Genomic DNA, 72,089 nt, shown 5'->3' on the forward strand with positions numbered 1-72,089 from the left:
AGTCGTCAACGTTGGGTTTCTGAAATTAACGCAGAAAATAGCTAGCTGGCTTGCTGGATTGACGTTTTAACAAAACTGTTACATCATGGAGGTAAACAACAAGAAACATATTAATACACGCACATAGATCACTAAAGCCTTGATGTAACCCTTACGCTGTTTGTCGCGTCATATATTACGTTTGGTGTCAGCTGGTTGTCACGAAATAAGCTTTGATCAGATTTGCACACCAAATACATTTATTCATCCAAAGATAACACACAATTTGAACTACGACTGTTTCATTTTTTTTGTTTTATCATTTCTGTCATATGTATTAGGAATCGCACCAAGGTACGGTTTTCCAGTACACAAATATTACAGATGAAATCCTCACCTTCTTGGTCAGCGGCAATATGTCGTCCACGGATGACAACGACGATGTTACCACTTTTGTTTGTGGAATAAGTTCTGTGTTCCTTTTGCGAAAACCATACTTTTGCAGTGTGTGTAGTCGTAGAAAACAGGCAGCTGTCCGTTGCAAGAGAGACAACGATGGGTTTTCCTTTTTGTTTGTAGGATCTGTCATGTTTTTCTTTTATTCCAGACACACCTTTACCGGTGAGTGTGTAGTCGTAATAGAACTACAGTTGTTCGTTGCAGAAAACCAAACAGCAACTAGAGTGCCGCGGTGTTGCCCACGCCAGTCAGTCTATCGATTCCCCCGATCGTCGATCGATTCTCATCATGGAACCCTCCGTCCAGGCTCCAGGAACACCGCAGCACTCTAGTTGGCCAAGATATATAAGGATTGGTAGAGCTCCTTATGTGCATTTACCTCCTGATGCCAGACCAAAGCGGTACGTACGAGTTTGACTATTCTTCCTCTACCTATCGCCTGATTGGATGGTTAACATATGTGCTGGCTTTATTAGACACGCCCCCGCCGTTATCTTACGTTAAATATGTAATGTTATGACATGTTGTGTAGTGTTGTGTTGCGTTGTGTTGTGTTTGTGTTGTGTTGTGTTGTGTTGTGTTGTGTTGTTGTTTTGTGTTGTGCTGTGTTGTGACAAGTAATACATTTTATGTTATGTTTGAAAGTGGAAAAGAAAACCATGGATGTTTTCCTTCTTATGCGCAATCTTTGTTTCCGTTGTGTGCACTGCTCCTGTCAAATATAAGAACAATGTATTATCGACTCAACGATTTAAATGATGAGGCAAAAACACATTTGATTTAAAGTCATCTTGAACGTCAACTTTCATTGTAATTCAATCAAGTTGGCGTTTTAATGAAACCGATCCTATGATTGGTCAGAATGCCCCAACTCATTACAAATTACCGGTCATTAATTGTCGATAACCACTCGCTAAAAATGCCATTAACCACCTGCTGGCGAGGCGCATTGATATCACCTCAACTAGACTCTCGGTTAGCTTTGAGGGTCATTTTACAAGTAGGAAATATGAAGGCCAACGAAATACCGAGACCATAAGGTATGCGAAGTGATGACGTCGAATACGTGACGTAAGTTGATGCATGAATTCTTCCGGACTACGTCAGTCAATTCCAAAGATCGTTTTTGTGAGGAAAAGAATTTGTTTTAGAGTTTGCTGTCCGGAAACCCGTCAAAAAATAAGGTAAATGGTATGCAAAAAAAAAAAAATAGGAGCAGAGTGACACAATAGGAATACAGAGACATATTTCTTGGGACTTGACCCTTGCAGGTAGGTGGACTGAAAGTAGTGTGTGAACAGAACAGAACCAATTCTGTCTGTTTACCATCGCATGAAAGCAGGAAAGAGATCGTCGTCAGATTGAATTACAGTAACATTAACATGCTTCCATTTGAAACTTCTCGGTCTTCATCGTGGATTGACGCCCTCCCAAAGTCTAATTGAAGCCCTCCGTTGCTTCGCTCCGTCGGGCTTCAATTAGCTTTGGTCGGGCGTCAATCCACGACGACGACCTCGAAGTTTCAAATGGAAGAATGTTAATGTGTAATTGGTGTATTATTTTGTGTTTAGATTCCCACTGATTTCTGTTATATGAACATGTTTCCTTAATTAGAAAATTAAACTAGACTTACGCTAGAAAATTGAAGTTTAATTGAAATTATTAGTCATCTATGACTACGTCACTACGTAGTCACGTAAGTATTGCGCGCGCATGAGCAAGAAGTCAATTGACGGTAAGAGCTTGAAGGTAATGGACGAGCTGTTCCACACCATGAATTAAATCGTGGTTCATCGACCTGGTTTTGGGCAGGATTAATTCTTTTTTTGACTGCGAAGTGTTTGTGAAACAACCTGGTTGTGTTTGGAATTCGTTTGTTAGGTAAGTTTTCCCTTTTTTCATAACTTGATGTGATTGATTTAAATCGTTGAGGGCTTGTGACCGGTTCCACCTGTGTTGTGTGTCGGAAATGAGTGATAATGAAAAAGCCGGGCCTGCTGAGTCAGGAGATAGACCTAATCCGAAGCCAAGCTCGGAACAAGCGAAAAAACAGCTTATCCAAGATTTGATGCAACAATTGGATGCCAAGTGGGAAAAGAGGTTCGCTGCCCTCACGAACCCCACGCTGCTGAGCCAGCAAAGTAGGTCACAGGCACAGACAGGCCCTAAGTTGGTCGAATCACAGTCTGCAAAGCCTCAGGGTTGCAAAAGAAAGGGGGCCAGTGCTCCTAATGCAAATTAAGAAGGGCAAGACGCTCATGAAAAAGCGCAAGGTCGAATCGAATCAGCCTGAGAGCAATGGGGATTCTGAATATGATAGTCATACTCATAATCGCTCAGACTCGTCTGATGGAGAAATCCTTGTTGAGGATGACGTACTCTCGATAGTCTGTTCGGACGAAGATTTAATGAAAGAAATTGATGGCGAACTAGACAGAGAAGAAATCACTGCTGACGCAGTAGCCTCCTCAATGGCAGATTTGATTGATAAACGGTTTGCCAAAGGACTGGACGAAGAAAAGTTCGCTGAGAGGATAGATCTATACCCAAGGCCCGTCAACTGTCAGAAGTTGCAAGTGCCAAAAGTAAACACTGAAGTGTGGAAACTGTTGCCCGTGAACGCAAAAAGCCTCTATGAACGCGCCGTGGTAAAAGCCGCGACTGCAGTGACGTCATCTACTCAGGCCCTTTTTAAATCTGATAGGTCGGCTTGACTGTCATTATTTTTGTGCGTTGGTTTACTTTGGGAAAAGATAGGTGCCCTGCCTGTGACCTTTTATTCCCAAAAGATGTCAATGATGCTTTGATTTGTTCCTATAATATGAACATGATAGCAATGCCAGTGTTTTCTACACCAATGTACAATCTGATATTTTGTCATCGTCGGCCTGTATCACGTTTAATTTCAGGTTGAAGTTGTGTGCTCTGCATGAAGATGGATGCAAGAAACAGCCACACAAAAGTATGCTGTTTTCTTCTTGTTTTGAGAATTTTGCACATTTGAAACATTACTCTCTGATACCTTTTTTTGTCAAATATTGCCCGGAATTGCTCCTCAAATACTCCCGCCGGAAAGTTTTTACTCCACACCAGAGTAATAACATTGTTACGATATTTTTGCTCTCGCACGACGTACTCAATAACCCCAGAATATAAATGTAAAAACATATTTTTTATTATTTGCTACAAACATACTTCCTCGTTTACTGTGCGTGTGTGTTGTTTCTATGGTTGTGTGTGGGTGCGTGCATCCATTCGTGTTTGAATGTGTTTTTTGCATGCGTTCGCACGCGCGCGTGTGTGTGTGTGTGTGTGTGTGTGTGCGTGTGTGTGTGTGTGTGTGTGTGTGTGTGTGTGTGTGTGTGTGTGTGTGTGTGTGTGTGTGTGATATTTCGTTCATTGAACAGTTGAGTGAAGGCCACGTTTATTATCTCCTTCTTCTGGCTTGTCTTCTTGTTCATCTTGGTCTAAAATAGAATACAGCTTGTTATTTTTCTTTTAATTTCAGAAGGCTAATGCATATGAAGAGCAACACAAGCAAGAGGCTAAAATCTTAGTGAACAAGTAAGTCTTAACCCAACAATATACGTGTGCTTGAATTACAAAAAAGCTGTTGCCAGAAAAGTAACAAAAACTGAAATAAGTTTTTGTTCTCAAAGCTGCGCAGAGATTTGTCATGTTTAGCAGCTCCAAATCCCAAGTTTTACACCGGCAAAAGTTGTAAGATTTCAGGCGAGTGTGCAACTGACAACCTGAAGATTTAAAAACAAATTGTTCGATTATTGTACTAATATATATGTGCCTGCCCGTGCAGGGCCTCTTTTTTAAATCGGGTTTTGAACTCTCTTTTTTGTATTCAGTTGTATTGTTTAAGGGATTCATGACATGTGGACAAGTTTGTTGTTTGTTGCGTGAAACGTCCCTTACTTTCGTTTTGTGTGTGTGTGGTTTTGTTTTGTCTCAGCTTTGCGAGTTCAGCCTTGATCAAGCAGTCTCGTGAAGTTGTTTGTTTGTTTAGTGTTTCATGGAGAACGTGTTTTTGCGTGCGCTTTGCAGTTTCTTATTTTTATATGGTATGTTTGTGAGTTCGAAGGTGTTGATGTTAGTCAGTTTTGGGTGTTGAGATTTGTCGTCCTATGTCCTTACACTGAGAGGGTTGTGTTGTGATGGAGTTGTGTGAACCTGGAATACGGTAAGGGAAAGTTATTTTTGTGTGTATAAGAAATCTTGTATTAACTGATGATGTTATGCATATGCTTACTTTTCCTTCTCTTTTTCTTCGTGTATGAAAAATATCGTATTAATTGATGTTGTGTATGCTCACGGTTTCTTCCATTTTTCTTTCATTCTCTCCATTCTGTTCGACCTGGATCAGCGTGAACGCGTACAGTCTCGGAGAGTGGTGCTGACCAGACCCGTTTTCTTTGCAGACAAACGCACGATGTGCTTCGAAAGGCCTAAGCCTAATAACAGATGAACCGAACAGACAATATTGATGTTGCAAAGAGTATTCATGTGGCAGAGGGTGTTGATTTAGAAGTTAATCAATTATTTCGTGCATAGCTATGTTGCTTTTGAGATTCATTATTATGACGTATTTTCAATTATTTCATACCACGTAAATTTAAGTTGGAGTTTTTGAAATGGTTCAAGTGTAAGAGTGAATTGGTTTGATTTCGTTTTCCTATTTTGTGTCTAAATCATAAAAATGATTTGTGGTGGAAGTGTGCCTGCCCGTGCAGGGCCTCTTTTTTAAATCAGGTTTTGAACTCTCTCTTTTGTATTCAGTAGTACTGTTTAAGTGATTTATGACAGGTGGACAAGTGTGTTGTTTGTTGCGTGAAACGTCCCTTACTTTCGTTTTGTGTGTGTGTGTTTTTTTTTTTTTTGTCTCAGCTTTGCGAGTTCAGCCTTGATCAAGCAGTCTCGTGAAGTTGTTTGTTTGTTTAGTGTTTCATGGAGAACGTGTTTTTGCGTGTGCTTTGCAGTTTCTTATTTTTATACGGTGAGCTATTATTCAGTTTTGTGAGTTCGGAGGTGTTGATGTTAGTCAGTTTTGGGTGTTGAGATTTGTCGTCCTATGTCCTTCCACTGAGAGGGTTGTGTTGTGATGGTGTTGTGTGAACCTGGAATACGGTAAGGAGAAAGTTATTTTTTTGTGTACAAGAAATCTTGTATTAACTGATGATGTGTATGCTTACTTTTCCTTCCCTTTTTCTCTTGTGTATGAGAAATATCGTATTAATTGATGTTGTGTATGCTCACGTTTTCTTCCATTTTCTTTCTCTCCATTCTGTTTGTCTGTCTGACTTTGTCTTCTTTTATTGGTTTGTCTGTCTCTCTCTGTCTCTCCGTCTGTCGGTCTGTCCGTTTCTCTCTCCCTCTCTCTCTCCTTCTCTCTCTCTCTCTCTCTCTCTCTATTTCTCTCTCTCTCTCTCTCTCTCTCTCTCTCTCTCTCTCTCTCGGCCGTCAACCAATCTCTTCAAAAAAGTATAGATGAGATGACAGAATGGTGCACCACTAATGCAATGGTTATTCACCCTGTTAAGACGAAAAGTATGGTGATTACAACTAGACAAAAACACCAATTAAAACCCTTACAACTTCAACTGTCAATTGATTCAACTCAAGTGCAACAAGTTAAAGAGCATAAATTGTTAGGGGTTACCGTTGATCAAGAATTGAAATTGCAAACTCACTTGAGTAAAATTTGCAAATTAGTATCTAAAAATGTGTACTTATTGTCTAAATTAAGACATTATGCCGATGTGGAAGCACTCAAGTTGTTTTATTACGCTCACATAATGCCCCATATCAACTTTGCTTCAACACTTTGGGATAACTGCAGTGATGTTCATCTCAAACGACTCAATTCTCTTCATCGCCGTGCTGCAAAACTAATTCTGCATGAGTCAAATAAGCCAACAGATGATAAATTAAAGCTCCTTAATTTCCTTCCCTTGAAAGATCAGTTGACGCTAAACAAGGCTGTCTTTATGTACAAAGTAATTAACAATAATGTTCCTGGATATTTAAAATCACATTTCAGACATGCCACAAAAAGATATGGGTCCCAGAACCTGATTCCCCCCATCCCTCGTCTAGACTTGTATAAGTCAAGTTTAGCCTTCTCAGGAGCATCTCTATGGAATTCCATACCCCTACCCCTCCGAAATGCCTCTTCTGTGAAAACGTTTAGGCGCCAGTTCCATTCCCGCTTAATGGGTAAATAGAACACTTTTCATGTCTGATTTGTTAGTGCTTTTTACATTTAGTCAAGTTATGTTTGTATTTTGATTTGTTCTTTATGTGTAAGTATTGATAATGATATACATGCGAATGATTGGGACAATTCCTCCCCACATTTGTTTTCTCCCTTTTGTTATTAGTTGTTTTGGATGTTTATATGCAATGCATTATTGCAACAATGCTGCAATTTCCACACTACATGTTTTTCCCATTTTTGAATGTGTATACAAAACCATAACCCTTTTCTTATTACTATTTACATTATATACGTCTGTAAGTAACAATAACCTTGTCAATTTTACTATCTATATTATGTGCGTCTGTATTAAGTGTTTGTATAAGGGACAGGTTGTAAGATTAGGCTTTGCCTAAAACCTCTATCCTTTGGTAATAAAGTTCAGTTTCAGTTTCAGTTTCAGTTTCTCTCTCTCTCTCTCTCTCTCTCTCTCTCTCTCTCTCTCTCTCTCTCTCTCTCTCTCTCTCTCTCTCTCTCTCTCTCTCTCTCTCTCTCTCTCTCTCTTCCTTTGTTTCCTTGTTTACTTCTCTCCGTCTCCGCTCTTTCTCATTCTCTGTGTCTCTTTTATGTTTCTTCTCTCTTTTCATTCGCTTTACCCTTTTTACATTTAGTCAAGTTTTGACTAAATGTTTTAACGTAGAGGGGGGAATCGAGACGAGGGTCGTGGTGTATGTGTGTGTGTGTGTGTCTGTCTGTCTGTCTGTCTGTGTGTGTGTGTAGAGCGATTCAGACCAAACTACTGGACCGATCTTTATGAAATTTGACATGAGAGTTCCTGGGAATGATATCCCCGGAAGTTTTTTTCATTTTTTCGATAAATACCTTTGATGACGTCATATCCGGCTTTTTGTAAAAGTTGAGGCGGCACTGTCACACCCTCATTTTTCAATCAAATTGATTGAAAGTTTGGCCCAGCAATCTTCGACGAAGGCCGGACTTCGGTATTGCATTTCAGCTTGGTGGCTTAAAAATTAATTTATGACTTTGGTCATTAAAAATCTGAAAATTGTAAAAAAATTTAAAAAAAAATTTAAAACGATACAAATTTACGTTCATCTTATTTTTTATCATTTTCTGATTCCAAAGTCATATAAATATGTTATATTCGGATTAAAAACAAGCTCTGAAAATTGAAAATATAAAAATTATTATTAAAACAAAATTTCCGAAATCGATTTAAAAACATGTTCATCTTATTCCTTGTTGGTTCCTGATTCCAAAACCATATAGATGTGAAATGTTTAGATTAAAAACACGCTCAGAAAGTTAAAAAGAATAGAGATAAAGAAAAGCGTGCTATCCTTCTCAGCGCAACTACTACCCCGCTCTTCTTGTCAATTTCACTGCCTGTGCATCGAGCGGTGGAGTGACGATGATACGAGTAAACGCTCTTGCTGTAAAAATGCAGTGAGTTCAGTTTGATTCTGTTAGTTCGACAGCTTGACTAAATGTTGTAATTTTGCCTTACGCGACCTGTTTCTCTTCAGTTTATGAGCAAGAAATATGTGTTAAATATGTGTTTAAGTTAATAGTTGAAATTCTGTAGAGATTATATGTGTGTTTTTTGTTTCGCCCACAGTTTTCACCTCTCTCTCTCTCTCTCTCTCTCTCTCTCTCTCTACCGTCACCAAATTAAAAGGAACTAGATCAATAATGAGTCTGTGTGTCGGTGAGAGTGTGAACGTTACCAGCATACACCAAACAATGAGGCTTCCATACAACAACATCACAAGCGGATCAGAAGCAGTCACAATAAACATACTATGCCCAGCCGTTTTAATATATTACCTTTACAGGGATTAAACCAAGCTAAAGGTCCTCAGATCGCTTCCTGTTATACACTAAGTTTCTGCGTTGTAAGTAATGGTACCGCGCAGAAGTACAGCCCTCACTTTGGAAAATCAAAAGTTTGAAAGCTAAGCTAACTTTCCTAATGCCTGTCTTACACTGTGCCGAATATCCTTGCGAATATGAAAATGTAGTCGGCACAAAAAAAGACGAATGGACAGGAAAAAAATATTGAAAATTCGAAGCCTTACCGATCATTGCGAATGCATACAAATCCATATGCGAATTTCTTGCGGATGTATTACGACCGTTGCGAGTAGCCTTGCGAATGTTGCGAGGGATTGCAAACATTTTACGAATAAAGCGATTATGCAATTCGCATTGTTCGTAATGCTGCTCTTACACTGCCGTATTTTCCTTGCGAATATATAATTAACCAATAATTCGTAATGATCGGGACATGGTCGCAAGACATTCGTAATTAACCATTCGCCACCATTCGTCTCCTGTTGCAAATAATAGCAACATGCTCCTAATTTTCGCAAGGAAGGCATATTCTTCAGTATTCGCAAGCCATTCGTAATCATCGTAAAGGTATTTGTAGCGCTCGCAAGGCATTCGCAATGATCGTTACACATTCGCAAACACTCGCAACCATTCGCAAGAAATGTGTATATGAACATGTTGTATTTGGCCAAAAAAAAGAGATTGATGGACAGGTAAAATAGTGACCATTTGAAGCCTTACGAATCCTTGCAAATGTCTTACAAATAGTTGCGAGTGCTTGCGAATGTCTACCGATCATTGCGAATACATACGAATGGATATTCGGCACAGTGTAAGGCAGGCATCTATATATAGATACGACTTGTGTCTGTTCGCGATGCGCGGCCAAAGTTCTCGGTCGATCTTTTTCAAATTTGGAGACCGTATTCAGCTACACTCTGGACACAACCTCATATTTCAACACGTGCTCTCAGCGCGCAGCGCTGAACCGATTTTGGTTTTTCTCTGGATCCATTCCCAGTAACTCTTCCTTATCTTCTCCGGCGTACACCCGGCATAGCCAGGTCCCCGGCGCAGCCGGGTATTCGGCTCGACTTCTTCCCGGCGCAGCCGTACCTGGCGAAGCGGGCATTCATCTAGTAAAGAATGTTTGTGAATGCCTTGCGAGCGTTACGAATACATTGCGATGATTACGAATGTCTTGCGAATACTTATAAGTACGTTGCAAAAAAGTTAAGAATATGACTTCTTTGCGAATATTAGGAACATGTTGCTGGATCGGTCTTCCGCTTCCGGCGCGAGCGGACAGCCTTCTTTGTGCTTCGCTGACTTTTGTGCACAAAACTCTTTTTGTGTGCGGTTACAAGTACAAATACAGCATGTCAATGTAAGGCTTGTGTCCCTTTACCGCCGTGCTACCAGGATGTAAGAAGAATCTGTGAAAAAAAAGGTATTTTTCTGCGATTTGCTGTGAACGCAATGGTGACAGTGAATGACAGTGCACTTTTGCATCATGGACCGGTCGCGCTCTTCCTCAGTCAAGCGACGAAACCCTGACACGAGCCTTGAACTCGACGCTGACAGTAAGTGTGCCTCTGACAAGCCTAAGCCTACCAAGAAAGCCAAAAAAGTGAAAGCAACTGGTAAAAAAATCACTTTTATCTCATTTCGGTAAACCCAGCGAATCTGTGACCGCCGGAAAAGAGAGTGGGAAAGATAGCGGTGTCACTGCCAGTGACACTGACCCGGTAACGGAGGGGATGAGTGACGAAGAGGAGGACTGTTGGTTTAAGCGTGTTTTATTCAATTTCTCATACACACGTTTCAAACAATAACAACATTAAGAACGTTAACAAGCAGATTGCTTATGGACACGTTCTTGAAATGATAATCAATACACATTCCGATAGCAAAACATGGCGAACAAGTGATAGCTTCAACACTTATCTTGATAATCTTTCATTATATTTTATACAAATAAGATGAAGAGAGAGACAGAGAGAGAGAGAGAGTGGGAGAGAGAGAATGCCTGGCTGCATCAATTGCACAGTTAATATAATATCAGCCGAAGCGATTAGTTAACATAACCGGTGGCGAACAATATACACGATCCATTATCGTGAAGATGGCAACTCACCGGAAAAAAGAGCAATTCATGCGATCGAGGAAAAATCTAAAGAATGCCGATGTCACCAAACTGTTCACGAACCTGGAATTGCCGGCCCTAAAGAGAGGAGACTCAGCGGGTCCCCAGCGACACCCCAACATATTCGTCAATGAGGATCTGACGAAGACAAGGGCTGGTATCGCCGGTAGGGCCAGGAAGCTGAAGCGAGAGGGCAGACTCGAAGACACACTCGCGATGGCATGATCTTTGTTAAGAAAAGATGCAGTGTCACCAAGCTCACCACCATGCGTGAACTGGAAGTATTTTGCAACTGACATATTTTCTGTCTCTCACACCTGTGTGTTTTTGATACCTGTGCAAACTGACTCCAACCTGAGACAACACCGAACGTCATAACCTAAAAGTACCCATCGTCGCCTGTGTGTCTGTGTGTGCGTGCGTGTGTGTGTGTGTATGTGTGTGTGTGTGTGTGCGTGTGTGTGTGTGTGTGCGCGTGTGTGTGTGTGTGTGTGTGTGTGTGTGTGTGTGTGTGTGTTTATGTGTAGTACAGAGTATGTTTGTGAATGAACCTGCTATTGCTGAGAAAACGCCAAAACTGATCAATTGCATTTTTGCCAGTGTCTCGTAGACACGGATTTCGTTTACTTCTTTAAGACAACTCAACTAAGGTGATTATTATGTAGTAATTGTCTTATGTGACTGTATGTTAATGCAAGGCGGAGCTATAGTAATGGTGATGAACTGAACACCTACTTATACTACTTGTATTACAGTGTCAGACTGTCGCAGTGATGATATATGAGACAGTGATAAGTTCATGTGCCTGTGTGCCAACGCAAGACGAAACAACAATGCTGTGAACGAACACTATAATAGAACATTGACTGTGTAAAGCCGAGCGATCGTAGCCTCACATCAACTCTAACTTCCTGTGTCTGTGACTTAGATGTTATATGTGTCTAAAATCATTTGTCAGGATGGCAATCACACGACAAGACAAACAGACACACAGAATATAAACTCAAGAAGAGGCAGATGAAGTTCAAAATTGTATTGAATCAAATCAAATCATGAAATCAACTCAATACAAGGCGTAGGTTCTTTTCAGAAAGTATATCTGTACATTGGTTCACTCTATTCCTGTAATTTTCCTACTACTTAAAGATATATTGTAAGTCCTAAAATGGCTGGAAATTTGGGCATGACCCGTAGGTACCCTTCGCAAAATATGCAACTGAAAAAAATATCCTATGTCCTAAAATGGCTAACAATTTGGGCAGGGGTTCGGGGCCCGAGTAAAAATAAAGTAAAAGAGTAAAGCGACGCCACTTTACTCGCCGTGTGGTAACCTGGGACTGCGGAACGTTTTTTGTTAACCCTGTTAGTTCAGTCCACAGGGCGGAGTCCGGTATACCATTTAGACACTTAAGCCAGGTTGGTTGCTCAGACCCCGGAGGACAATTTAGAGATGACAACAAATACTTCTCAGTACTCAGGTTGGGATCCTCCCACAACCATTCCCAAAGAAGCAATGCTGTAACTCTAAGTGGGGAGTCCGGTATACCATTTAGACACTTAAGCCAGGTTGGTTGCCAAGACTCCCGCCGAACCTCAAAAACTAACAGCTTATATACCTTTCGTGACTGTCCCTGACGTCACCGCCAAAGAACCAACGAAAACGTTGCTCTGGGACCACAGAACAAAATGGGGAGGGAGGGGGGAGAGTTTCGAGGGTGCTGTCAGCCTCCATAGAAGCTACAGTTAAAATCCCTCAAAAATACACAAAAACTCCTGTACTGAGAAAACTACATCAAAAACGCTATAAAGAAATACATCAATAAAATGGAAATTCTTCGACGCATCATTTGATACCAAACACTCATTGGTCATCAACACTGTGAACAAAGTGCAAAACCTCTGACTATTACCCCGCAAAATAGTCATGTCACACCAAAAACGTATGCAGTTACAAGTTAACCACAATCAAACAGTGTATATTCAACAGGCTTCTCATATGTAGATGATAAACATAAAATCTACATTCTACTAAACAAATGTATACAGAATAGATATTTATATCGAATACATGGGTAAAAGAAAGAATGATATAAAAGCTACAGAAAAGTAAAGAGAGAGAGAGCGAGAGAGTGTGTGTGTGTGTGTGTGTGTGTGTGTGTGTGTGTGTGTGTGTGTGTATATATGTGTGTGTCTATGTATGTGTGTTCGTCTGTGTGTAACAAGTATTATTAACAAAAGCACAGCAACATAGTAGTAAGAATTAGGTCAGACAGGAAAAGGGGGTTGGGGAGGTGAGAGATGGATGTAGCAAAACAATACTCTCGCTGACTGCCCTCCGCACAAACAAAAGCGTAGGGGGTGAGTGACAGGAGAAGTGACCTAGGGGTTAAAATCGTGTCAATTCAGTCGGCGCCATCGTGTCAAAGCCAATTAAATTCTACCGCAAGAGAACAATGGAAAAGGACTGTATCATACCTATTTCCAAACCATTTACTAAGGGAAAGAACAAATATGATTTTAGAGTGTGAATCTTAATTCCACACCGTTTCAATACTAACTTAGATAATATATTCTGCTCTCTACGCCTTCTCTTCTTCTTCACTCTATATACTTTAAGAAGAAAATTGCACATGGAGAAAAGATAAATTATTCCTGTAGTCGCTTTTCTCCACAACTGTGCAGCGCAAAGCTAAGCCCAGCGCTGTGTTTTGTCGAGTGCCTCGTTGACCCGCGGACAGAGAAGCCTGTCCTCAGTTCATGTTTCCTGTAAACGTTGCATTGCTTAATTGACACTGGTATAAATATTGTCGAACATGGTGATGTTGGCCGATGTCTACCTAGGCTGTGCACTTCACTGTTATCTGGCGTCCTGATATATTTTCTTTCCCGCGTGTGTGTGTATGTGTGTTTGTGTGTGTATGTATGTGTGTGTGTGTGTGTGTGTGTGTGTGTGTGTGTGTGTGTGTCTGTCTGTCTGTCTGTGACTGTGTGTGTGTGTGTGTGTGTGTGTGTGGGAGTGCTATAAATGAAACTGACCAGCGTAATGCGTCGAGCTAGTGTTTTGCTGTGTGCGAGCATTATTTTGACACTTACATGCTTGAATATTTGTCTGATCTTTGTTCCACGCCTCTGCTGCCTTACCTTGAAGACGTGTGTGTGTGTGTGTGTGTGTGTGTGTGTGTGTGTGTGTGTGTGGGTGTGTGTGTGTGTGTGTGTGTGAGTGTGTGTGTGTGTGTGTGGGTGTGTGTGTGGGTGTGTTTTCGGTAGGTGTACTTGTGTGGATGTATAAGTGCATTGATGGGTCACGACCAAATTACGCGACATCGACGTACATGTAAAACTGCTTCGTGTGCTGGATGCTTGAAACGTTATTTCTTAGCAAGTGTTGTTCTTGTTATTGCTTCAAATGACTAAAAACAGTTGTTTTCTTTCCTCGTCAATTGTTTCATGTTGTATACACTCAGGACTATTTCATCTCCGTTCATTTTGTCAACTTTTTTCCGACAGCCGCGTCAGCGATTTTGACTAGGACCATGTCAAAATTGTGTCATGTTCATTCATTTTGTTTTCCTACTTTGTATAAAAACGTTTATGACCTCTTTGTTTACCTGCTTTTCGCTATAGCTTTCCCCTGTTTTTCGCTCCTTAACCACTGTTATTCCCTTTTAGAGAGAGAGACCCGTTCACTGATGCTTGTCCCATGCCTAGCTACCGATGCCCAGCCCTGGTTCTTCTTCTTCAAAGAAGTTGTAACCTAAATTTTGAATGCCTTTAGACATCGTTAGTTTCAGATCCAGGGTTGGTTGTTTTTACGCAATATCGGCCAGGTGCTCGCAACAATTGTTTTTTTTTCTTGATTTTGACACCGTTTTGGTATATATGCTTTTAGTTGTTTACGGACAAAATGGTTTTCGAACAGCTCTCTTAATCTTTTTCTATGCTTATTTCTTGTGTGTGTACTACGAGAAAAATATTGAATGTTTTAACTCCACACCCTTAAAACCCATACCTGACTCAAAATCGCAACCTTCCTATTTTAGTCAACCAATTGGAAGTAAGCGTTACGGGCATATGCTCTGGAACATTATATTCGTGCATAGTTTTGTGACACATGTTTTTGTCATTTTGCTGATGGTTTTATTGTCAGGTGATGTCCACCCAAACCCAGGCCCGCCTGGTAGAGAGCATGTTAAAGAAACAAGATTGATATTTTACAATGTGAAGTTAAAGAGCACGATATTGTGACTTTGTCAGAAACTTGGTTGTGTGACTCGATATCAAACGACAGTTTATGCCTCAAAGGATTTCATCCCTCAGTGCGTCTTGATAGGCCAGATGGATATGGAGGGGTAGCTGTTTACGTGAAAAACGATCTTATTTGCAAACCAAGGCCTGATTTGTTAATTCCAGGCCTTGAAGCAGTGTGGGTAGAAACTAAATTATTGCAAGAAACTGTGCTGGTTGGTTCATTTTACCGACCACCAGACTCTCGGATTGATTATTGGCACTTGGTTGACGAGTCTGTAAAACAAGTAATGAGAACACCACATACATTTCTAATTCTTGGAGACTTTAACGAAGATTTTTTGAATAATCCATCTCCCCACTTTCTTAATTTAATACAAAAAAAAACAATCTGCACCAGCTCGTTACTGAACCCACACGTATTACAGAAACTAAATCCTCATGCATTGATCTGGTCCTGACCACGAGTATAAACTTAATTAGTGAAGTTGTAGTGTTACCCCCCATTTGTAGTGACCATTCTGTGCCATGTGTAAAATTAACGTTACAGATATTGAAAAAAGGTCAGTTCAAAAGGACTATAATTATGCCAAGTTAGATGTTGATACATTTTTGTTTGAATTGAACAAAATTGATCTTTTGAACACAGTTTTAAATGCGTCCATTGACGAAGCTGCTGCCTTGTTGTCTGAACATTTATTCCGTGTTGCAAAAACATGTATACCTGTTAAGATAATAACAGTACGTGAAGATGATGCCCCATGGATGACTGAACATATTTTACAATTACGAAACGCAAAAAATTGTATACATCAAGTTGCTAAGCGCTTAAATACACCGGAGCAGTGGGCATTATTCCGCCTGACTAGAAAATCAGTATACAGATGAAATTCGTAAAAGAAAAAGAGATTATTTTCTGGAACTTGCTGAGAGGATAAATTGTAAACAGAACTTCGGAAGCAAAAATTGGTGGCAACTTGTTAATTCCTTTTTGAAGAAAAAAGGTGTTGCATGTAACGAAATTCCACCGCTAGAGAATAATGGAAAAATTATTGATAACATTTGTGAAAAAAACGATTTTGTTTAATAATTATTTTGAAAGCCAGTCTAAAGTTGAAAATCCAGACGATCCCCTGCCCGAGGCAAATTGGTGAAATACATGTTTACCGACTTTTGAATTAACAGAAGCTGAAGTTGTCCAAGTGTTAAGGAATTTAAATTTATCCAAGGCCGTGGGTCCTGACGGAATACATAATAAATTGCTTGTAGTTATATCTCTGACGGAAATGACCTAATAACTATGAATGACGTCAACGTATGTGTAAAAGACGTTACAGTCTGTATTTTTGAAGCAATACATTCATCATGCATGACGTCTTTCTGTTTCTGTATGCGAGAATAGTTTGCTCTTTTGCATTATTTGTTATATCTGTGCATAGATCTGTCCTATTATTTTAGACTCATAGACCTTCTGAGCGAGCCACTTTCAAATGGCAGCTAACCTCAAGTATGGACATAGTGCTGTCGTCTTGGATGCTGTTTGCAATATTCTCAGTGTTGAATTTATGAAGAGAAGAAACGAGTAATTGTGGGATAAATAAAAGCGAAGTGTGCATTTCGTTTAGGCTTTTGGAGAAATGATTAGGAGTTTGACTCCGTTCTTGTCATACTCCCAAAGAGTGTAACATACCATCTTGCACACGTTTGCTTTTGTAGCGACACAGAAGAAAAGCATGAGACATATGTATATATTTGTGGATTCAGGGAATGATGCAAAATACAATGCGATCATTTTTAATCTCTAATTGAAATCTGAATTAAAATTATGTGCATTTTAATGACCAAACTCATCAGTTATATTTTGAACTTCCAAACTGAAATTCAATCAAGATTGACTCACCAAAATTACAATCAATCTGGTCGAAACATTAGGGCGTGACAGTGCCGTCTCACCTCCCAGCCAGCATGAATCTGCGTGACGCATGCGTTATTTCTGCGTTTTCCATGCGGGGATGCGTACGGCCTCGTGACACCTTCGCTTCGCGCGCGTTACTTTTCGCCAACTTTTACGCAGATTGTCGCATTCGAAACGACTTCACCACGCAGTGTATAGCACGCATGGATTTGAAAAAGGTGATTGCAATTATTGTTTTTCCTAATTTTATACCATGTGTTTATGCTTGTTCTTCATGAAATAATTTATTATATTTTATGTTATTAACAAATATTTACTTTTACATTTTGGTTATGAATAGTTATTCTTCTTCAAAAACTTCTTTCTTTTTTTTTACACAAAACATTGCATAAAAACTTTCAATCCGTTATTTTTCAGTTTATCTTAAGACAGTTTCGGTTAAAAAATATATATATTTAAAAGTTTAATAAAAAAAAATTTAAAAAATTTAAATGGTTTTCCCATTTAATTTGTATCTAATCATTTTGTTATTACGAACATTTTATTTGTTTAATTGTTATCCTGATTATTTTTATCTTAAATTAAATATAATGATTATTTTAATTTGTATTATCATTATAATTGTTTTAGCATGTATATTATTGTAATGGGGATTTGGTATTGTTGTAGGAATCAGCTTTCCACAAAATAATGTCGTGGAAAAATCTATGCAAAGCATAATAAAATTATTATATGAACAGAAAAGATAACTGAAATCTATATGAACACCCATAACAAACAGATAAAAACATGAAAAAAATTCAGATTAAACAAAAAAAATGTAAACTAAAGTAACTTTGAAACTAATTATCTACTCAAAATAAAGGCTGATGTCAATGGTTACGTACACTTTGTTCTCAGCATTTTTTCATTTTATTTTATTTTGCTGTGGAAGAAAATCTGTAGATGAAAGTTCAATTCCAGGGGAGACAGTTACCTTGACTGCAAAGAGCAATTTATTGAAGTTATTTCCCTTGTCTGTCAGCCATACTTCAATCTCGAACTTCCTGTTGGCTAGAAGTCTGTCAATCCACATTGTATCGGCGTTATTTTGCTTTTTCTTCTTATTCACTTGTATTTTTGACTTGCTTATTGGATGCAAGGTAATCTTATCCTTCTCTCTGAAATGAAGATTGACTTCTTTCAAGAATAGGTAAGTTGATCAACTGAAGGAAAGATTTGGGAATTTGAATTTTGATAGCGCACGGCTTTCCCCTTCGGCAGAGAGAGTTTCTCACACTTTCGATTTTTTTTTCGGCTGGAAGAACACTGTTCTATTCGTTCATGTTTGTTTTGTCTAAAAGATGAGTGAATGAACTAACTTTTCCAAAAACGTAAAGTTGATTGATCAAGTGGTTTGTTTTTAAGGAGTTGTGGAAGAGTGAAAATGCCATCCGAATCCCGATTCGCGGGTCGCATACGGCACCATAAAAACTGAATTTTCGTTTATCATGTTATGTCTCATTGTCTGTTTCTTGGTGAACTTTGGTTGGTTCCTAATCTGGTCGAGTCATTGCGGCAGCAGTTGTCAGGAGCTTTAGTGGCAATAGGCTCTTCATATATATCTGTTTTTTTTATTTGTATCTTTTTATTTTTCCACAGATGTTCAACGTTCAGTTTGGAATACTGACATAGTGGAATATTCTCTGTGTCTGAGTCTCGGAAAAGAGAGAAATTACCCTTGTTCCTGAGGCATGCATAGACCAGAGAGGCAGGCAGAGGCTGTGTCAGTGTGTGCAGTGATAAAGTTGAAAAACATATTGTGCGCGCCTTCGTGAGCGAGGCTGGTACTACATATTGTTCATACGAAATGACAAACACAGGTTACAAGCGATAACGCGCAAAAGTACTGGTTTATTATTTTACATCTGACACTAGGGATCAGTAATGTATAGATATAGTTACAGTACCACGTAATGCGATACTACGTATTGCGATACTACTTATTGCGGTAAAAAACTTATGGACAGAAAGAAAAAGAGAAAAGAAAACAAATTATTAGACATGGCAAAAGGTATTAAAATGCATTAACAAGACACGAGAAGTAAATACAAGAAAAATAAACAATCACAAGACAGGCGAAGACAAACAGACACGAAAGTTACAATTACCAAACACTCGTTGGTTAGTCCTTCAACAACAATAAAGAGTTACGTTCTGTACGTTCAACAACAATAAAGAATTACGTTCCGTACGTTCAACAATACCATAAGCACTAAGAATACTCAAGAAACTTAGCATACATACGTTTAAAACCAAAATGGCTAGTTTCAGAAAAATACAAAACGTTGACTCATCAGGCCAGGAATACAAAGCAAACTGTCATACCAAAAAAGTCTAACGACAACGTTCCTGCGTTAATCAAAGTCACAAACAAGATATTTACTCATCCACTTTCCCTCAATAACGTTACAAGAAATAAGCCCGTTTACAAACGATCACCACAGACCGCAAGCTTCTTTTACCTAAATTCTTTTAACGTAAGGCTGAAAAAGTCGGAGAAAACGTTTCACTTCGAACTTCGTTAACCACAGAAAACACAAGTTATCATAAACATTAGCGACTTTCTAGCGTCTACAAAACATTGCTGTACGTTCACAACACTAGAACAGTTGAACACACAATAAAGAAACACTACAACAAGTCAGACTTTCAACTCACGTTATACATAAACAACTCACAAAGTCATTACAAAATGGCGACCAAAACACAACACAAACAAGTAACAACAAAATTACCTTATGCGCTGTGTGGGTTGACCAGCAGTACCAAAACGTGTTGCCTCACAAACGAAGGGCACAAAACGATTCACACTTGAGAAACAACTGTCTCCAAGAACATTACGTTGACGTTAAAACATAAGAAACACTCCGTTGGTTCACTTAATAACCTTCATACGTTTACATCAAAACCAAACGCTTCCTAAAACCCTCAGATCGACTGACGAGACAGGAGTCAAGCAGCGGTATTTATGGAAACAAAAACCTAACATGGAATAGTTATTCAAAAGTCAGAGGTCACCGGATTGACCAACCAACAACATTCCTAAGACAGAATCGGGTGAAACTACTATTTTACAACCAATCAGTAACCGATCACGCACTCCGTGCATGCTCAAAACTTAAAACGGTATATTTAACAGAAAGAAGACCAAGGAACTAGCTGACATCACAAAGCTAAAAACACGTGAGTCACACGTATTCTAAAACTTGCAACGCAGATTCGCAGGGCTCACCTCAAAATCAAAACACGGAAAAGAGCACGTGAATCTCACGGTGTTCTAAGACTAAACGACGCAGTTTGTGACGCTCCGACCAAAACCAGGTCACAACAACTGAACAAGGAGCACGTGAATCTCACGTAAAAATATTAACGCTCCACAAAACGGGTCACAACAAAGTGACACAATAAAAACACGGTTTACTTCTTTTTACATCGTGCAATGGCTTGAGCAAACGTAATTACAACAAAAGTAGGTGACTGCATGCCACATCGGCATGCACACTCCCACCGGAAATTATATTAATATAATTTACTTCAAAAACCTTTGTACAAACATGTTCCTTATATCAAAAGAAGAATAACGCAGATTTAGACATTTCAAATTTACAACTCAAAATCATTGTGTTGCAAAACATTTACACAACAATATTATGGTTCAATCACTTTCAGTGTCTCAACACATCTCGTTTCAACTAAATGCCACTGGTCATTTACTCGACGGCATAAAGAAAAACCGCACCACTTAAACCATAAATGTCCGTTACATCATCTGGTATAAAAACAAACCGCAACAATCAACAACTGTCAAATTGGAAAAACACTCCAAAGTTCAATGTTCTTTCAGTTCGCTTACACAGCTTTATCTTTGTGATTTTCACAATCTACTAACACAGTCATTTTGTGAATCGGTCGCTCTAATATGCGACTATCACCAGTGGGACGGCCGTGATTGTCTAGAGCCTTTGTTCCAACATGTACTTTCACTCGTCTGACCAGTCCATCAGATCCCGGCATCACTTCGACTACACGAGCCATGCACCACTCTGATCTGCACAAGTTCTGGTCATGCAAGACAACAACATCTCCCACCTGTACGTTTGCCTGGGGACGTTGCCAGACACGACGTTTCTGCAAAAGTGAAAGGTACTGGCTCTTCCATAGCAGCCAGAATTCGTCTGCCATCCGCTGGACACAGCGCCAACGTTTCCTGGCGTACAGGTCTGGATCTTCAAACACACCAGGGGGCGGAAGGATGGCACCTGACTTCATGGTAAGGACGTGGTTGGGGGTCAAAGGGCGTGGTCCATCTGCCGATTCCAATGCCAGTTTGAACTCGTTGCATGCACCTACAAAGTTCGTTCCTTTGTCACACCAAATGCGTGATATGTTTCCTCGCATGGAGACAACAATGCGTAGGGCGTTGATGGAATCACTTGACATGTCATCCAGGGTTTCAATGTGGATTGCCCTAGAGGCAAAACACGTCACGATCAGCCCGTACAAGATTAATGTCATGACCTTGACGCAGTCATCACGGTACCCTCGTTTTTTCTGGCGTTTCAGGCCCTTCAGATGCTTGACTGCGGCACTTCTGTTGTCGGGGAGGGACGGTTTCTCTGGTCGAAATGGTAAGGGCATCTCGTAGTGACCAGCTTCGTTGACCTTCACGATCTTCTTGAACTTTACATCGTCCTGGGACATGGATCCTGAGTCACTTGCAAAGTCTCTTTCCATAACATGTAATGGGTCAGTACACGAGACTTCGTCCACCTGTACCTTGTAGACGTGAGCTACACGTTCTTCTTCCCTCGATCCTGGCTTGACGATGACGCGCATGGACGAGGCTATGCCATCAAAGGCGACGGAATGCGGTGCCTTGCCGACGATGCTCCAACCTAACTTAGTCTCTACTGCAAATGGCAGTCCTTGGACAACGTTTAGGGGCATGAGGGCTTCAGCGCAGTCGTAGCCGATGAGGAGGCCTGCTTCACAGTCAGGGTATAAGGGGGGCAGTTTTGGAGACAGGTGTTGGAGATGTGGGTAAACTTTGACAGTCTCTGAGGTGGGGATTTGCGTGGGGTCAACGGACAGGTAAGGTCGTGAGATGGCAGAAGGGAGCCTGACAAACTCACTGGAGGTAGGAGAGCGGACACGCAATCCAGAGTACTTCCTGCCGGAGACCACAGCATTGTCCTCAGTCAGTGTGGAGACCCTGAGTGTAGTCGGCTGCGATTTGGCTTTAACTTCTTCAGCCACTGACTGCACTACAAAAGTGGCGTTGGACATAGTGTCCAGTAGTGCGTACGTCAGCACTTCTACGTTGGGGTTAGAGTCACTGGAAACGAGAACGGGAACGATCATAGACGTGAAACCGATGCTGTTTTCCTCGCTGGCCTTAAGAGCAGACACCGTAGGGGTCGACGATGACAGTGGCTCTTGAACGTCAGCAGCAGAGGTACGGTAATTGTTCTTGTGTTCACTCGCCCCTTTGTTTTCACTCATACTGTTCTGATACTTGAAATTGTCATCATGAAGACAAGTGGGATGAGCCTTCTTGCACTTCTTGCACGTCTGTTTCTGCATACATTGACGGCTCTGGTGATCCTTACTTCTGAGACATCCGTAGCAGATACGGTTCTTGAACAGAAAATCTCGTATCTCAACCAGAGGCTTCACTATGAGTTCCTTACATGTTCCAGCGTCATGGTCCGGAAGTTGACAGTGCAGACATGCGGTGACATCCTCTGTCAGGGTTGACAGGTTCGTTGTGAACTTTCTTGGTGTCCCCGATGCACTTGTCAAGCCGAAAACAGGGTCGTTAGAAATGTCTGCTTCGAGGGTAACGAACGACACGAGTTCATGGAACAGAGGATACCTCTTCTTTTCAACCTTAGTTCGAGCAACTGTTCTAGACCATCTGTGACTCATCCAGTCTGGGAGCTTTCCGACGATCTTCCGTAGGTACTGGGCATCATCCAGGATGCTCAGTCCACCAACTTCCTGGGCAGCAACGGAACATTGCTGCAAGAAATCGGCCAGACTTCTGAGTCCCTTGGGATCCTTGCTTTTGACTGGGGTCCATTCGTCCAGCTTGGTCCGGAAAGCTTGCGAAACGACGTATGAGTTGCCGAACCGATTTTCCAGCACTTCCATGGCTCTCTCGTAGGCATCACCTTCTCTCAGCAGAAAGAAGCCGGTCACGGCCTCCTTTGCTTGACCTCCGATGTACCGTTGCAGATACAATAACTTCTCACTGCTGGTTATGTTCTGTCTCTCGATGAGAAACGCAAACGACGATCTCCAAATGGGATATTGGAGAGGGTCACCAACAAAAATGCACGGCTCCTGCATCGGCAAGCGGTTGATCATCAGAGCGTCTGATAGGGTTTTGGCGAGAGAGTCCATAGGAGTGTCCTGCTTGGCAGGAGTAGCAAGTGGACGTTGGTAGTACGCAGACGGGGGGTAGGAGGCAAATGGACGATCTGCATGACATTCCTTGTCAAAGTTCATGTACGCAGGGGGCCTTGCGTTTTCGTTTCCCCAGATAACTTTGGGGGTGGTCTGATGTGGGTCCAGGAATGTGGGCACGAAAGGCTCTGGTTTGGGATGTAGGTGGGTATCATAGGGGAAACAGGGTGGGGTAACTTGAAAACGTCTGTGGTCCATGCGTTGGTGACGTTCTTCTGGGAAGTAGGTGTGTCGTTCTTGCGTCTCATCACCTTCCCTTGTCTCTGGTAGGTGATAGGACCAGCCTGTGTGGTCAAGACCAGGCGGGCGAGAGCCTGTGACGCTTGTCGTTGAGTGTCCAACGTTGTGCAGAGGCGGCTGACCAGCGTACGCACCGAAAGGGTGCTGCAGTGTGGTCAGCAGCGCTGTAGGCCGCATGGAGGATGTAGTTGCAGCCGTCGTGTAGTTAGGTGTGAAGGGCTCCTGATGGACGAAAGGAGCGCTCATTCCGACGTGATGGGGGGCGTTGACATCCTCTCTACGTTGAGGTCCGTACGCCTCATAGGTGGCGTTGTTGGTACTAGCGGCACGTGTAGAGGCGTTGACTCCAACGACGAGGTCCACGACAGGTAACGCGTGCTGTCGTGGCTCAGTCGTTGTGGTTCCTGCGATGAAGTTGGTGACAGCAGCGTTGACAGTAGAGATGTCACGGGTGCTGGCGGCGTTGCAGACAGGAACAGACGTGACGTCCAAGGCTGGCTGGTGAGTCCCTTGATCAGCAATGACGGCAGCTTGGCAGACAGGAACAGACGCGGCGTCCAAGGCTGGCTGGTGTGTCCCTTGGTCAGCAATGACGGCAGCACCTGTCCCTATTCCTATCGCTGTATGTTCATTGTTAGGAGGAGGGGCCATAAGACTATACAAGGGAACGAAAGGACGAGGGTGGAACCTAGTGTTCAACAAATCGACTGACGGTAGATCAGGGAGATCCTGCTGAACGGATTCACCTTGTTCCAATACTTGTAACATAGCTTGTTGTTCTCTTAAGCTAGTTTTTAATTCGGTGGACTGAATTTGTCTCAAAGCCTTCTTCTGTTTAATCTCTTCAAGAGCTGCTTCAGCTGCGTCTTCGGCCTGTCTAGCTGCTATTCTCTCAGCTTCCTTAGCCTGCCTAGCTGCGTCTTCGGCCTGCCTAGCTGCTGTTCTCTTAGCTTCCTTAACCTGCCTAGCTGCTTCTTCGGCCTGCCTAGCAGTTTCTTCGATCAGCCTAGCTGCATTTCTCTCAGCTTCCTCAGTCTGCCTAGCTGCAGTTCTCTCAGCTTCCTCAGTCTGCCTAGCCGCAGTTCTCTCAGCATATTGTTGTTGTAAGAGATCCAGTTCACTAAACTGAGCTTCCTTTATTGCGTCACCTTCCACTTTTATGGCCAGGGATGCAGCCTCTAGTTTAAGAGCCAATTTAGTGTCTTCAGAGCTAACACTTTTAGAGCGGAGAGACTCGGCGCGAGAAGCTACTTGGCTACCTGATCTCCTGATACCTGACTTGTGGCTAGCTGACTTGTGGATGGCTGAAGTAATGCTAGCTACTTTATGAATGGCAGACTTAACACTGGCTGACTTGTGGGTGGATGACCCAACGCTAGGTGTAACACTGCTATGCCTGGAAGTAGGCTCTTTAGCCACCTGCACGCTAGTCGTTTGTCTGTCAAGAGCTCGATCAATGTCAAACATAATGTTCTGAACTGTTCTCTGAACATCATCCCAACTTTCCTGAATGGTTTCACCGCTACCAATACTACGAAGACCTTTCTCTATGTCACCAAGATCCTTGTACATGCTCAAAACAATTTGTTTCTGACTGGTTAACGACTCTTGATTAGGAGTTTCTTGGTTAAGCTCTGTTACTACCTCACCGATTGCTCGTTCCAAGAATGTTCGTTGTCTTGCAAAGTTTCTAGTTTTGATCTCAATCTGGTACTCTCTACCTTTTTCAGTAGGCTTAATGTCACGCCTAGGCCTTTGAGAATGTTCATCTTCATCGCCGTTAATGTCATAACCTGAAGCTTCCAATGGTTTATCTGCTGGAATCTCCTCCATTACAATGTTCGCTTATTCAAAAGCACTAAAAACCTACATAAGGTTTATCTGTTTATAAAGTAAAATGAATCGATCTGAGGGTCGTTTGGGATAATACACAAAAGTCACAAAAGATGCGCCGGATATGGAGTAGGAAGATCTCTAACCGACAAGTTGATCTGTGTCAAACTATGGTTCACTAACACAGTGACAGGTAACAATAAAGTCTTTTGCTGGTTATCAACAGCTACGTTTACGTTCATTGAGCGTCAATAACAAAAGTTCTTTACATTCACTTGGCTGGACTTCAGCTAAGTTTGTTTACTTTAGCTAAAGTTCTTTCACTGGGCGTCAGCAGCTAAGTTTTTTACTGTGCGCGCCTTCGTGAGCGAGGCTGGTACTACATATTGTTCATACGAAATGACAAACACAGGTTACAAGCGATAACGCGCAAAAGTACTGGTTTATTATTTTACATCTGACACTAGGGATCAGTAATGTATAGATATAGTTACAGTACCACGTAATGCGATACTACGTATTGCGATACTACTTATTGCGGTAAAAAACTTATGGACAGAAAGAAAAAGAGAAAAGAAAACAAATTATTAGACATGGCAAAAGGTATTAAAATGCATTAACAAGACACGAGAAGTAAATACAAGAAAAATAAACAATCACAAGACAGGCGAAGACAAACAGACACGAAAGTTACAATTACCAAACACTCGTTGGTTAGTCCTTCAACAACAATAAAGAGTTACGTTCTGTACGTTCAACAACAATAAAGAATTACGTTCCGTACGTTCAACAATACCATAAGCACTAAGAATACTCAAGAAACTTAGCATACATACGTTTAAAACCAAAATGGCTAGTTTCAGAAAAATACAAAACGTTGACTCATCAGGCCAGGAATACAAAGCAAACTGTCATACCAAAAAAGTCTAACGACAACGTTCCTGCGTTAATCAAAGTCACAAACAAGATATTTACTCATCCACTTTCCCTCAATAACGTTACAAGAAATAAGCCCGTTTACAAACGATCACCACAGACCGCAAGCTTCTTTTACCTAAATTCTTTTAACGTAAGGCTGAAAAAGTCGGAGAAAACGTTTCACTTCGAACTTCGTTAACCACAGAAAACACAAGTTATCATTAAAAACATTAGCGACTTTCTAGCGTCTACAAAACATTGCTGTACGTTCACAACACTAGAACAGTTGAACACACAATAAAGAAACACTACAACAAGTCAGACTTTCAACTCACGTTATACATAAACAACTCACAAAGTCATTACAAAATGGCGACCAAAACACAACACAAACAAGTAACAACAAAATTACCTTATGCGCTGTGTGGGTTGACCAGCAGTACCAAAACGTGTTGCCTCACAAACGAAGGGCACAAAACGATTCACACTTGAGAAACAACTGTCTCCAAGAACATTACGTTGACGTTAAAACATAAGAAACACTCCGTTGGTTCACTTAATAACCTTCATACGTTTACATCAAAACCAAACGCTTCCTAAAACCCTCAGATCGACTGACGAGACAGGAGTCAAGCAGCGGTATTTATGGAAACAAAAACCTAACATGGAATAGTTATTCAAAAGTCAGAGGTCACCGGATTGACCAACCAACAACATTCCTAAGACAGAATCGGGTGAAACTACTATTTTACAACCAATCAGTAACCGATCACGCACTCCGTGCATGCTCAAAACTTAAAACGGTATATTTAACAGAAAGAAGACCAAGGAACTAGCTGACATCACAAAGCTAAAAACACGTGAGTCACACGTATTCTAAAACTTGCAACGCAGATTCGCAGGGCTCACCTCAAAATCAAAACACGGAAAAGAGCACGTGAATCTCACGGTGTTCTAAGACTAAACGACGCAGTTTGTGACGCTCCGACCAAAACCAGGTCACAACAACTGAACAAGGAGCACGTGAATCTCACGTAAAAATATTAACGCTCCACAAAACGGGTCACAACAAAGTGACACAATAAAAACACGGTTTACTTCTTTTTACATCGTGCAATGGCTTGAGCAAACGTAATTACAACAAAAGTAGGTGACTGCATGCCACATCGGCATGCACACACATTTTTTTGAAAGAGAAATAAAAAATACATCACACTCGCAGAGAAAATTAATTTACTAATTTAGTGAAATTGAGATGCTTATATTTGATAATTAATATTCCAGTTTTGATGTTTGCGTGTTACTGTTAGGTTTGGGAATCCATGTGATCCTATTTAACTTCCAAGTATTTATTTTTCAGAAAGCTATGAGTATGACGGTGCTCACTGCTTGTTTAAACTGAAGGTGAAAGCTGAGATGGACAGTGACCTTAACACCGCCACCGATGCCAGTAACGCAAAATGTCGTTCCGTCCCGGCGAGGTGAAGATGAACAGGTATGGCTCGATAGCAATGAGTGCCTCATTCAGAGTCATTGATAGTGACAGCGTCTTTTTGTTCTGTGACTTTGGCTTATTTTGTGTTTTATTCTTTTAGTTATACTTATAACCAGATGTGTCAAACAAATTCAGCTGATCTCTTTTACTGTTTTAGTGAAATAAATGTATTGTTTCCAGTGTTAAAGGGACAAAAAATAGGGTGGGGACGGTAGGTCAATTTTATTTTTATATTGAAAAGAAAATTATTTTAAGTTTTATTGATGTTTGTTTTTAATTAACACAGGCATCCCATTGATGAGAAAGTGTTAACTGTGTCCGCGGGATGCCAGAAATGAGTAACTTTTCTTCCAAAGTCTGCAAAATTGAATTTCAAATTTAACCTTTTTGATGAATATTTTTGAATAAATACAAAAAGTTCTAGTGTTTCGAGGAAAACATAAGGTCAGTTTAACTTTAAACAAGGATTTGTGTGTGTGTGTTTGTTCTTCGGTCTAAAAATAAAATCTGCTTGAAGTAAATGCACACAAAAATGTTCATCTCCAACTGCTGAATCCCTGAATCCCTACATCTTTTGACCCCATCAAATGCCACTCTGTATGCCCCTTTAAAAATAATTGCAATATATAATCCAAAAATATAGAGATGTCACATTTACTTTGAACATTTGCTCAGATTGGTTTTTAGTGCTGATGGTTTCTCTTCAGGCCGACAGATTGTCTAAAATATGTATTGCTTCATGTACATGACTTTTTGTTCTTCTTTTCTTCTATTCAGCGGACACAAGATTACAGAGCGGCAAGATGAACATCAGTTCTTGCTGCTGGAGAAGGTTCTACGGGAGCAGAGGGACCTGATGCGACTAATTTAGTAATTGGTCGCCAAAGATTCATGGTGGAGCCAGAGCCTTTGCTACTGTTCGATGGAGCCATCTTTTTACTGTTGAGTGTGGAAGATGTTGAAGGCACATGATGGATCTGTCGAAGGAGTGATCAGTGATACTGGTAGGTGGCTTTGAATGCTATTGTTAACGCAGACCAGTCATGCCTGTGCTATTTTCCCCAGATAACTGTAGCAAGATCTTGTGAGTGTGACATGTTATTGTTAGACGCTCTTTAGGGTTGAGTGTGTGCTTTTTGGAGGATGCCAGATGTCATCACGGTTCATGGGTGTATCTTAACTGTTCAGCAGTTCTCAGTCATGACCAGTTACCCATTATCCTGGGAATTCATGCAAGGTTTATGCGTATTGGTCACATTTGTGAATTTAACGAACACATTTTGATGATAAAACTATGCTTATGGGGGACGCACAATGATGGGCCTCTTTTTCTCATGTGGGGTGCGGAAAATGCATGCACCACTTTGTTTTCTGTGATCATTGCATCTGTGAGAAATAATGCAACTATTTCTCTGAGCCCAGAGCTGCCATCTGCGAGGTTTTCAGGGATGCTTGCTTTATTGTAACAGAAATTGCTACGCTGTTTCCTCAAGTTCAAAATTGCTAGTGCTACACTCAAGCAAATAATCACAAACATGCAACAGTGCCTTCTTGTGAGTTCTGATTCTCACTTCGTGTAGGCGTCGGATTATGGGTCAGAAAAAAATTGTCCACACTGAATAGTATCACGGTTGACGCTCTCTTATGGGCATAATTATGTTTGTGCTTTCCAAATGAAGATTTGTGAGATAGCATTGAATGATTGATGCAGGTCACCTGAGGTGTGTGATCACATTTTATGACAATGCTACAGTCAATCACCATTTGCTCTTCTGAAAACTTTTTTTAAAGCAAGTGCGATTATTGATTTTTTTGTTCCAGGTGACAGTATGATGCTTCCAGATTGAATTGTTTGTATGTGAAGAAGAGCTGTCTGAATATTTGATTTTTGGAATTCAGTTGGCTTGTTTTGTTTGTTTCAGATCCATGACCTCGGTGTGGTTGGTGGACATGAACTAAAGACGACTACTGATGCTGTGATGACGAAGGTGTTCCATAGGCTACAAGGTTGCTGACAGGGGGCTCTGGGGGAGGGCAGGGAAAGAGAGCATGGTGTACGCTGCGACCAAAAGCCATCAACAGTGAGTTGTTTTTCATAATTTGTAAAATCATCCTGGTCCTTTTAGGAAGAAGATATAATCCATGTCTACAAAACAACAAGTTATTTCTGTCTCAAATTTTGTTCTTTGGAATCAATTTTAAATTTGCCATGTTTCACATGTGAATGATAGTTGTCAAAGCTTTTACACTTCACATTAAATTGCTAGAAGCCAAGTTCCTGAGCTCATTTGTCAGTGTCATGGATTTTTGACTACATACGAAATAAGGATGTTAGCAAACGGTATAAAGTCGTCACTTATGTCATAGTACATGTATTATGAATTTCCGAAGGCCCCCAAATAAAAAAACACAGTAAATGTAACTTTAAAACAAATATTAGGGTAGGTATTTTTTTTACTTCTCTTCTACAAGGATTACAATGTGTTGTAATTTTCTCACTCAAGAAAGTGGTGTGTATGCAAGTTTTTGTGTCTGTATGATTTTTAGCAAGTTTACAGGCGTCAGGAAATAAACTTTAGACTTTTCTCAAATCAGTGATAGTTGTTTGATGATCTAAGTTCATGTTATTTTTGTTTTGTCATGCAGAGGCTGTTCCGTGAAGCTGTACGGGTACCACAGGTCAAGACCTTGAAGACGGCCGTTCAAGACTGGTTTTTGGAGGCCTGTGATAAAAGAAAGAGACAAGAGGCCACGGAAGAGCCTTCATGATTTGGTTTACAATCATTGAACTTTGTAATCTCTGTAGACTTATTAAGTTATTTACAATGCTAGTTGCAATAATTTGATGAATGCAAGTTTTGACTCGCCTGAGAAATTGCAAGTGAGTAATAGTATTTCACAGTTCAGGTCTGTGTGGCTGATGGGTAATGTACAGAAGAGTCTGGGGTTTTGTTGGACATTATTGAAGCTAAGCTTTAAACTTTACACTCTTCTACAGATGATGTTCAGACATGATGTACCCTTTTAGGTTGTGTCAGAACGACATAAGACTAAACTGGAAGTGCTCAACTACCATTACTATCAGTGGAGACGCATGGATGCATTTGAACTTTTCTTGTGGGTATCCCGTACTAAAAATATAGGATACATGATTCTGGGAAAGCTGTTCAAGGGCACTTACACACTATATAATAATAATAATAAATGAGCATTTATATAGCGCAACATCATAACTTTACAATTATGCTCTTTGCGCTTGACACATTTAAAATTAAAACACAGTTATACAAGCATTCACATCTACATTCATAGTCAGCAACGCTTAATTAAAAGCATACACCATCAAACATACATTACAAAAGATTCTTCCACTACCTAAGTAATAAAAACATGAATAAAATAGGTAGTGAAAACAAGGAAATACTAGCTGAATATCCTTAATCAAACAGAACATGTTATCAACAATACTGAAAACAGCCCTAGATGTTTATATACATTATCACATTATCACTAAAACAACAAATACACTACTTGTAGCCTACTGATGGACTGAGAAAACAAAATCAGGGGTTGTATTTCTTGAAGAGGTGCGTTTTAAGTGCTCGTTTGAATGCTTGGGGTGTCTGAGAGTGGCGGATGTGAAAGGGGAGAGAATTCCATTGTGTGGGTGCGCAGAAAGTAAAAGTGCGTTGTCCGCATGTTTTGGTTTTGGTGTGTGGTATGGTGAGGATGCGACAGTCAGAAGAGACACGGAGTTGTCTTGCCGGAGAATAGACGGTGAGGAGTTCAGAGAAGTAAGCAGAAGACGAGCCAGAAAAAGAAGTTAAAGCAGAGGGTGGACAGTTTGCAGTCAATGCAGGCTTAAATAGGTAACCAGTGCAGTGTGTGAAGAAGTGGTGTTGCGTGATCTCGTTTTCGTGCTTTCAGAATGAGGCGTGCTGCCGAGTTTTGGACTTTTTGTAGTTTATGCAGGAGGTACAGAGGACAGCCAGAGAGAAGAGAGTTGCAGTAGTCAAGTTTAGAAAGAACAAAGGCACAGACAAGAGTGTTAGTTGTTTGAGAGGAGAGTGTGTGGCGAATGGTGCTGATCTTACGAAGCTCAAAATAAGCTGCTCTACAGACTAAAGATATATGTTTGTTAAGGGTCATGTCAGATGAAAGGGTGAATCCAAGGTTTCTAGCTGATGGTGAGAAAAGAATGTCGGTGTTGCCTATTTGAACAGAAACAGGTTGGGGAGAGGGAAATGTAGTGTTCTTCTTTTTGCACAGTAAGACTTCAGTCTTATCATCATTCAGCTTAAGTTTGTTATCGACCATCCAAGATTTAACATCAGTGATGCATGTCTGGATGGCGGAATGTGTCTCTGCAGGGGGACTGGGTTTATACAGCTGGGTGTCATCAGCAAAAGACTGATTTAAAACAGAATGGTTTTGAATCAGTGTGGATAGGGGCTTAGTGTACATGATGAAAAGGATGGGACCGAGTACTGAACCTTGAGGAACGCCGAAAGAAAGTGGGGCTGGAGCAGACATCTGGCCATCGACAAGCACAGCCTGAGTCCTGCCAATGAGATAGGACTCAAGCCATGCTAGCGGTGGACCGGAGATGCCGTACAGAGTCTGAAGTCTATGGAGAAGCGTGACATGGTCAATCGTGTCAACGCTGCAGAAAGGTCAAGTAGGGTAAGCACTGACACATCACCACCATCCGGAGCGGACAGAATGTCACTGATTACTTTAAGTAGGGCTGTTTCAGTACAGTGAGAAGGGCAATAAGCGGACTGAGAGTGCGAGATCAAATCATGGGTATTCAAATTTGACAACAGCTGCTTCAAAACTACCTTTTCAAAAACTTTGGACAAGAATGATAAATTAGATACATGACGATAGTTCTTCAAAATATTGACATCAAGACTAGGCTTTTTGATAAGTGGTTTGACAAGTGCAGTTTTGAACAATGATGGAAAAACACCAGATAACAGGCTATCATTGACAATTTGAGTAAGAGTTCAATCAATCAATCAATGAGGCTTATATCACGCATATTCCGTGGGTACAGTTCTAGGCGCTCTGCAGTGATGCCGTGTGAGATGAAATTTTATACGGCCAGTAATTGCAGCCATTTCGGCGCATATTTACCTTTCACGGCCTATTATTCCAAGTCACACGGGTATAGGTAGACAATTATTAACTGTGCCTAAGCAATTTTGCCAGGAAAGACCCTTTTGTCAATCGTGGGATCTTTAACGTGCACACCCAATGTAGTGTACACGGGGGGGAGTTCGGACACCGAAGAGAGTCTGCACACAAAGTTGACTCTGAAATAAATTTCCGCCGAACCTGGGATCGAACTCACGCTGACAGCGGCCAACTGAATACAAATCCAGCGCGCTACCAACTGAGCTATATCCCCGCCCCAACAACACATCAAGATTCTCAAAAAGCAGTGGTGTGGGTATGGCATCAAGTGGACAAGTTGTTGGTTTGGACTTTAGAATAATGGATCTGAGGTCTTTTTCACTGATTGGCTGAAATGATGGAAAAGAACAATCAGTGGGAACATCAACATGACTGGAGGAAGCAGAATGTGCACCCATCTGATCAAGTTCAGAACGAATATCTGAAACCTTCTTGATAAAATAATCACTGAATACATCTGGCAGCTGACTAGCGGGGAAAACAGTGGGAAGTGGGGATACCTTACTGCGGCCGGTCAACCGGCCGCAAATATCGAACAGTTTTTTGCTTGAATCGCAAGCAATAATCTGGGTTTGGAGGAAGGTTGTCTTTGCTGCGTGTACTAACTTAGTTACAATGTCCTTTGCTCCTTGAAATATTTGTTTATGGACAGTAAGACCAGTCTTGAGATACCTGCGCTCAGCACGCCTACGGTCACATTTGGCATCACGCAGTTCGACACAGATATCGGAGTACCACGGTGCGGACTTGGACGGACGGACAGGGCGACGTGAAATGGGGGCATGGACGTCAAGAGCAGCACGAAGTGTGGCATCAAGTTGGTCAGCGGAGGGGGGCAGAGCGTTCTGCAGCTCGTCCCTAAAAGCGTCTTTATCCATCGTACGGAGACAGCGGACAGACTTAAACATGAGTGGAGGAGGAGGACACTGGGTCATCAGATCAAACAAAACACAAAAATGATCTGAGGCTAAGACATGTGTAACAGACACAGATTGAACAATATGATCATCAGGCCTATGCATAACCCAATCCAGTATGTGATTCTTCTTGTGCGTTGGATGACTGACTGACTGTGTGAATTGAAAAACATCTAAAATATCTAACATCTTGACAGTGGAAGGGTGGTTGCAGTCATCAAAATGAACATTGATATCACCAAGCAAAACAAAAGTTCCAGACAAAGTGTTACAATGGTCAACAAGGTCATGAAATTCAGAGAAAAACATGGCATCAGTCAATTTGTTTTTTGAGTTTGGAGGAGGCCTATAGATGCAAAACAACTGAACTGGTTTCTGATGAAGGGCTAGTGTCACTTGTACACACTCAAAGGATGGATGTGTAAATGGCAGTACCGAATTAAACGACACATGACTAGAGAGAGAGTTTTTGAAGATCACTGCTATTCCACCACCGCGAGTGACACTGCGGGGAAACGATCGGAGGGAATAGTTTGCTGGTGTCAAGTCAACAATAACACTGTCGTCACCGTTCTCCTTGAGCCAAGTCTCGGTCAAAATCAAAATGTCTAGGTCATTGTCTGTGACAAACTCGACGATTTCTGTTCTTTTACATGCTTGCTGAGTTGAAGAAACAGACTGAGCGTTGAAAAGTGCGATGCGGAGAGGTGTGCTGGTGGAAGTGGGGAGTAAGGTGTGTGATCGAGACTTAGTCTTTTCGCGTCGGTAGCACTGCCCCATTCCTCCGACGTGGTCTACGACGATGTCCCCTGTGTGCCTTCTTTGGAGGGATGCGTAGGCATGGTAGCTGATGGCAGTGAATGCCAAGGTCGTGAAGACGACGACACAGCGACGAAGCGTCACTGGGTACACAGCTGGAGGCAGATCGAGGCGACGACGAAGGCCCCGACTGACGATCAGGTAATCGAAGTACGGGAGGCACAGCAGTACTGCTCGGGTTCAAGTCCAACAGGTGCTCTCTGGTGAAACAGCGACGATCAGAGCGAACACCGATAGGCACACGAGGTAGGCCTACGGCTGCGGGCACGCGTGCACTGTAAGCGGCGTAAACAAGCGCACTGTCATCGCTGCTTGCCAACTGGCTGAGCAAGTCGCTGAAGAGGCCTACTGAGCACTGCACAGTGATGGCTAGCCAAACGACGAAGATGGAGAAAGCTCTGGGATCCATGGACAGAATGCGTAGAAAATTATACCACTGTGTAGACAGTTCCATCAGACAACTTCTGGTAGTAAAACCAATCGATAAAACTTTGATAAAATAGGTAATTTGGTAAAAAGTAGTGAGAGGTCACGTCAGGTGTGTCAATCCCCGCTCATGAACACTACTCAGCTCTATTTTTAATACAAAACTCAAACCTTCAGGATAAATTAAAATGAATAAAATACAAGTATAAAGAGTTCAGAAAAGAAGAAAACAAAAAGTGAAGAAATAGAGAGAAAAGGTTTTAACAATTCCTTGCCATTTATGGGAGTCGAACCCAAGACCGCCAGGACAGGGGGCTAGTGTACTACCACTGAGCCAACCAAGCACACAATTCCCACACATGAACAGAGACAGTTGAACTGCAAACATTCATTACACTTGGGTTCTTGAGAGTGTGTCGACTCGTCGGTTTCAGACTTTCTCCATTTGTATTTGGGTTTTGTACGTTTTCTTAATCTCACAATTATTTGTGGTTGCGGCGATACCCATAGTGCAGTTGGACTGCGTGGCCGAGTGGTAACGCACTTGCGCTCGGAAGCGAGAGGTTGCGAGTTCGACCCTGGGTCAGGGCGTTCGCAATTTTCTCCTCCCTTTCCTAACCTAGGTGGTGGGTTCAAGTGCTAGTCTTTCGGATGAGACGAAAAACCGAGGTCCCTTCGTGTACACTACATTGGGGTGTGCACGTTAAAGATCCCACGATTGACAAAAGGGTCTTTCCTGGCAAAATTGTATAGGCATAGATAAAAAATGTCCACCAAAATACCCGTGTGACTTGGAATAATAGGCCGTGAAAAGTAGGATATGCGCCGAAATGGCTGCGATCTGCTGGTCGATGTGAATGCGTTTTCTTTCTTTATTTGGTGTTTAACGTCGTTTTCAACCATTCAAGGTTATATCGCGACGTATGTGAATGCGTGATGTATTGTGTAAAACATTCCATCTCACACGGCATAAATATACTCACGGAATAAAATAACTTAACATGTTTTAAAATTTAATATCTCAAAATCGGAAAAAGTTGCAGGAGAGCGGGGTGGTACGATCATAGAACCATCAATTCCTGAGAAGAGGAAAAAAACCGGAATGTTCTCGGTTGCTTAGTTTTTTCACAATTGGTCCTCAAAGACGCATGGTGTCATTTTGGAGTTTACTAGACTGACGCCTAAGCTTACCGAGGCTGCCGACAGCCAGTGCACGCTGTGTGTGCTGTAAACAGGTAGGCCTGCACTCTTTGACTCTCGGGGCACGTCTACCCGTACTTGAAACCTGCAAAAGGTCTGCTGCTGATCCACGAATATTGCATGAAAGTACTGCCTTTGGTTTTTCCGTTTGTTTGTGAGTGAGAACAACTCACTAAAATGTTTCTTTCTCTTTGCCCAAAACTGTCCACTCTGTCTTTCTCTTTCACCATGCCACGAACGTGTGTGAACGATAGACTCGTCGCAATAGGGATGTTGAGAGGAGGGATAACTTATACTGATGTTGCTAGGAGATTCGGAGTGACCAGGCAATCAGTTGCCTTGTGGCAAAACAACGGTAACGTTCGAAACCTGCCTCACCAAGGACGGCCCCGTGTCACCAATCCTCAGCAAGACCGCTTCATTAGGGTTGATCGAATTTCGACTTCACAATGAAATTTGTTTGGTTAATAAACGTATTGAGGCTAACCTTCACTGCTCCTGTGTAATTTAATTGCGGCTGCGATCAACCAGTGCACGCCGCACAGCGCTGTCAAACACACAGTGCTAAGTTTGTAAACTCCAAAATGACACCATGCGTCTTTGAGCTCAAATTGCAAAAAAACGGAACAAGCCAGACTATTCCGGGTTTTTGCCCATAATGAGCAATTGAACAAGCTTTACGTTGGTACAAAAATCACTCCTGTAACTTTTTCCGATTTTGAGATATTAAATTTTAAACAATGTTAAGTTATTTTATTCCGTGAGTATAGATCCCTGCGCCTTGAGTCCGAGTCTGGAGATACGCGCGCGATATAAGACTTCATATAACATTTGACAAAGGCTGATGTTACTAATTAGAATTGGTAATTCTGGGAAATAGTCCGCTGGAACTACTCAATAATCATGCAACCTTTAGATTATTTTGATTCATTAGATCATCAAAAACGTTCGGAATGAAGAAAATACAAGCATTACACATTACGAATTTGTTTGTTCAAAGTAATGGAAAAAAATGCAAGCGATTAAAAATGGGCGTCGACAGAGCCAATGAAGGGATACCAACTTGCAGTTCTCATTCACTTGTGGTTGTGTTCAGTTGTAGTAAATGTTTACTGAGCCTGAATTTGTTGTGCAGAGGATGTTACATGTAAAACACGCCTGTGTTGCACAACATTGGAAAATTTGCCTTTGACAATTGATTTTCATCAGTGCACTTATATTAGATTTTTTCATGTGTACAATTGTTGTGCTATTTGATGGTTTAAAGGCACAGTGCAGCTCACAGCCTTCGTTTTGCGTTTTTGTTGCAGCTGAGTGCATTTACAGTTCAAAAATCCTCCTATGGTAGTAAAACAAACCCAAAACTACCCAACGACGACATATGTGAAGCTCGACAGTTTCTTGTTCACGCGAGTGCATAAATTAACCTAGTTATTACGTGGTGTTTGGTCGTAGTTCGATTCAACTGAGTGATTCCGGCCTCGATTTTGTTTTACACATGCACAAACTCATGATGACGTCTGACATAGTTTTCTAGTGACGTGTCTTTTTGTGCATGATGTGGTGATCTACCTGATCTAAATTTAGATCCAAAAATAGGTCAAGACCAGCCGGGTCCGAGTACGAAATTAATTCGTAAAAAAATCGCAGTTCTTGACTCTTTGGATGCAAGTCAATGAAACTTGGTAGTTCTTCTAACGGATAGCTGCCTGAGGTATGACTAAAAGCCCCAGGGGCTCCGTGCACCTGGATTTGACAAGTTCAGTACCTTTAAAAAAAAAAAGAAGCTTATGCTGCAACAAAAATTAGTGGTAAAAACCCCAAAATCAGCATCCGCTCAAAAATCCAAACTGATGTTGTTAAGTGTTTATTTGCTTCACATCAAACATTTTTGTTTAAGTACGGCAGGGGTTATTTTTTTTTTCTCAAAATGTTTTATTCAAATAAATAACAACAATTAACAATAGCTTATACAATGAATTAAATACAACTTATCGAGTGCAACAAGCTAACTTTTTTTTAACGTTTTGTTCTTCGAACACTCACACAAAAATGCTTCTTATCTGTAACTGCCTATTAAAAATACTTTCCAACGGTAAAAACGAATTTGTTTTTTTATGTATACTAACGCACATCTTTCCGATTAAGATAATGTGGTTCAATTTATACATAGTTGCCTTTTTCACCATTACAAAATGCATACCAAATAAAACATCACTAACTTTCAAAACAATCTTAATTTCTAAAGTACGAAAAATAAATTCTTCAATAAACTTCCAGAATTTGTATACAACCGGGCATTCAAAAAAGAAGTGTTCAATGAAATCAGTTACATCACAACAGTAATTACATTTATTAAGGGAAAGTCGCCAATCCCGGAACAGTCGGCCAAATTGGAACACCTCAATATGCAATCAACGGGGAACAATTCATGAACAATTGTTTTGCAGAAATGTCTAGTGACATTCCTTGATATTATTCCAGCCAAAAAAATGACTACAGCGGCAAAACACAAAAAATGGTACGTTTTTTAAACTTTTCTTCCTTCTTCTTCGTATTTCTACTGTCTACAATTCGTATTATTACTCTTTATCTATATACGTTCACGTAAAATGTTGATTGCTGTGATAAACCTTCATAGATTTGCAATAACTTGAACGGAGAAAAAGATTTGAAACGTCAAGTGTATCCAAAAGAAAAACGCGAAATCCATGCAGGTGCCATGCGGCAATGATGGAACAAATAAGAGAGGCAAACATGGAACAGTGTTCCAGCTTTGCCGCATTCTGTTCCATCTTACCCTCATCAAACAATAAACAGAACACTGCTGTTTTATTCACGTATTCAATTCTCTTTTCGGTTTTGTTGTGTTTTTCCTTTCTATAAGTTTTATTGAATGATTGATTGATTTGTTTGACAGTATTATGAGACCCGAACGGCGGTGGTTACCAGAAGAAATGGGCTGCGCTTTGTCGGCAGTGAAAAACGGAGATATGGGTTTGCGTTGCGCATCAAGAGCATATGGTGTTACTGTCACAACTCTTAAAAGTCATTTAGAAGGAAACAAACAAATTTGCAAAAGAAGAAGTAAAGGTCACAGGAAGACCTTCTGCATTAACACCAGAGATAGAACAAGAACTAATCAATAGCATTCTTGAAGCTGAACTAAATTTGCCAACGTCACCCCCATCGTTGTTTTGTACACTGTACACACACTGTAGACTCCTTCGCAGCGGTGTGTTGCGTGCCGCACGGGTATTTGCACCCCGCACGCTGGAGCGGTAAGTTGAGTGGGGTTTGTGTCTCGATAAAACAGCTTCTTGTATAAACATTTCGTAACTTTGCACATTAAGATATGTCTTGTTAGATCTGTTAGTGTTTCTTCTACACGCCGATGTACTTTTTGGGTGCATATTTTGTATATTATAGCCGTGATTCTGTACAATATCACGCCTGTAACTGCACAGAAGCAAATTTCGTAGCATTCGCAACAAATTACTGGTGTAAACTTTAATGTGAAGAACTGCCATCAGTTCCACAAAAACCTGAACCTTTCTGCAGTACTGAGGCCGAGTTTGACCTTGCAGACAGCGAAAAGCATTCCGAGAATGAGAATTATTCTACAACTTCTGTGTTTGCCCCCCGAAGCTGCCGTGTTTCTCCCCCGCAGCTGTCGTGTTTGCCCACCGTTTGTGTTTGACCACCAACCCTGCACACTCATGTTTATGTGTTTACTCAGGTATTGTTTTTATAAACACATTTTATAATATTTGTGTGTTTCAGCACGTATGGATTATAAATGCTACCAGTGTGGAACAACTTTTGCCATCTTCCATGAAATTATCGCCCATAACGTCAATGAACACCCCGATAATTAGAATTTTGACCGTCAACAGTAACACTGGGAAACAATCGTATGCAGGGCACGATTATAAAGTCATTCCGGCAGATGTTCTGAAAGGCGGACAAAGAATAGTTGCAAAGGATTCGCACAATATTGTTCTCATTTCAAATGACGATTCTTTAATTGAGGAAGATCCTACAGAAGCAAATGCACAACAACAGGTTCAGAAACTGTTGCCAGACGTAATTACCCAACTAAAAAGAAGTGGACAGTTGGATACATATATTCTTTGTGGGTTTTTTGCCCTAAGTGGATTTTGTTGTTGTGGGCATTCAGATCAACTTCTCTGGAGTACTTTTTCGTGCACTGACTGCAAGCAAACTTCTTTCCATCCGCTTCTTCGATGTGCTTGGTTTTGATGTGGTGTGTCAGCGTCCTCTGGTGTTTGTAAGTGCTTCCACAATGTTCGCACATGTGATTTGTCGAATCAGCACCTATGAACGGTAAAGACAAAGGAAAAGATTAAACAAATTTAAAAGTACACGTTTGTGTGTGTGTGTGTGTGTGTGTGTGCTGCGACACTGAAACGGTACTTTAAAATCAAAGGGAGTATAATGTGGCATGTAACATGAAACAGACATTTCCATCAATATTTGCCTCATCAGTGTAATGTATTTATGGTTATAAATAGAAAATTAACAGGATCTGACAGTCTTTCTCATTCAAATTTTGTTTTAAATAGTAAATTAATTAATTAATTACAAGATAATAACATACACGTCTATATTAACATGAAACTTATAATACGTACTCTTTTTTTGGGGCGTCGACATACTTTTTGGTGGGGTTGTCACAACTACTATGGTTCCACTGATGTCCAAGAAGCTGTCCATGGCGCTGCCTGCAAGTACTGTTTCCATGGTTCCTGCAAAATAGCTCCAAGCCAATTAGAGGACATAAACATGAGTGTGCAGGGTCGGTGGTCAAACACAAACGGTGGGCAAACACGGCAGCTGTGGGGGAGAAACACGGCAGCTTCGGGGGGCAAACACAGAAGTTGTAGGATAATTCTCATTCTCCGAATGCTTTTCGCTGTCTGCAAGGTCCTAGAAGCTTGAAACTCGGCCTCAGTACTGCAGAAAGGTTCAGGTTTATGTGGAACTGATGGCAGTTCTTCACTTTAAAGTTTACACCAGTAATTTGTTGCGAATGCTACGAAATTTGCTTCTGTGCAGTTACAGGCGTGATATTGTACAGAATCACGGCTATAATATACAAAATATGCACCCAAAAAGTACATCGGCGTGTAGAAGAAACACTAACAGATCGATGGGCTAAAACCAGAACCAATTACCTCAAAATAACCTGTTTTGCAACTTTATAGTTATTTGACTTATGGTAACATGATTCTCACTTTCTGTAAAGGATTCTTGAAAATCTTGCATAATTGCGTATTTATAAGTCATAATTTGTTCTGGCTCCAAGCATTTCTCCTGCTCATCTTGGAAGCAGAACCCTCTAACTCCATCCAGGTTGGAAGCAGAACGTGCTAAGTTCAGTTTAGTCTGTTCTGCTACTGAGGCCTGTGGGGAAAGGGGAGTCTTTCACAGCGAGCCAGATGCAGCCATCGTCACCTGACCTCTTCTGCTTGCTGTGTCACAGTCATTTTTCCTGTTCACAGCGCAGCCAGATAAGCGCACATTAGCGATAGTGGTATCTGGTCTTGACCCTTTCTGTGTGGTGTAGGATTTCCTCCAGCACACAGAATAGTGTAACTAGCAGTAGTAGAGTCTGCTGTTGACAGAAAAAGGAATTTGATAGACTGTGGGAACTAAAACAGGTCAGTGACACCTGTCAAGTGTCAGTATCCGAATTCCTGACTCCGGATGTACAGGGTTGAAACACAATTAACTTTCCTGTGATAAAGAGTGAATGAAGAATGAATTGGAAAAGATGCAGTCCCTTGATATTGAGGGAGGAGGGTGGTAATAAGGGGGTTGGGGCCGGGGAGGGGGGTTGGTGGTAAAGGGGGTGGGGTGGGGTGGGGGGGTGGGGGTGGTGTCCTAAACTGACAAAAGGATGGTCCACTTTCTGAAAACAATGGAACAGAGAACAGCTCTCTGCCATTTTTACATCTGCTGCACAGTCAATTTGGCTGTTGCTCGAGTCAGGACACAGATTCAAGTGAGTATCTTCAAGTATTATGTTTTTCCCCATTTGAACAGACCATAAAAGCTGAAATTCAGATTCCTTTTTTAAATATAGGGGATTAACCTTCTGATTCAGTCTAAATCCTGTATCTGCAAACTGATTCCTAGCTTTTTGTGTTTTGTTTTCCTAATTGTAAAACACAGGCAGGTAAATGTGTTTGTTTCAGCGTGAATGTTCTTGCGCGCGTGTGTGTTTGTTTGTGTCAGTGTGTGTTTGTGTGTGACGGTGTGTGCATGTGCTCATGCCTTAATGTTGTAGTGTATCCATGCAGCTCTTTAGTGTTTGTTAAAAAATTAAAAAAAATGTAAGTGAGTGTTTACAGTATTTGTGTATGCTTGTAAAGATGGATAGATGAATGATTTGGTTGATGGATTTTGTCAGTTTAATTGACTCTAATATATTTTGTTATTCAGAGGTTATCACAATGTCAAACTGATGAGCATGAGTGGTCAGAGTGTAATCAAGTACTAATGTTTCATTTGTTTGTGTGAATAGAAACACGAAAACTATCCAAAGTTTTAACGCAGAAGCGATAATACGGAGGCAATTACCTTTTTTTTTTATTATCGGTTAATAATTTTAAAATAGAAGTACATGTAGTAATTGCCTGTTCAAAGGAGATAACATTCATAGTATCCATGTCTTTTGCAGACGCTGTTTGAAAGGAGATGAATCATCAGGCCGTCCAGGCAAGTAAGAAGCACCATGCATTTCAGGAAACTGTCCTTCGGATTCACGGATTACGGTTGCATAATCTCCTTTCTGCCAATGCTAAAAGTGAAACCTGATGACTTTGATGCGTCTCCATTGGCAAAATCTACCCCAAAATATGACGATTGTGCTGTTTCTTCAATCGAAGATCCTTTTGAGAACATGGTGAATGGGGGTTATCCTCCTGTTCGAGTCATGCATCAACTCCAATACTTGCTGATTGTGATTCCACCCCTCAAAAATGAATCAAGCTACCCAACTCCTGTACATCTTTCTCCTGTGTGTGCTTCCACAGTTTCTGTTACCCTGTAGGTGTATTCACATCAGCTTGTAGTATATATGTCAGACACTGCTCCTTTAGGTGAAACTACCACAGCATCTCTTCCATCTGTTTATGGAACCCCAACAAAGAAAATTCTGTCATCGATGAAGGAAGCATCCTATGTGACACCTCATGAGAAGAAGTTCAGCCGAACTTAAAGACTCTGCAACCCGGGACTACGAGAAAAGGTGTGTTCGAAAAGCGAAGACACTCAGAGATGAATTTTACACAGGAATAACTGGTCAAACGGCAAAGACAAAAGCAGTACAGGAGGTCGACTGTTAAAAGTGCAAAATGTGTATTATTTATTTCGACCTTTGTGCACAACATTTTTGTGAAGAGGAAAGTACAACAAAAGGTAAGAATGCCAATTTGTTTTCTTGATAATGAACAGAGTAGCATGCAGTCAGGATCTAAAGCTCGTGATTTTGTTACCATTTGCATTGTGTGGTTAAAATGCGCCTTCAGCCTTGTGTTTATTTGTTTGTTTGTTTGCTTGTTTGCTGCTTTGTTCGTTTGGTTTGTTGTTAGTGTTATTGGGTGTGTAGTTTTGTGCGTAACGCAAAACGATATGAGCTGATACAACATAAGATTACCGTTGGGATTTCTTGAAAAACACAATAAAAAAAAAGTATAATGATTTCAGAGAGAGTTTTGTGTGTGTGTTGTTTTTGTTATGTTTTCTTTTTTTTTTTGCTATGAAAAGTACCGGCAATTTAATTTTTATTTATGCGTGTTGCGTTCATTAGGCCACACAATGAATGAATACATGAGTCCTTGATGATATTTTTGCAAGTGACTTGACATTTGTTTGTTTATGACGGTAATAAACTTTGAAAAACGATTTGAACTAATGTACAGTATAAGCTTTGCTTGGAAGCAGAACATGCTATGTGTGAGGAGGCTGCTTCTGACTGCTGTAGCACAGGCCACAGTGGGGTCTGTGTGGAAGTCAGAAGCAGCTATGGTGCACTGGGCTTTTCTAGCTCCAGAACTGAGAAAAGAGCAGGAGTGTATTCTGGAAGCAGAACAAATTATACCTTTTTTGCATATGAAAAAGTTGTTCAATTAAATTGATTACTAGTGTGCATGACCAGTGTTTCCTCTAAGTCAAGTGTGTAAAATATGAGGGCTACAATCCTGTGTTTACTATTTTTTATAAGGGGTTGAAATCTTCAAGTGGCCATTTCTCAAAATGGTGGAAATCCAGTTAGATGGTTCTGGTTTTAACCCATCGCGATCTAACAAGACATATCTTAATGTGCAAAGTTACGAAATGTTTATACAAGAAGCTGTTTTATCGAGACACAAACCCCACTCAACTTACCGCTCCAGCGTGCGGGGTGCAAATACCCGTGCGGCACGCAACACACCGCTGCGAAGGAGTCTACAGTGTGGTACATGGAGATTCTGGTCATTATGATTGCTTGGTGTCAGCAGCAAATGTAAGCTTACCTGCTGCTGATGTCCTGCAACGCACAACCACAAGCTCGTCGAAGAAATCATCACGAAAAAACCCAATCTTCTCCTTACAAGCAAAAGCTGGAGATTTCATTTGCAAAAAAGGCGTGCAGGTGAACAGAAAAGAGAAAAGAATGAAGCTACAAAATCTTCTGCTCAGAGAAACAAGAGGGGACTATCTTCTGATCAGAGGGAAATAAGGAGAACATTCTCGACGATGCGTTCTATCCCGGGTGAAAGCACTTGGTACTGCTTCATGTGTGGCACCAACTCCCCTGAGGATATGTTATAGTGCCAGAGGTGCACACAGTGGGCACACGAGGACTGCGCAGACAGCAGCGGACAAAAGGACTTCGAAATCTGTACTTAGCCATTTTTGTGTGTCTGAAAAATCAGTTCTTAAATCTGTTCTTAGTTATTTGCTTTGAGACTTTATGCGTAATGATTTTTACATTTAGTCAATTGGGCAGGTAGCCCTTTTATATCTATTTGTCAACAGAAGAGGGGTACAAATGAAGCTGCATGTGGGCTATGTAGCCTTGAAGAACGAAGGAAAAGACATAAATTAATTAACAAATGCCCCCAGTACTTAGTAAATGTATTGCCTCCTCATGTAGTTGATATTAATCCGTATCATAGACGAAGACCATTAGAAAGACACGTGCCTCCTCATTTAACCGAATTATTCCGTAACTCTTTTATCCCAAAAACGACTGTACTGTGGAACACCTTACCAGATAACATTAAAATGACCACCTCGCTCAAGAGTTCAAAAATTATTTGTCAAGTGATGATTTTAAAGTACCATGCCATTATTATTCTGGAGAAAGATTTGAACAAGTACATCATTGCAGATTGCGTATTGGTATGAGTGATTTGAATTCTGATTTATGTAAGCGGCACCTTAAGGATTGCCCTCAATGCGAGTGTGGTTATCCCAGCGAAACTGCTGAACATTACTTATTGCATTGTCCCATGTATAGAGATGTAGAGGTTACATGCCGAGTCTCAGTGATTATCAAAAATAATGGTCGAAGTTAGCGGATCATGAAAAATGCGAGCTTCAGCGAGCTTTTTCATGACCGCGAACTGAGACCATTATTTTTGATAATCACTGAGACGAGGTATGTAACCTCTTTATCCCTCCTTTCTTCAGTTATTCAAAGAAAAGAGGATTTTTTGTGCGAAAGTTTGATCAAATCATATTCACCCAACCAGTCTACCTGCGCAGGCGATCGATTAATGCGCGGTTGTATAGTTCCGTGCTAATCATTCAAATTTGTTCACACTTCTTGTCAGTTTCCATGTTTTGAACTAAAATCAAGTACACAGTTATGTTGTCATTCTGCTGTGGCGGTAAAGGCAGATAGTGTGTGTTCTGTACATGTTTTGGTATCGCTCAGGAAATGTTCTTTCCTCGAATGTGACTAGCAGACGAAGTTTTACACCCGTGTTCCAACGCTAAAAACTGTATGAAGTTTAGTTTTCTGGGGCAAAATAGTGTATGAAACCGCTGCATGTTCTTCAAGTTGATTAAATGTTTGCAATTGATTGCGTGTGATCTGTTTATAAAATGAAATATTGTTGAAAACTGACCGTCGGATTGCAGTCTTGTCACGATGCAGCCGAAATCTGGAAGGGGAACTACTCGTGTCGCTAGACAAAGTATGAGAGTTACTTTTCCTTGGAATCTTGCTAGCGATAAACGATTGTGCACGGCAGATCTGAATTCAGAAAACAACCAAACTCATGGATTTTATATTGAGATTCATGTGTTCAAGCCTGTAGTTGCTGGTTTAAATGCGGTATGGTTGTATTGTTTGCTCCAGAAATGTATATTTTGTACGTTAGAGTGTTCTGAACTTTTGAGTCGCAAAAAGTAGATCCACAATGTGTACAGTCTCTACCCATGAGCTATCGAGGATTCAGGCCCGTTGTTGGGTAAGTGATTTTGGTTGTTGGGTAAGTTACCGAAAAATAACTAGCCCTACAAGTTTACAGAGAGAAAGAAGCAGAGGGGGGGATAAACAAGATTATTGTCCATTGATAATTTGACAAATGAGTATAAGTATATCGAAATATTATTGAAAGGCATCCCGCAATATCCACGAAATGTCAACCAGACCATATTCATAACTGTACAGGACTATATTAGACAGACGGGCAAGTTCCGTAACTGAGCCTCTATATTTCACTCATAACGTTTATTAGACACTGTCATGTGACCTGCTGCCTGACAAATCTTTCCCCATAACCTCTCTCATGTTCTTTTGTTGTTTTTCGACTTATTAATTATGTCTCGATTTATGCGCAATGTAGTGACTTTTCCTCTGTTAACAATATGCATTAACTTTGTGCGAGTGTCTTATGTGCACTTATTACAATTGAAATGAGATCCACTCTCCTCAAATGTTGGCGCTCCAAGTCTTCTTCTTCTTCTTCTTTTCCCCTTAAGCTAGCTGCTAGCTACGGCCGGGCCGCGACGGGCTAGTTCGGCGAACGGTCGCCGACGTCATCAAATCAGGGGATTCCCCTATTAGTTAGTACACAGAACTGGTTCGGTGGAATGTTCGCCGCCGAGCGTTCGACGAGCTGGTTCGGCGTGGTTCGGCTGTGGTCGGTGGCGGGCTTAACTCCTATTCCTGTTCTCTCGTGCCCTTTCCCCACCTCCTGTATCACCAACCCCTTCCCATTTTCTGCTTGTCTGTGTATCTGTTTTGTTTTTGTTTTGTTTCTTCGTTTCCTGAAATGAGTTAATGTATTTATTCCGCCATCATGCTAACCCTTGTTTTGTAATTACTATGATTGCTTAAAATAAGCATTATATGCTTGAGTATGTAATCATCCATGCATTGTTCTTGTCATGATTAAAATTGAATAAGGTTCTGTTTAAACCAAATGAAGGTGCAAAATTTCGTGGTCCTGCTTCATGTGTGGCACCAACTCCCCTGAGGATATGTTATAGTGCCAGAAGTGCACACAGTAATCACACGATGACTGCGCTGACAGTAGAAGACAAAGGACATTGTCTGCGAAATCGGTTCTTTGCCTATTTTTTTCCTTTTATTTTTATAAGGTTTTGTTTTTCAGTCCTTTTTAGACCTAGCCCTTATTTATCTTTTTGTTTTACATTCAAGGCTTAAATTGTTATCCGATTTGTTATTTCCTTGGTAAAAAACAAAATATGATGTTGAAAAAAAGACATTTACATAAAATGGCTTAATCAAAATGTTATGACGTATTTATTTATCTTGTGTGTGTGGCAATGTGTGCTTGCTTGTGTGTGAATGAGAGTGTGTGGGTGTATATGTGTGTGTGTGAGACACAGACAGAGCTAGAAAGAGAGTCAGGGTGTGTTTGTATGTGTTCCGAATTTGACAACACAGTGTTCCACTTTACACACCCATGCGTCCAACCTGGAACAAATGCAGACATTTTTATTATGATCAGTCTGATGAGTTGCGTGACGTTTATATTATTTTATGTGGTTCGTTTATTTACTGATAGAGTCTAGTATGTGACAATATAAAGAACGCTTTGCAATTTCCATATTTTTGTCTGGTACGGCTGTTTCTCCTTAACTGTTCCAGGTTTAGCGACTTTCCCCTAGTTTCCGTTACTTTCATTTTACACAGGAGAATGTTGGTCGGATAAATGTTGTGCATAATTTTCCAGTGTAAAACTCTTAATCTAGTTTCTTGTGTTGACTGATAGGCAACTATCCAAGATCGTTCATCAATTTCTCCATGAAACTTTCTCTTCCAAAATCCTCCGGAACATGGTACATCTGTTTTCATATTAATAATCTCTTTCCTATATTCTCTGGCACTTAACACATTTTTGCCGTTAAACAGTGGTAAGGTAATACAAACATCATCAGTCATATTCACAACATTTTTCCTCATAAATAATGACACAGCAGCTTTTACAACATTGTATTCAAGAATTCGGTTTGGCGAACATCCAATCAAATCACATATATCTTGATATGATAATATGTCTCCCGAACGTACAATGTCAGTTAATACCAATACACCTCGTATCCAACTTTCAAAAAATAAAACTTTGCCACTATACGTTATGCATGCATTATTCCATAATAAAGTCGGCCCGACTGTCCCACGATCGTAGTGGTTATTATCCAGCCAATATTTTAATACTGCTTTTTAAAAGTGTGATTTCACTAGGTCTAATCCTTTAAATCGTGCACTGTTTACATTCGATAAGAAACATTCAAAATGCTTTCCAAAACGCAAATACATCATCTTTGGAGTGAAACTCCAATTATCATTTTCATTTGATGTAGTCAGTTGTGAAACCCATTGTAATAAAAAAGAAATGTGCATTTGCCTAATATCGATCATTTTTAAACCACCTTTTTCAATTTCAAAACATAAAACGCTTATTTTCACCTTTTCAAAGGCCTTCCTTCTTCTTCTTCTTCTGCGTTCGATGTTAAAGGCCTTTTTTTGTGGCGAAAAAGAGATTGTAATCAAAAGGCCTTCCGATTACAATCTCTTTTTCGCCACAAAAATCTAAACAATAAGGTATTGACTTCATTTAAAACACAGTCAGGTAATACAAACGCTTGCATAATATACACAAATTGTGAAATTAAAAACGTTTTCACAATACATATTTTCCCTACAATGCTCAAATTTCGCTTCTCCCATGCACAAATCAATCGCTTAATATTCCTTATTCTTACAGTCCAGTTATCTTCTACCAAGGAAGCACTCTTATTATAACAAAAATATACACCCAAAATCTTCAACTTTTTCTTCCAAACAAAATTATAAAATGTTGCATGACAATGTTTTCTACTACCCAACCACATCGCCTCAGACTTTCTCGTATGTGTCCTTAAGCCTGAAAAGCTAGAAAAGTCATTCATTATTTCAAGTGCATAATACATATCAATCTCATCCTTTAAAAAAAGGGTGATATCGTCTGCATACAGAGCAATTTTAATAACAGTTGCAATATCAACATTGTTCCATAACGAAATTCCTTTAATACGTCTACACTGTCTTATTTTTGATGCCAACAATTCAATGGCCAGTACAAAGGCCAAACATGAAAACGGACACCCTTGACGAATCCCGGCTTTCACATCAAAAAAATCAGACAACCATCCACAATACTGCACTGAGCTAACCGTGTCGTTCATTAACACAGTCACCCATTGAACAAATTCTGGCCCAAACCCGAATTTTTGAAAGGCTTTAATAATAAACTCTTTTGAAATACTATCGTACGCTTGAACACAGTCAATTGCGACCAACAGGCCAGGTTGATTTAACTCGTGTGACTGTTCGATTACATCATCAATTAACCTTAATATTGTAGATACTTTTCTGCCTTTAATATAACCGACTTGATCTTTCTGAACAATATCACCAATAACGCTTCCTAACCTTTTTGCCAAACACTTGGCTATCAGTTTATAATCGCTGTTTGTAAGGGAGATGGGTCTCCAGTTCTTTAATTCATTTTTAGGAAAATCCTTTCCCTTGTGTATTAGGGTAATGACAGCTTTGCGCTGCGTGGAAGACAATTTTCCATCGTCAAAACTTGCATTAAAAGACGCAATTAACAATGTTCTGATGCGGGTCCAAAACACTTTCAAAAATTCTACAGTAATACCATCAACCCCAGGGGCCGACCCAGATTTCATTTGTTTAAGTGCAGCGAGAGCTTCGTTTTCAGTTATTAACCCTTCACACTCATTTCTCTGAAAATCTGAAATCTGTAATGTTGTCACATCAGATAAAAACTGATCCACCTTCTCGTCCATGTTTTCAACGTTTACTTTTTTTCTGTACAAATCAGCATAGTAATTCTTTTGCGCGTTCAAGATTTCGCGCTGGTCAGTTATAACTTCCCCAAATTCACACTGTATACTGTCCATTATCTTCGCATTTGCTCTGGCTTTTTCAAGGTTTAGAAAATACTTTGTGTTCTTTTCTCCCTGTTCTACCCACTTCGCACTGGCGCGTACTTGGGCTCCGCGAGCTTTACACTGCTCAACTAATTCTATTTTTAACTTAAGGTTCTCACGCTCGCATTGCATTCCACAATTATCTGGGTCATTCGCTAACCTTGCATCCAAATCATTTAATTCAGCATACAACAAATAAAACAATACCGTTTCTTCTGCGCGTACTGCATTGCATTATCTCTTATTTCACATTTTAACAGCTCCCATACGGTTTGATAATCAGTATTGTTTATAAAATCATATGCGTGATTTTCAATCATTCTATTCATACCATCAATGAAATCTTTATCCTGGAGGAGAGAATGATTGAATTTCCAGTAACTCGGGCCTCTGTCAATCTCAGATAATTTGAGTTGCACAGAACAACCTCTGTGGTCGGAAAAGGGAACAGACAATAAACAACATTCCGTAGTTCTATCAAAAAGTGTTGCACATGTAAATACATAGTCAATTCTCCTAGCAATAAACGGATTCTTCTTTGACCAAGAACATTCTTTAATACCAGGGTTAAATAATCTCCATACATCAAACAAATCACATGCGATAAACATTTCATTCAGTTGTGACACTGCTCTTTCAGCGTGCCTTTCTCCGCTCACTATGTCTAACTCATTATCAAGAACACAATTAAAATCACCACACAAAATGACGTTACTCAAACGGGAATCTTTAATAATTGACACAACCTTCTGAAAAAAAACCACATTTGGAGTTTACAGCAGGGGTTATGTTTCTGATATATTTATCACACATGAGCAAAAGTTTGTTTCACATTGGCCTTCTACGGGTGCAATTCAGTCTGCACTGCATGTGCTGGACTGCTTTTTATCAGGTTTGTTCTGGTTATCCTTTCTTTTGGTCATCTTGAAGCCTATTTGATAATGTTGAAAACTGAAGCTTCATTTTTTGTATTGGGTATTTTCCAGGTTGACTGAGTTGCTTGTTCATGCTTAAATATGTGCCTAATGTCCTTCATTTTTATACAATGTTTTTTCAATTATTGTAAAGTTTGTTAGGGTTAATATTATTTTTGATCAAAGGAACACTTGACCTTTGTTTTCATTAATAAAATGTTGTGGACTGCAAATTATTTTGTTTGTTTAAGTGAGAGTGTGTAATTTGTAAAGCAGTTTTGTGGCCTGCGTGAGATTTCGTAAAGTGGAGGTGTCGACTGCGTGAGATTGCGTAAAGTAGTTGTGAGCGTGCGTAAAGTAGTCGTGTCAACTTCGTGGGAGTGCGTAAAACAATTGTGACATCTGCGTGGAGAGTGCGTAAAGCAATTGTAACATCTGCGTGCAGAGTGCGTAAAGTAGTTGTGTCACCTGCGTGAGTGCGTAAAGCAATCGTGACGTCTGCGTGAGATCGCATACTTAGTCTTCATGTTGCATAAGTATGGTCTTCGTTATCTGAGGGAAAACGAATTCGTCACGCACTGATTTCGATTTGCAAAAACGCGCGTGTATCGAGTGCGTCTTTCGCAGTTGGAACGCATTATTTGGCGACTGCAAGACGCATTTGCTGTGCATCATTTTGCTGGCTGGGCTGTCATCGAAAGCCGGATATGATGTCATCGAAGAGATTTCTCAAAACAAGGACAATAATGTCGGGGCATATCATCTTAAAAGATGTGTATGTAACATTTCATAACGATCTTTTCAGTAGTTTTCTGGGGATGGCTCTGGCCAAACACACACACACACACACACACACACACACACACACACACACACACACACATGCACACACATGCACACATACACACACACACATACACAAACACACACATGCACACACATGCACACACACACACACACACACACACACACATACACACACACACACACACACTCACGCACAGACACACACATATACGCACAAACACATACGCTACCGCCCACTTCCCGATTCCCAGTCTATGTTAAAACATGTTGTCCAAAAATGACTAAATGCAAAACGATTGAGAAATAAGATTTTGTTTCCTTTCAGAGCAAAGCAATATACCCTAGCGTTTTACGTCGTCGCTGGTATGGCAGCTTTTGGATTCATGCTGGACAGCTTCAAACGACGTCAGCAACAAAAACAACCAGCACATCAACAAGTCAAAACTGCATCAACAGGTGAAAAATGTATAATCATCACGAGCTTGCTTTCAAGACCGTGTATACGCACGTGCTGTGTTTGCGTGTGTACGGACGTGTATTTCCATGCAAAGATGCATACATGTAGGGGGAGGGGGGTTTTCATCTGCGTGCGTCTGTGTGTACGTGCGTGCGTGTGTATGTGCTTACCATGCACCAGTGTGTTTTGGCCAAACTTCCTTCAGCTCTGTAATGACTTGTGAAGTGAACTCGGATCCGTTATCGCTTTGGAGAATAACGGGGGCGCCAATGAGAAGAAAAATGTCCAGTAGATGAAAAGCGACCTCTGCAGCTCTTTTGGACGTCAAGGCTCGAAGGATGCAAAACTTCGTCAGGTGATCCTGGTACACCATGATCCATTTCTTGTTGGATCCACTAGGCATGCTTTGCATGTCAATTAGATCTACCTGACCCCTTGACGAGAATTCCTTGGTGAGTATTGGACGAACGACAACACCCTTCGTCATCGGCCGTTTTCGTTTCTTTTGACATTCTTGACAGAGTGACTTGAACAGCTCAACGGCCTTATTTGGAATGTTTGCATACTTCTTTTGTAGTTCTTTCAACATCCGGTCTCTTCAGCCATGGCCTGTTGAGATGTGGGCGCTCTTGACAACGTCAAACGTCTCCTCGATGCTCACGTAGTAGAGTGGCGACTCCTGCCGTGTCGAACGTCTCTGTATCAATTTTTCTGTACGCCCGCACTGGAGTACTTCATACCTGAAAAAACAATTAACATTTCACTCATTGACCTTTCATTTGCTCACCATTAGTATGTCTCAGAGAGAGAGAGACAGAGAGAGAGAGAGAGGGAGGGGAGGAAGAGAGACACAGAGAGAGACAGAGACACTCAGAGAGAGAGAGAGGGACAGAGAGAGAAGAGAGAGGGGGGTGGGAGAGAGACAGAGAGACAGAGAGAGAGATAGGGACAGAGAGAGAGAGAGGGACAGAGAGAGAGAGAGGGACAGAGAGAGAGAGAGAGAGGGACAGAGAGAGAGAAAGGGGGGAGGGAGAGGGACAGAGAGAGAGAGGGGGGGAGAGAGACACAGAGACAGAGAGAGAAAGGGACAGAGAGAGAGAGGGACACAGAGAGAGAGAGAGCATTTGTCTGAGACTGAGTAAAATACTAGATTGAAGTGAAAACTTACTTCTCCAACAGATAATATCCGAGCCGCCCCTTGGCATGGGAATTATCAGCTGCTGCTTTCAGGGAGAGAGACAGAGACACAGAGAGAGAGAGAGAGAGAGAGAGAGAGAGAGAGAGAGAGAGAGAGAGAGAGAGAGAGAAAGGGACAGAGAGAGAGAGAGATAGAGAGAGAGAGAGAGAGAGAGAGAGAGAGAGAGAGAGAGAGAGAGAGCATTTGTCTGAGACTGAGTAAAATACTAGATAGAAGTGAAAACTTACTTCTCCAACAGATAATATCCGAGCCGCCCCTTGGCATGGGAATTATCAGCTGCTGCTTTCAGGGCATCGATGGTCTTCTGATAGTCACACTTTGGAATTAATCCTTTTTGTTTTCTTTAAAATGATCCATGAGCTTTTGTAAACCTTTCCTCGATAGACATCTTGACTTTGCTTGAGGAAGAGGAAGAGGAAGAATGAAGCAACAAGCAGTGGTTCAGACACATTTGAAAACTGAATAGTATTCACTAACATTCGCTCATGTCTCCGTCGTTTAAACACACTTCAACTGCACTCACTGACGAAACTGAAAGGTCCTCTAAGTTAAACTATGCTGTGTGTAATTGTAGGTCATGGGCAATGTCGGTGTTCAGAGATGAAGATTACGCAAATTCACTGAATGCTCAAAAGTAAGAACCCGTAAAATGGGGCGGGGATATAGCTCAGTTGGTAGCGCGCTGGATTTGTATTCAGTTGGCCGCTGTCAGCGTGAGTTCGATCCCAGGTTCGGCGGAAATTTATTTCACAGAGTCAACTTTGTGTGCAGACTCTCTTCGGTGTCCGAACCTCCCCCCGTGTACACTACATTGGGTGTGCACGTTAAAGATCCCACGATTGACAAAAGGGTCTTTCCTGGCAAAATTGCTTAGGCACAGTTAATAATTGTCTACCTATACCCGTGTGACTTGGAATAATAGGCCGTGAAAGGTAAATATGCGCCGAAATGGCTGCAATCTACTGGCCGTATAAAATTTCATCTCACACGGCATCACTGCAGAGCGCCTAGAACTGTACCCACGGAATATGCGCGATATAAAGACTCATTGATTGATTGATTGATTGTAAAATGACAGGTCTAATTTCAGGGATTTCGCGTAATCACTGGGAATTTCAGTGATTACGTGAAATCCCTGAGTGAAACGGGGATTACGTGTATTCACTAAAATGCTCAGGAATTACTCGTATTCCCTAGGTACGGGTTCTTACTGTAACATATATATGTGTGTGCGCGTGTGTGTTTTTGTCTGTGGATGTCCGCTCACGCGCGTGTGAGTCTGTGTGTCTGTGTGTGTGTGATAAGACTGGGATGCCATTTCTAATTCGAAAGTAATCTTTGTTTGCGATGTATTTAATCCAACCCCCTAGCCAAATATTGCATCTCCCCTGTCAATTTGAAGTAGTGTATGTACGTACTATGTATTTTATTTTCCAAGAAAATGCTTGTAACCATTTATATCACAACCTGACATTTACCTGGCGTCATTAGTTTGGTCAGTCTACGTTAACATTGAATTTAATTGTTGTTGTTTTTGTGAACATTATTGACTGAACTAAGTAAATATAGTAGGAATCCAAGCCTTTTCCCGTTAAGGTTAGCATGATAACTACTTCGTCCCTTCCTGAGGCAGTGTCGTTGCTCACCTCTGAAAAACATTTGATGACACAGTTTTTTTTTGTTTTTTTTATTAAAACAAGGGCAAAAGAAGTCAAGACAGGCTGGTACAGCAACCCAACACTTGTCGAATACATCTTTCAATGGTTCAGCAACACATGTGCAAATCTCTACTGCACCATCGTATTCGGCTGCGCCTCGAATGGGAGGTAAGCCTTCCAATTTTATTTCCCTGTTCTGTACTCCGTCAGTGGTTACTTTAGACTTTTGTCTATCTAATGAAATGTCAAAGATTTCGGGTATGTGTGTATGTGTGTGTTTGCGTGTGTGTGTGTGTGTGTGTGTGTGTGTGTGTGTGCGTGCGTGCGTGCGTGCGTGCGTGCGTGCGTGCGTGTGTGTGTGTGTGTGTGTGTGTGTGTGTGTGTGTGTGTGTGTGTGTGTGTTTGTGTATGTGTGTGAGTTTGTGTGAGTGTGCATTCAAAAATGAACTTTTTTTTAGGACGTGTTTTATGTATCGAACAGGCCGGTGAAATAATTGCAAAATGTTTTTAGAGCGTCGATTGCGTTTAACAAAATGCGACCTCTTCATGTGTGCTTTTTGTTGCAAGTTGAAAGTTGACATGAAAGGAAACAGCTGTCTGTTGAAACTGAAGTTGTGTTGTGTGATTTTGTGTTGATAAAAAAAGGAACAAGCGTTGAAAAACATCAGAAAATAAAGTCATATTATGGATTTTTGTCAGGATCCGAGCGAAAGTACTCAACGAAACCACGTGCTATGGTCAATGTTGGTACTCCTAGACTTCATCTGTTTGGGCTGTGCTGCATCCCATTATCCGTGTATGCTTTGTACACACGGTATGTGCTTGTTGCGCAGGCAAAGAGGCACGAGAGCCTGTCTCGAACCTGGAACATGGCCGAGAAAGAAGACAAAAAGCAAGAAACAGAAGAATAAAACCCTTCCATGAGAATTGCCATTAGTTTTCAACGTTTTTCTCAGAAACTTGGTCCGAAAAAGGAAGTGGAGAATGGCACACTGGGTGTAGCTCAATAAAACGACCTTTGTGAAAACTATCAAATGTACATTTCTCATTCTCTGATTGCTTACTTGTGTGTGTTTTTTTCTCTGGTAGTGGTAAAGCGTGTTTGTGCCGCATATATCTCCTCGCAAACTATCCATGTGTTTGTTCGTTTGTTCGTCCGTCTTGTTCTGATGAGTGTAGGCCTATCACACAAACACTTAGTAGAATACGGAGGTTAAAAAAAGATACTATGCAAAAGAAGGCGGTATCACATACACACTCAGCAGAATCCACACAACCTACCTTTTCACAAACACAAACAACCCCCCCCCCCCCCTCCGATAAATCAACAGTACGAGAACAGATCTTTATTTGTCTGAGGCCACAGCCCCTTACAATAGTGGTTAATATAACACTAAAATGTATGCACAATTGTAACTTGTAATTACTCATCAAACCCAGCAAATAAACTAAAACTGGTGTCAATAAATACATTTTTCTGAGCCGCGGGATTGATCATTTAATTTTGTGAGATAGCGGGGGGGGGGGGGGGGGGGGGGGTGGGGAGTTGTTTTTATGGGTTTTTTTTGTTTTGTTTTTTAAGCTCAGTTGCATGCAGGTTTGCTACTACAATTTTTCTTTTTTTTGTGTGTGTGTGGCTTGGAGCAAACGTTCTTCATAGGTCTTTTCTTTTCTCAGTCAAATGTGAACATTTTTAAATCATCAAACTTTATCAGTAAACTAATATGTTTAAATAAATAAATAAATAAAAATAATCATAGCATAAATGTATTCCTAATGTTCAGCTCAGTTTCCAATAATACACCCAAATCTAACTTTTTCCCATATTTAAATTTTCCAATGGTCATTTTGGTAATTAAAATACAATAATTCACAAAATAAATATAATCATTTTTCAAACTTTCCCTAAAATAACCCAAAATGGCAACATGTATTTTCTTATAAACAAAATCTTTACATATTTTCCAACCCTTCATCACCTCTTGGCAACTAAAAAAGAAATGTTCAAGGGTGTCTAATTCATTACAAACTTCACACTTATTCGATGTTCGTAATCCCATTTTGTTTAATAAAATATTGGTTGGATATATTCTATGTAATAATTTCCAGTGCAGCAGACGTAATCTTTCTTCTTTTGTGCTGTTAACAGCCAGTAACCAGTTTCTCTTATCCAAATCAACATTATGTTTTCGTTTCCAAAAATCACAGGGTGGACATCAAAATCAACTAAACATGTTCTAATAAACTTTGCTGTTATATTACCACCATTAACAATGAAATCCTGCAATGTAAAATATTGATATGGTAATGTGTCTGTACGTCTGGATTTAAGTGCTGTGCATAATGCATTGTATTCAAACTGTCTGGATGGTTTATAACCCACTTTTTGACATAAATCTTGAAAAGAAGTAATTATACCATTTTCATTCATAACATCCTTTACAAATGAAATATTATGTTTAATAAAATCTTTAAAAAATAGGCATTTATGTTTAAATTGAATATTCATATTGTTCCAAATGCATTGGTCCTTAAATAATACTGGTGCAAAATCATACTTTTCACAAAAAACAATTTTATTGTCAAGCCAAGTCAATAACACTTGTTTCCACTGTGATGGGACAGTAGGGGCGACCACCCCCAACCAGGCGCGTTCACAGGTGGCGGATAGTGAGATGGCCTTCAGATATGGAGGTTAGCTGCGAAATAAGCCAGGCTTGCCAGGACGAATAAGCAGTCGCGGACCAACTGGCGGTGCTTCCAACAGGATGTGGCGGGGTAACAGGTGGCACTGTTACACTCAAGAAATACCCCAGGTCTCCAATGACGGGAGCATCATGCGATCAAGAGCCGCATCTTAAGTTCTAGCCCTGGGGAAGGTCACCTCAGATAAACAAACCAGCCAGCTATGGCCAAATAGCCGGGTAGACTGGACTCGACAGCCCTGTAAAGCCACCAGTCTAGGAGAAGGACCACTCCGATATAAAAACACGCTGAAGCCGGATGAGCTGGGCCATGTATGGCGCATAACGACAGATCAACGCTCATATGACAGAAATCAAATTAAATGTTACTTTACGAGGGTTGTGGCATACATTTGTTCAACCATCCCTCGCACAGAGAGGGACTACTCTGTACGTATTTTACTGTTATAGCATAGTGTGGACGTATTTTAGAGTAATTTACCGCAGTTAGTTCTTTGACGTTAATAATGCCTAAATCAACAAATGTGTTCAGGTCACATGAAAAAGCGTTCGTGTTCTACTCCGGTACATGCTTTCGGACAGTAGTCTGTAGATAAACAAAGCCGGCTGACGTCCTCCCTATAGCTGCAAGTATTGAAAATAAACACGCGTTCAAGCTGATAATTGTTTTGATATCTAAATGTTTTGATATCGCTTCAAGCGACTTGTTGATACTTGCTTCCTTTGTGTCCAATGACTGATGTTAAATTATAAAGAGTACTTAGCCTTTTTGGTACTAGTTTTATATCCCGTACACTAATTATTAAATATTTAATATCTTATACGTTGCTTTCTCAAAAGAGTGTTGATGACATTTACTGATTTTTTTTAATCACCATTCATTTCAAATGTTGTTGTTTATATTCTGAGTGTTAATCCTATTCACAATAATAACGTTTGCTTTTACCTTTGTTGTACTGTTCCTGTTATCGCTGTGTAACTCTTCTTGAAACCGTTGCTGTGATACCCAGATTCAAAGTGCAATTTTTCGCACTCGATCTTTTTAGATCTTTATTTGAAGGTGTTGATGTCAAATTGGTGTAGTTGTGAAAAATGATTGTTTTACTTATATTAGGCTATGTACATTTTGGTACACTTTCACATTCCGTCCAACTGTTGGTGCAATATTTGTACTGTTACCGCACATGAATATTTACCGTATTTCCTGTTTTGAACTTATACAGTTTTCACTTTCTGGTGCATGTAAAGTAAAGTACCTTGTAAACGACCATCTCCTGCTTTTGGTCAAGTACTTGTACTGTGCATAGGTTATAGTGTCTCAATGAATACACATTCGCCACTTGGGATTACTGCAGTCAGGGTAAATGGGTGTGCAGCAAGGATCAGGTTCAGGACCAAGTATGAACAAAGTCCGTTTTAACAGTATTAGTAAAACTCCGTCCAATCCAACGTGTTTCTTTGACTTCTTGGGCTCGTTTTAGGTGTCCAATACCCGTGATACATATCCAAGTTATTTTATTTTATTTTCATGGCACCAATAACTACTGTGCTATAAAAAAAATAATCAAACTTATTCTACACCGTTTTATTTATTGATTTACCTATTTATTTGTTATTGGAATAAAGTTTTCTTGCATAAAGCCAGAGACAGAGAGAAACAGATAGATGGGAGAGGTCGACAGTCATGGACAGAGAGATAGAGAACTTAAGCACTAATGTGAGAGATTTAACTGTGATGTGTCAAATCAAATCAAATTAAATGTTATTTTACGAGGGTTGTGGCATACATTTTTTCAACCATCCCTCGCACAGAGAGGGACTACTCTGTACGTATTTTACTTTTATAGCATAATGTGGACGTATTTTAGAGTAATTTACTGCAGTTAGTTCTTTGACGTTAATAATGCCTAACTCAACAAATGTGTTCAGGTCACATGAAAAAGCGTTCGTGTTCTACTCCGGTACATGCTTTCCGACAGTAGTCTGTAGATAAACAAAGCCGGCTGACGTCCTCCCTATAGCTGCAAGTATTGAAAATAAACACGCGTTCAAGCTGACAATTGTTTTGATATCTAAATGTTTTGATATCGCTTCACGCGACTTGTTGATACTTGCTTCCTTTGTGTCCAATGACTGATGTTAAATTATAAAGAGTACTTAGCCTTTTTGGTACTAGTTTTATATCCCGTACACTAATTATTAAATATTTAATATCTTATACGTTACCCCCTGCGGGTTAGGGGGAAGAATTTACCCGATGCTCCCCAGCATGTCGTAAGAGGCGACTAACGGATTCTGTTTCTCCGTTTACCCTTGTTAAGTGTTTCTTGTATAGAATATAGTCAATTTTTGTAAAGATTTTAGTCAAGCAGCATGTAAGAAATGTTTTAAAGTCCTTTGTGCTGGAAACTTGCATTCTCCCAGTAAGGTAATATATTGTACTACGTTGCAAGCCCCTGGAGCATTTTTTTTTATTAGTGCTTTTGTGAACAAGAAACAATTAACAAGTGGCTCTATCCCATCTCCCCGTCGCGATATAACCTTCGTGGTTGAAAACGACGTTAAACACCAAATAAAGAAAGAAATCTTATACGTTGCTTTCTCAAAAGAGTGTTGATGACATTTACTGATTTGTTTTAATCACCATTCATTTCAAATGTTGTTGTTTATATTCTGAGTGTTAATCCTATTCACAATAATAACGTTTGCTTTTTCCTTTGTTGTACTGTTCCTGTTATCGCTGTGTAACTCTTCACCCCCCGCGGGTTAGGGGGAGTCCCATATTGGTTGGGACTAGAAAGAATTTACCCGATGCTACCCAGCATGTCGTAAGAGGCGACTAACGGTTCTGTTTCTTCTCTTCTTTTGTCTTATTTCTGCCTTACCAGTCCTTTCACCTATATTTCCTTCCAAGAAAACTCTCCCTACTATTCCCTGCAGTTTTCCAATTCTTTTCTTGTTGTCTTATTTCTACCTGACTGGATCCATCACCTTTATTTCACTTACCAAAAGTCTTCTTTTCCACATCCTTATTTCTCTGCACCCCGCATGTCGTATGAGGCGATTAACGGATTCTGTTTCTCCTTTTACCCTTGTTAAGTGGTTCTTGTATAGAATATAGTCAATGTTTGTAAAGATTTTAGTCAAGCAGTATGTAAGAAATGTTTAGTCCTTTGTACTGGAAACTTGCATTCTCCCAGTAAGGTCATATATTGTACTACGTTGCAAGCCCCTGGAGCAATTTTTTGATTAGTGCTTTTGTGAACAAGAAACACTTAACAAGTGGCTCTATCCCATCTCCCCTCCCCCCCCTTTCCCCTATCCCATCTCCCCCCTTTCCCTCGTCGCGATATAACCTTCGTGGTTGAAAACGACGTTAAACACCAAATAAAGAAAGATGTAACTCTTCTTAAAACCGTTGCTGTGATACCCAGATTCAGGGTGCAATTTTTCGCACTCGATCTTTTTACATTTAGTCAAGTTTTGACTAAATGTTTTAACGTAGAGGGGGGAATCGAGACGAGGGTCGTGGTGTATGTGCGTGTGTGTGTGTGTCTGTCTGTCTGTGTGTGTGTGTAGAGCGATTCAGACTAAACTACTGGACCGATCTTTATGAAATTTGACATGAGAGTTCCTGGGTATGAAATCCCCGAACTTTTTTTTCATTTTTTTGATAAATGTCTTTGATGACGTCATATCCGGCTTTTCGTGAAAGTTGAGGCGGCACTGTCACGCCCTCATTTTTCAACCAAATTGGTTGAAATTTTTGTCAAGTAATCTTCGACGAAGCCCGGACTTCGGTATTGCATTTCAGCTTGGTGGCTTAAAAATTAATTGATGACTTTGGTCATTAAAAATCTGAAAATTGTAAAACAAAAATAAAAATTTATAAAACGATCCAAATTTACGTTCATCTTATTCTCCATCATTTTCTGATTCCAAAAACATATAAATATGTTATATTCGGATTAAAAACAAGCTCTGAAAATTAAATATATAAAAATTATTATCAAAATTAAATTGTCCAAATCAATTTAAAAACACTTTCATCTTATTCCTTGTTGGTTCCTGATTCCAAAAACATATAGATATGATATGTTTGGATTAAAAACACGCTCAGAAAGTTCAAACAAAGAGAGGTACAGAAAAGCGTGCTATCCTTCTTAGCGCAACTACTACCCCGCTCTTCTTGTCAATTTCACTGCCTTTGCCATGAGCGCTGGACTGACGATGCTACGAGTATACGGTCTTGCTGAAAAATGGCATTGCGTTCAGTTTCATTCTGTGAGTTCGACAGCTACTTGACTAAATATTGTATTTTCGCCCTACGCGACTTGTTAGATCTTTATTTCAAGGTGTTGATGTCAAATTGGTGTAGTTTTGAAACAATATTGTTTTACTTATTTTCGGGTATGTACATGTTGGTACACTTTCACATTCCGTCCAACTGTTGGTGCAATATTTTAACCGTGACCGCACACGAATATTTACCGTATTTTCTGTTTTGAACTTATACAGTTTTCACTTCCTGGTGCATGTAAAGTAAAGTACCTTGTAAACGACCATCTCCTGCTTTTGGTCAAGTACTTGTACTGTGCATAGGTTATAGTGTCTCAATGAATACACATTCGCCACTTGGGATTACTGCAGTCACGGTAAATGGGTGTGCAGCAAGGATCAGGTTCAGGACCAAGTATGAACAAAGTCCGTTTTAACAGTATTAGTAAAACTCTGTCCAATCCAACGTGTTTCTTTGACTTCTTGGACTCGTTTTAGGTGTCCAATACCCGTGATACATATCCAAGTTATTTTATTTTATTTTCATGGCACCAATAATCACTGTGCTATAAAAAAATAATCACACTTATTCTACACCGTTTTATTTATTGATTTACCTATTTATTTGTTGTTATTGGAATAAAGTTTTCTTGCATAAAGCCAGGTCTGTATCAGTGTTCGTACGAGAGCGTGATATGTTCGCACATACAGGGGTGTGTGACTACATATGTGTGTGTGGGGGGGGTGCGTGAATGCGTGCGTGTGTGTGTGAGTTTGTGTGTGTGTGTGTATGTGTGTGTGCGTGTGAGTGTGTGAGTGTGTTTGTGTGTGTGTGTGTGTGTGTATGTGTGTGTGTGTGTGTGTGTGTGTGTGTGTGTGTGTGTGTGTGTGTGTGTGATCTCACAAATTCACAATATGCATTCAGTTTCGTATTCATTGGGCGCACTCAAGACACGTGCCCACTACAAGAATGTGACCAGGCTTTTTAACTCAGATGGGCAGGATGTGACAAAAAGTTATGACGAAAACAGCACGCTTCATCTGACAAGTTAGACCAGAGACAAGCAACCGCTTAAACTACGACCGTGTTGCTCAGCTCACGTAGCGTGGACTCTGCACTTTTAAGTTTGCAATCAATAATAAAATGATCCCGAGTGCATATCATAGTTTGCACTGCCAACGCTAAAATAAAGGTGCTTCCTCCGCACGTCCTACGAAATATCTCTAAAAGCAGCCACTCTCAGCACAAATATTGCACATGGCTGTTGCTATGCTTGGGGTCACCCGCACTCAAATCCCCGTTCCCACCTTCACCCCTCTTCAAACACCATGCAGCTATGGGACGTAAGCCATACTGTCTTTTCAAGACTGTCACGTCAGTGTTGTCTCTGCGAGCACAATAAAAGCCAATACAACTATAAATAAGGCATCAAAATGCAAAACCAGTAATTCAGAAATACTACAAACATTTTGTATGCGTCTAATCAGATTGAATTGGCATGTATAGTCACTATAAGTAACTTCCTTGCATTTTGATCCCCTGCTTACATATACTTGTAACAGAAAGGGACTAGGTAACACACATTTGATCATATGTTTCTCAGCATTCCGGGATACGTTTTGAAACCGTCAAATGTTTGGGGACTTACATCCATGAAAAAAAGTCTTCGCTTTGCATGCACACGGAATAAGATTTGTTACAATCAATGTCAAAGTTTCATTTGAAAAAGGCCACAACCGTTCATTTGCTGGCCATGGAAATACGAATGACAATTGTTCCAGCGTCGCGGACGACGCTGGTATCTGCGGTCGGGAAAGACTTTCCACGAATTTGCCACAGGGCGCCGCCATGTTTTCTGTGCTCGACTGCGAGCAGACCACAGGCACATTACACCCAAAATTCTTGTAGCCATACACAGACGCAACATAGCATATACAGACAATAACACCCACAACACTTCAACTGCATATGAAAGGAATAAAAATAAATCCGCAAATCAGTCGCGCACAATACACCAGTTAGAAAAACAAGGAGTATCAAAGCGGCGTGCAGAAACTAAACTGACTCGGAGACTGAGAAGAAACATTTATCACACGATGTGGATAGCAAACATTAAAATAAAACAGATAAGTCAAGCAAAAAATAAACACAAATATCGAAAACACAATAAACAAAGGTAAAGAAAACAAAAAGAGATGCTTGCCGACAGTCAGTGTGTGTGTGCGTGGTTTACCGTGTGCGTCAGCGGGGTGTGTGTGTGTGTGTGTGTGTGTGCGTGCGCGTGCATGCGTGCGTAGGCTACGTTCTTGCGTGTGTGCGTTCGAATGAGAAAGAAGAGAGAGAGAGGATTGAACAATGAGGTCACGTTCTCTGTCACATGAATACATATACACACACTGAAGGCTACTTCGGACACGAACACTTGCCAACAACTGTGGTTGGACATGCTTTTGAAATGTAATATTTTTTCGACATGATTTCTGGACATACGAATCCCGCTGTGTTGCCTACTGATGTTGCGAATGATGAAGGTTTTGAGTTGACTGACCTTGAGGAGGGATTGCATCAGGCGTTTATCGTCTCAAATTATATCCTTGCTACTTTTCAGGAGTCAACTATTGCCATTCATGGTAACTTGGATAGTCAATGTTTTTATTTGTTTGATTCCCATCAAAGAAACAGAAATGGTAACCATTCTTCAAATGGCGCTGCAGTTTTGATGTCATCAAGTTAATTCCTTTGCAGAATTGATTGATTTTCTCAAAAGCCATTATCAATGTGTTTATCAATTAACACCTGTTCATTTCTGTCCAACTGCAATGCAAACTCAATGTGGAGGAAACAAGGATTCATTACAAACAAGTCATCCCTGTACATCAACAGATTTATGTACCTCAATCAATACTGCTAGTATGAGTGACAGGAATCTAAAAGAAAAAACAACCAAACGCAAATGTACTACTACTTCTACGACTCGTTTGAATGTAAAACAAAAATGTAACACTATCTGTGACAATGACGGTTCTACGACTCGTTTGAAGGACAGTATAGATCGAACCTTAACCCACAACTACGAAAATTTCTGTCACACTTTTTTGAACAGGAAAATATGCCTCTGTTCAACAGTAACCAAAACATGGAAGATGTTTTTGAAACTTTACAGAAATGTAACACTAGCCTATCTGTGACAATGTTGCTTTTGAATTGAACCCACATTTGTTGAACAGGAGAGAATGTTCCTGTTCAACAGTGCCCAAAACACTGAATCTGACGTTTTTGAATCTTTTCTGTCATCTAACTGAATCTGACGTTTTTGAATCTTTTCTGTCATCTAACCCAATTGCTCATGACTTCATCGATCTTGAACATGCCTACTTTTCAAAGAAAGACAGACAAAAGCGAAATCTGCATGTTAGCCATCTGCCTGAAATGGTCAATGCACTTTTGTAAAATTGTCACAGCTGTTGTGCACTTTTGTGAAATGGTCAGTGCTGTTGTGCACTTATGCAAAACTTGGTGCTGTGCTGTTAACATTTGAACAAAATGCATTTTGTTCAAAATAATGTTTAGTGCAACTTGCTACTATATAATCGCTGTATGCGCTTTGTGGTAATAATGCACTGTTGTGAAAAGTTTGCGCTAAATGTTGGCACTATGCATCATTGTTGGAGCACCCTCCTGTAGATGCACCATGCTGAAAAATGTACTTATGAATCAAGCATTGACTGAAATAAACAATTTATATATCCAGCACAGACAGCACAACATGCAATTCATTAACTTTTGACCCTAACCTTTAACACTTCCCAAAATAAATCGTTGGTGGACATTGCATCGACGCTGTTCATTTTGAATGAACATTTTTCTTGTTTAATGATTGCTGTGCTACAGCGATGTCGAGTCATACCAGACCGCAGCGAGTTTTGAGAGGCGCTGGTGTAAGTTATCATATTGTAATGCAAGGTTTTGTAGTACTTGTATCGCACGGGGAGTTGCGCGTGTGGGGTGTGGGGGAGAGAGTTGTGTGTGTGTGTGTTGTGTGTGTGCCTGTATGTTGTGCGTATTGTTCTGTGTGCGTGGCGTCGTCATGGTGTACAACGGTGACGGACAATTTACAACGTGCGGTTGAGAGAGAGAGAGAGAGAGAGAGAGAGAGAGAGAGACAGAGAGAGAGAGAGAGAGAGAGAGAGAGAGAGAGAGAGAGAGAGAGAGAGACAAAGAGAGACACGGAGACAGAGAGAGAGAGAGAGATCACACAGGTTTAGACTAGAGAGAAATTAACATTCTAGTTCCACGTTCAAAACCTTTAGACAAGAAAGAATCTTGAAGCATACCACACACAATTCAGGAAAACAATTTAAGAATTTACTTTAAGAAATGATCAAAACATATTACAAAGTATACATCCTAATTCCCTATCCTATTAAAGTTAAAGTCGTCATACCTTGACTATTCGTTGACCGGGGCTGAGAGCTGAGAGTGGCGAACCGCGAACCGAGAACACCCAGACGAGAGAGCGAGAAGATTCGCGCCATCACGAGAATATCAGGAACAAATTACTTATCAAGTTAATACGCCTAAAACATAGTCCCTTCATTCCACAGAGAATTCCCGATTTCTTCTTCAAAAACAAGCTATAAAAATATATGTATCAAAACATTACATAACTTATGCAGCCTATTATTCTCTTCAACCCTTATGAACAATATAAATTTAACCAATACAATAATCATTATCAATACGCCATGCATATTCATGAGCACTAGTCCTTTTTGCTGATCCTACAAGTCTCTTAATTAATAATATCAGAAAAGGTACATGCAACCTAGAAGCAATAATCAGGTCAACAGGGAAGGGTTAGGGAGGGGTAAGGTGAGGGGGGGGGGCTGTGGAAAAACCCAGCGCACGTAGTTTAGTCAGCGCGAAATGTCGACCGCAATAAAACAACGACAAAGTACGTTAGTGATGTCAGAGAAGGTACAGCCGACCTAGAAGCAAATAATCAGGTCGACAGGAAGAGGGGTTAGGAAGGTTAAGGTGAGGGGGAAGAGTTTCGAGGCTGCTGTCAGCCTCCATAGAAGCTACAGTTAAATTCCTCGAAATTACACAAAAACTCCTGCACTAAAAAAACTACATCAAATACGCTATAAAAATATACATCAATAACATAAAAATTCTACGACGCATCATTCAATACCAAACACTCATAGGTTATCAACATTGTGAACAAAGTTCCAAACCTAAATCCTTTTTAAACTCTAAAATCCTAATTTCTACCGTGTAGTACTTGTTACAATCACTTTTCTCTATGAACGCGTAGTCGTGAAGCTTGAATGTGTATTTCCATAGTCCAATGGTGTGTCTTAAAAATCTCTCTGGAAGAGTGTATAACATCTGAGCAAATGCTTGTAATATTCATATATGATTTTGCTTTCTAATACACAATTAATTGGTGTCTGCTTTCGTATTATTTATTCTCAAATGTGACCCTCCACCACGGAATAAGTCTTATGTCACCTTTGCATGATTTTTATATTTTCACATTTTCGAAAAGAGTTTGCTATACTCTATCCAACAGTGAAAACCTTTTATGGAAGAGCGAAAACTGTTCGAGTTATAAGCCTGTGATTAAGGTGATCCTCACACTGATACCTGACACCCCCCGGACGCATATTAGGCCTAGCGCAGAACCCCCGCGAGGTGACATCCGACTCATTCCGTGGTGGAGGGTCACAAATGTTCTTGATATACCTATGTTATGATTGTCTGTAATGTCAAATGCTGTGTAAATATCACTGTTACATCTTGCATTTTAACGTTGACTTGTGTTCATACCAGGTGTAAATGCTCCTGCTATTCTTGCGTGTATGTACAGTTATAATAAAAATCTATGACAGCAGATGAACTTTGCTTTCGACCATGTAGGCTACTTTTGCAATGGCTGCATGGCAGCGTGTGCGATTGTGTTGGTACAATCCTCACTGAAGTTCTTCTTCATTCTCACACTGTGACAATCCGGGACAGCAGGGAAAGCCAGCCATGTTTACGATGTGTTCATGTTTGCGGTAATGTTATGGATATTTCATAAGATATTGAAATGTCTACCGGTGCTGGTTTTTCATTGAATCAATAAATCATTGTAGTCGTTTGACTTATGCACTTTTGTACTTGGGTACGTATTGCATTGCAGATAGACAGACAGACTTACAAACAAATATACACACGCACACACACATTTACACATACACGCGCGCGCATGCACGCATGCTCGCATACACACACAACACAAAACATACACACAAAACACACACGCGCACGCGCACACACAAGTATTCACACACACACACACACACACACACACACACACACACACACACACACACACACACACACACACCCACACTATCACACAAACACAAACACACACACACACACACACACACACACACACACACACATGCGTGCGCATACCACCCTCTGCATACAGTCATTTTATGTTTGTCCGTGATAGTCTGAGTCTGTGCGACAATATCCGTATGTATGCCTGTCCATGTGTGTCTGTCTGTTTGTCTGTCTCTTTGTTTGTCTGTCTGTGTCTGTGGTCTTGATCTGTGGGAGTAAGGAGATTGAGGGATGGTGTCAATACATGCTTGGTAAGTTACAATTCGCTGTTAGCAGTTTTGACAAAAAATAGATCTTTATGTTATATGTCCGTCTGTCTGTTATGTCCTAATGTTGTTAATAGGCCTATATGTCTTGTATACTTGGCATTCACATATTTATTATCAATGTTGAAGATTAAATGATGATACATTGTAGACGGAGGCATGTTTTTGATTAAAAGCCCCACAATGATGTGCTTGGCACAACAAAAAACAAGTCGCGTAAGGCGAAAATACAACATTTACTCAAGCTGTCGAACTCACAGAATGAAACTGAAGGCAATGCAATTTTTCAGCAAGACCGTATACTCGTAGCATCGTCAGTCCACCGCTCATGACAAAGGCAGTGAAATTGACAAGAAGAGCGGTTTAGCAGTTGCGCTGAGAAGGATAGCACGCTTTTCTGTACCACTCTTCGTTTTAACTTTCTGAGCGTGTTTTTAATCCAAACATATCATATATATGTTTTTGGAATCAGGAACCGACAAGAAATAAGATGAAAGTGTTTTTAAATTGATTTCGACAATTTAATTTTGATAATAATTATTATATTTTTAATTTTCAGAGCTTGTTTTTAATCCAAATATAACATATTTATATGTTTTTAGAATCATAAAATGATGAATAAGATGAACGTAAATTTGGATCGTTTTATAAAAACAATTTTTGTTTTACAATTTTCAGATTTTTAATGACCAAAGTCATTAATTAATTTTTAAGCCACCAAGCTGAAATGCAATACCGAAATCCGGCCTTCGTCGACGATTGCTTGGCCAAAATTCCAATCAATTTGATTGAAAAAAGAGGGTGTGACAGTGCCGCCTCAACTTTTACAAAAAGCGGGATATGACGTCATCAAAGGTATTTATCGAAAAAAAGAAAAAAATGTTCGGGGATATCATACCCAGGAACTCTCATGTAAAATTTCACAAAGATCGGTCCAGTAGTTTAGTCTAAATCGCTCTACACGCACGCACACACACACACACACACACACACACACACACACACACACACACACACACACACACACACACACACACACACACACACACACACACACACACACATACACCACGACCCTCGTTTCGATTCCTCCTTTATGTTAAAACATTTAGTCAAAACTTGACTAAATGTAAAATGATGTAAATAAAACAATCTGTTCTTCATGTTGTCTCGGTGATGATCGACCAATTCCCAGTTTTCAGTGTTGATTTTTACATTTAGTCAAGTTTTGACTAAAAGTTTTAACATAGAGGGGGAATCGAGACGAGGGTCGTGGTGTATGTGTGTGTGTGTTTGTGTGTGTGTGTGTGTGTGTGTGTGTGTGTGTGTGTGTGTGTGTGTCTGTGTCTGTGCGTGTGTGTATGTAGCGGAGTGATTCAGACTAAACTACTGGACCGATCTTTAAGAAATTTGACATAAGAGTTCCTGGGAATGATATCCCCGGACTTTTTTTTCTTTTTTTTTTATGAATACCTTTGATGACGTCATATCCCGCTTTTCGTAAAAGTTGAGGCGGCACTGTCACACCCTCATTTTTCAATCAAATTGATTGACATTTTGGCAAAGCAATTTTCGACAAACGCCGGACTTTGGTATTGCATTTCAGCTTAGAGGCTTAAAAATTAATGAATGAGTTTGGTCATTAAAAATCGGAAACTTGTAATTAAAATTATTTTTTATTAAACGATCCAAAAATAATGTTATCTTATTCTTTGTCATTTTCTGATTCCAAAAACATATACATATGTTATATTTGGATTACAAACAAGCTCTGAAAATTAAAAATATGAAAATTATGATTAAAATTAATTTTCCGAAATCGATTTAAAAACAATTGCATCTTATTCCTTGTCGGTCCCTGATTCCAAAAACTAATAGATATGATATGTTTGTATTAAAAACAAACTCAGTAAGCTAAAAAGAATACATATACAGACAAGCGTGTTATACTGCTCAGCGCGACCACTACCGCACTATTCTGTATGGCTTGTCGATTTCACTGCCTTTGCCACGAGCGGTTGACTGACGAAACTACGAGTATGTTGTCTTGGTGAAAAAAGCAATGCGTTCAGTTTCATTCTGTGAGTTCGACAGCTTGACTAAATGTTGTTATTTTGCCTTACGCGACTTGTTTAGTTTCAGACCGATAGATTGACTTAATGTTTTGATATCGCTTCACGCGGCATGTTAGTATTTGTCCAAGTGGAGGCTTGTTCTCCACCCAGTAAAAGTCATACAAGAACTGAGCAGAATATTTGTCATGGGAATATGCAGTATGGTCACTTCGATAGAACGATCACAATTAGAACATTCTGTGGCACTAGCATCATAAACCACGATAATTCTCTACCACTGGGAGGATGATGTCCATTGCTACAGTAAGTGTAATGATCGTTCCTAAAGGGTGATGATTGTCCACTTTTGTGTCATTAGGGGTCACATTGCCAAATGCAGTGGCCGAGTTGGGAACGATTAGATTCAATCTGCTGAAAGAAAATTCCGTGGCGTGTGTGCTCGCAATCATATAAAGTCTGGTACGTCATGCCAGTGTAT

At 40.4% G+C, this 72,089-nt stretch overlaps 1 protein-coding gene and 1 long non-coding RNA gene across 2 annotated transcripts; one reads left to right on the forward strand and one right to left on the reverse strand.

Annotated features, from left to right (window-relative positions):
- Window positions 1-21,782: 21,782 nt before the first annotated feature.
- LOC138974378 (uncharacterized) lies at window positions 21,783-27,484 on the reverse strand. The gene is made up of 3 exons (XM_070347096.1): window positions 26,717-27,484; window positions 22,911-25,934; window positions 21,783-22,015 (listed from the first exon to the last, which is right to left on the reverse strand). The coding sequence occupies exons 2-3, from the start codon at window positions 25,384-25,386 to the stop codon at window positions 21,783-21,785; spliced, it is 2,709 nt and encodes a 902-aa protein (XP_070203197.1). The 5' UTR covers window positions 25,387-25,934; window positions 26,717-27,484.
- Window positions 27,485-42,271: 14,787 nt separating this feature from the next.
- LOC138973832 (uncharacterized) lies at window positions 42,272-44,043 on the forward strand. The gene is made up of 2 exons (XR_011458178.1): window positions 42,272-42,388; window positions 43,067-44,043. It is a non-coding gene; the product is annotated as an uncharacterized lncRNA (long non-coding RNA).
- Window positions 44,044-72,089: the final 28,046 nt, after the last annotated feature.

This window comes from Littorina saxatilis, linkage group LG8 (assembly GCF_037325665.1).
Source record: "Littorina saxatilis isolate snail1 linkage group LG8, US_GU_Lsax_2.0, whole genome shotgun sequence".
NCBI lineage: Eukaryota > Metazoa > Mollusca > Gastropoda > Littorinimorpha > Littorinidae > Littorina > Littorina saxatilis.

Excerpts from the sequence above, each read along its gene's own strand:
- LOC138974378 (XM_070347096.1), bottom strand. The coding sequence starts at position 25,386 with ATGGAGGAGATTCCAGCAGATAAACCATTGGAAGCTTCAGGTTATGAC. Across the intron at positions 22,016-22,910 it reads CGAATGGACCCCAGTCAAAA|GAAGTACTCTGGATTGCGTG; the intron begins GCAAGGATCCCA and ends GGTCTCCGGCAG.